The sequence below is a fragment of the Sorex araneus genome, chromosome 7 (assembly GCF_027595985.1).
Source record: "Sorex araneus isolate mSorAra2 chromosome 7, mSorAra2.pri, whole genome shotgun sequence".
Classification (NCBI taxonomy): domain Eukaryota; kingdom Metazoa; phylum Chordata; class Mammalia; order Eulipotyphla; family Soricidae; genus Sorex; species Sorex araneus.
The window spans coordinates 48,256,047-48,328,135 of record NC_073308.1 but is presented as its reverse complement, the minus strand read 5'-3'; the positions used below and the strand labels follow the sequence as shown (position 1 = coordinate 48,328,135).

The 72,089-nt window shown below is 41.7% G+C and overlaps 3 protein-coding genes across 3 annotated transcripts; 1 reads left to right on the top strand and 2 right to left on the bottom strand.

Moving 5' to 3' along the window:
* Positions 1-10,493: 10,493 nt before the first annotated feature.
* Positions 10,494-11,876, top strand: LOC101556523 (tripartite motif-containing protein 60-like). Its single transcript, XM_004606228.2, has one exon. It carries the CDS (start codon positions 10,494-10,496, stop codon positions 11,874-11,876), a length of 1,383 nt encoding a protein of 460 aa, XP_004606285.2.
* Positions 11,877-26,479: 14,603 nt separating this feature from the next.
* LOC101556252 (tripartite motif-containing protein 75-like) lies at positions 26,480-27,847 on the bottom strand. Its single transcript, XM_004606227.2, has one exon. It carries the CDS (start codon positions 27,845-27,847, stop codon positions 26,480-26,482), a length of 1,368 nt encoding a protein of 455 aa, XP_004606284.2.
* A 13,688-nt stretch (positions 27,848-41,535) lies between these two features.
* Positions 41,536-42,969, bottom strand: LOC129406455 (tripartite motif-containing protein 75-like). The gene has a single exon (XM_055144236.1). The coding sequence runs from the start codon at positions 42,967-42,969 to the stop codon at positions 41,536-41,538; it is 1,434 nt and encodes a 477-aa protein (XP_055000211.1).
* Positions 42,970-72,089: the final 29,120 nt, after the last annotated feature.

The window sequence follows — 72,089 nt, the reverse complement described above, 5'->3', positions numbered from 1 at the left end:
ATCTGGTAATAGCTTGGGAAGAACCACACTTATGGTCCCCCATCATCCACCTTCACCACCCCTCAGAGATTGGGACCTATCATCCATAAAAGAGAGAAAACTTAGGTGCATAGTGATTATTCATCCTTTATAAGCACTGTAGCACTGTTGTTCTGCTTTTCATCGATTTGCTCGAGCGGGGACCAGTAACGTCTCCATTTTGAGACTTGTTGTTACTGTTTTTGGCATATTGAAAAGGTGGGACACTTTCAGTAGCTTGCCAGGCTCTCTGAAAGGGACGGGGAATCAAACCCGGGGAATCAAACCCGGTCAGCTGCGTGCAAGGTCAACGCCCTACCCGCTGTGCTATCGCTCCAGCCCTTATTTTGTTTGTTTTTGTTTTATGACCACACCTAGAAGTGTTTAGTTCTACTCTTGCTCTGGAGTTGAACTCCGGAGCAAGTTCCGGGGTCAAACTTAGGTTTCCAGCATGCAAAACACACATTGCTATTTATTGAGGCATCTTCCCTGCTCATATTTTATTTTAATTTTTTGCTTTTTGGGTCACACCCGGCAGTGAACAGGGATTACTCCTGGCTCATGCACTTAGGAATTACTCCTGGTGGTGCTCAGGGGACCATATGGGATGCTGGGAATCGAACCTGGGGCAGCTGCATACAAGGAAAACGCCCTACCTGCTGCGCTATTGCTCTAGCCCCCTCACATTTTCTTTTATGTATTATTCTATTTTATTGAGTTAACCTCCCCGCCCTGAGTGGAGCTCCCATAGTTGAAGAAGATGAGCCCCTCTCCACACTTTCGGATGAGCCTCACACATGAAGGAACTGGCAGAGGATCCCAGGTGTGCGGGACCCGGGGCTGAAATCTCCAAGTTTTCTCAGATCGGGATTGGGCCTCTTCCGCCAGATTCCCCATTTTCCAGTAGTGAGGTGGTCACACCCAGAAACTGCCCCTGGCACCGTATAATCCCGTCAATGACTTTCATCCAGACACTATAAAATCAAGCTCTCAGAAGCGATATCTTATAGCCTAGTTCTCCCCCTCGGAGAGAAGAAGTTTCCTGCCCACATGAGAAAGGCTGGCAAGCTCCCCATGGTGTATTCATGGTGCCAAAACTATGATGGGTCTCATTCCCCTGACCCTGTTAGAGCCTCCAATGTGGCACCGTTGGGAAGGACAAGTAAACGGAGGCTTCTAAAATCTCAGGACTAGGACGAATGGAGATGTTACTAAGACCGCTCAAGAAAATTAATGATCAATGGGATGATGATAATGATGATGATGATGATGATGATGATTTTCTATTTATTTTATTTTAGTTTATTTTGCTTTATGGGTCACACCCAGTGATGCTCAGGGGGTTACTCCTGGCTTTGACTTAGGAATTATTCCTGGTGGTTCTTGGGGGACCATATGAGATGCCAGGGATCAAACCTGGATCACCCACGTGCAAGATTAATACCCTACCCACTGTACTATAGCTCCCGCCTCTGTGTATTATGTATTATTTTAAAGAAAATTGATTTTTTTCCCCATCCTCTTCTCTAGATATTTTCCTCAAATAAGACCTAAGTCTAGTAAGGATATTTGTGTTAAAAGGGTGGTGATAATATAATAAATTCATTAAGATATAGTAGCATTTACTTTTTAAAAAAATTAAGAGCAGGTAATAACAAACAAAACAGTGGTCTTCAAACCAAATGAAGGCTTTGGTATTTCCTTCACATTGGTCAATTGCTCCAATAATAAAGAACATCTATTTTATGTTCAAGCATGTTAATCTATGGTTAGAACATAGTCAGGCATAATTTCAAGGTTGTTTAATTGGAGATTTTTATTATTTAGGGTGGGTCAACTTTTAGACAAAAAAAGAATAAGTTAATCCTGTAAGATTTATAAGGTTATAAAAAATTTCTTTTGCAAAATATGCTACATGTGGCTGTGGACTATCACTGTCACTGTCCTCCCCTTGTTTATCAATTTGCTTAACTGGGCACCAGTAATGTCTCCATTGTGAGACTTGTTGTCACTGTTCTTGCCATATCAAATACGCCATGGGTAGCTTGCCAGGCTCTGCTGTTTGGGTGGGATACTCTTGGTAGTTTGCCGGCTCTCCAAAAGGGATGGAGGAATCGAACCTGGGTTGACTACGTGCAAGGCAAACACCCTACCCACCTTGTTATCTCTCCAGCTCATGGCTGTGGGCTAAACCATCAAAATATAGTATAGGAGAGAACTAAGTATTTACTCATATAAGTAATTAACATGGCTAGTTATTCCTATCCTTTATACTAATAGTTGACAGTAGAGAATAACATTTGCCCAGCAGATGAACTTAGTCTAATAGAGAAATTCTTGCTTTGACCACAGCTTTCTATGCTTATGGGTTCAAAAACAAACAACCACTCTTATCTTATAATTTTATTTTTTAGGGGCTGGAATGATAGAACAGCGTGCCTTGAAAGTTCCCACAGGGTTCAATCCTGGGCATCCCATAGGGTCCCCTGAGTGCTGCCAGGAGTGATAATTTCTGAGTGTAGAGCCAGGAATAAACCCTGAGCATGGCTGGGTATGACCCCAAGAGCAAAAACCAAACAAAAAACCAAATCAAAACAGGGGTGATTACAAAAATACTTAGGATTGGGGGTTTGCCATGCAAACGTCAGATGTGGGTTTGTTCCCCGGCAACCATTTAGTTCCCTGAGCCTGCTAGAAGTGATCTCTGAGTTCAGATCTAGGAATAAGCCCTGATCTCCAGCAGACATGGCCCTCAACACAAAAAATAAATAAACCAAAAAAGAACAATGTGGGGCGACCCAAGTTTGATCCTTGACATCCCATATGGTCCCCTGTATACCGCCAGGAGTAATTCCCATGTGCAGAGCTACACCTGGGCATCGATGGGTGTGGCCTTCCAAACCATAAACATAACAAACAAACAAACAAATACCTATAGGGCAGGGTAGGGTACTCCCTTGTTATAAACTAGACATTGTCGAGAGGTTAAGCTGCTTACTTGCGTGTGAACTAGCCCGACTTATTTTCCCCTACCTTCAATAGGAATGTTCTCGAAGCACAAAGCCAAGAGTAAGTCGTGAAGCAATGTCTCACGTGGTTTCAAACCAAAACAAACATAAAATTATCTCCATGTTAGTAAGAAGTGAAACCAGCTGATTGCTTGAAAAACCCTTCTATTTTGTTTGTGATTTTGGGCCACACCCAGAGGTGTTCAGAGTTGACTCCTGGCTCTGTGCCTAAGGATCACTCCTGGAGGACTGGGTGGGAGGAGGGGGAATACAGTGAGTGTAGGGGATTGAAGCTGGGTCCGCTGTATCCAGGGAAAATGCCCTACCCCTATACTACCTTTCTGGCCCTAAGATCCCCATTTTTAATATGTTCTACTTTAAAGTGTTATTTTTTAAAGTTTCATCCATCTCTTTGCAATTTTCTAAAATTACTATAATCAAAGAATGTGAATAAAGTTTACTGAACAGTGGTTACAATCCATAAATAAGACTCTTAACTTTCTGATTGGAAATGCTAACCGCATACAGAATATCATCAAACCATGTGATCTCCCTCTGGTCTCTGATCTATTGGCTTCCTGACAGTGAGTCCAGATAGAACCATTTTCATCTGAGACTACTAGCCCAGTGCTTCATATAGATCAGGAACTGATAATGAATCTGCTACTTAATAACAGGAGATCCTTATCTTGGCTTAATGAGATCAGGAAGAACCCATGCGCTTCTGATATACACATCTGACAGTTTTCAGTCTGTGTGGATGAACTTACTAGAAGAGTTGTGTAAAATGTATTGGGACTCTCACCAGATCCTTAACCCATTTGTTATTAAACTCTTTTTGATATTGATGTTTTCTATAAATCTTCTAGGAAAACTGGATGACTTTCCATTCCCACTTTGCTTTTCTGAATATCGGTGCAGTGTAATGGCAGGGGGTGGAGGTACGTACCATAGGGTGGATGGATGTCCTTTCTGCGTCAGATCTCTGATGAAGATCAAAAGTTGTGAATAATATTATAGTCCTAAGAGGAAATCTGGAAATCATGAACACTTGAATTGCAAAGAGAGTACAGTGAAATCCATTAAAATAATGAGATACCGTGATCTAAGACCAAACAGGAAGAACCAAATCCTGAGATTTCAGGTACAATAAAATTCACAGAAACACTTTAAAATTTGTATGTCAGGTTAATAATACTTGGAAATATTGGCTCGTTCCTTAGAGACCAGACACACAATTTTACAATTTACAATGGTTACAGTTTGGAGCGATAGCACAGTGGGTAGAGTGTTTGCCTTGCACGTGACTGACCTGGGATTGATTCCTCCTCCCTCTCTGAGAGCCTATCCCGCCTGCACGGCAGAGCCTGGCAAGCTCCCCGTGGCATATTTTATATGTCAAAAACAGTAACAAGAAGTCTCACAATGGAGACTGTCACTGGTGCCTGAGTGAGCAAATTGATGAACAAAGGGAGGATAGTGCTACAATGATTACAAAATATTTACACAAAGTACATAAAGTACCAGACACAATTTTACATTTCTTTTAAGAAATTAAATTTTTCCCTTACATTTTATAAAACTCCGTGTGTGTGTGTTTGTGTATGTGTGTAAGTGTAATCTCAAAAGACCACAATTCTGCTAATATTTGGAAACTATGACATGGAAAGAGGCTTAGAAGAGTTTTCAGCCTCCTTTCATTGTGAGAAGAGTATCCCTGCTGAATGGATTGGGACGGGCAAGATTTGTCTGAATCATTGAGGAAATACATCTGCGTCTGCTACATCTTTCCATCAGGTTGCCTGAGGGCCCCAGGACACTGTGCTGATTCCCCTCCCAAGAATGGAACTCCCTCAGTCATATGACATCACGCCCTGCTCACTGGAGCTAGTGAAACATTCAAGTGGACCACTAAGATCAGGAAACAAAATGAGAAATTGACACATGGAAAAAAATATTTCTCAAGAATCAGTTGTAAGTCTCTTTACATCAAATAGATGAAAAAAAGATTGTGTTGTTTGAGACAAAAACCACAAACCAAAAGTCAATCTGTTACCATAATTATTTTTTTATTATTGCTTTTGTTTTGCTTTGTCTTTATTGATTTGTTTGGTTTTATTTTAATCTTTAGCTAAGATTCTAAGTTTAAGGTGCTATTTTCTTTTTACTGTTTATGATAGGTGTTCTCAGAAAAATGCTATGGCCACAAATACTATAGCTCAATGTAGAGCATAGGATGTTCTAAAAAAAGTTTTAATAATTTTTTTTTAAATAAAGTCAACCTATCAATCTATGCTAAATTTTGATTTAGAAGATGAGGGATATCTTTCTTAGTTTATTTCTTGTTCCTTTTTAATTGAAAGAAATTAGTTCCTAAGATGTGTTATAACTTTTTTGCGGGGGGGGTCACACCCGGCGATGCTCAGGGGTTACTCCTGGCTCTGCACTCAGGAATTACCCCTGGCGGTGCTCAGTGGACCATATGGGATGCTGGGAATTGAACCTAGGTTGGCCTCGTACAAGGCAAACGCCCTACCCGCTGTGCTATCGTTCCAGCCTCAGATGTGTTTTATATTAATAATTCATTTTTATGGATCTTCAAAGTATACACTAGTATTGCAACTCCACCAAGCATCAATACTCCTGCACCCCAGTCCATTCAACCTCTCTCTCCCTTAGTTGTTTCCTCTCCTTTCTATCGTAAATTTTTCATAGGCAATTGTGACATTTGCATTACCATGAGTTCTAAAATGAAAACTTGCTAGTTAGAATAAATTAAAAATAAAAACTGATAAAATGTTGCCTCAACCTAATAGTTGTTATTCTAAACTTCCCTCACATATCAGGATTTTGGCTTGCAAATTATGTTTCTCTCCACCCCTCAGTCCCACCCCACCAATGCTCCCTTAAATGGTGGTAGCTTGAAGCAAGACTCTTGCTTCTTTCCATTTATTTTGGTTGCTAAGTCAGGAAATTCTCCTTTATCTGTGTGGTTAGAAGTTCATGATTCTGACCCCAAGAGACAGTATAGCATTTAGCTGCTAAGACGTAGTTCACTTGTGTTTCATTCCTGGCACAACATACAGTTGGTCCCCTAAGCACCTTTAAGAGTGATCCCTGAGTGGGGCTAGAGCAATAGCACAGCGGGTAGGGCACTTGCCTTGCACGTGGCCGACCCGGGTTTGATTCCCAGCATCCCATATGGTTCCCTGAGTACCGCCAGGAGTGATTCCTGAGTGCAGAGCCAGGAGGATCCCCTGTGCATCGATCCCAGAAAGCAAAAAAAAAAAAAAAAGTGATCCCTGAGTGAAGAGCCAGGAGTAATCTCTGAGCATTTCTTGCGGGGCCTTTCCCCTAATCTTGATTCTTCAGTGAGCTTTTATAGTCTTATTATTTCTATAAAAGCAAGCTCCTGGAAGCACATGGCTGCTTTGAGGCTGCGCGATATCTTATAATCTACTTCTCCCTCTGGGAGAAACTGGCAAGTTACTGAGAGTTTCCTGCCCACATGGGAGAGCCTGGCAAACTCCCCATAGTGTATTCATATGCCAAAACCAGTAACCAGCTGGGTCTCATTCCCCTGACCCTCAAAGAACCTCCAATGCTACATCGTTGGGAAGGACAAGTAGAGAGAAGCTTCTAAAAATCTCAGGGCTAGAATGAGTGGAAACGTTACTGAAACTGCTCGAGAAATTCGATGATCAATGGAATGATGATGATGATGATGATGATGATGATGATGATGATAATTTCTATAAAAAGGCCCTTATCAAAACAATATTAGCTTATTCTCTCTTCATTTTCCACTCATTTTCTCCTTGACTGTCACATAAAAGGCTAGGAGTTTATATCTCTTTTGTGGTTTCTGTGATGACTTGCTGTAGAGGTTTCCAAATGTTCTAGAAGTTTTCAAATGCATCGTGAACTGCGAATGCAAGAATTTCAAAAACACCATTCTTATAGCTATCAAGTTTCTCTGCATACCATTCATGGTCAATGTTGGTATCCTGACATCTGGGGGAGTCCTGAGAGAATTGAGTTTAGTGAAGCCCCTTTGCCAACGGGGCTACACCTTGCAGGCATCAGTCACTATGAAGTACAGAGAGGCTCAATCGAGCTATCTCTTCTTCACTGCATACTTTCTTAAAGTCCATCAACTAATTTTAACTATTTTATATTACATATTGCCTAAAGATTTCAAAAACCAAAATATTTATTTCTTTGTGTTTAACTGCTCTATTTCTCTATTTATATTAAGAATTTACTATGAGCACCCAAAAGAAACCCACCCACACCTTCTTTATTTTTCAGCTAGATCTCCAAGTTAATGAATGGCAAATTCTGTTTGCTACACATAAGTAGGACATAATAGCTTTGCTTCAGGTGTAGTAAGACTCCTCTTCCAATGACAAATAACATTTCCTTTTGAAATTTCATTTCCTTTTGAACCCTCACATCTGCACCATCGACTCCCATGTTTGTACCAACATTTCTCCTGGGCACAATATAAGTAATCACTAAGTGCTTAATTACTAAACTAAATTTGCTACATAATCCAAACTGTCTTATTATTCTATTAGCAGACTATAAGCAAAATGCAGAAATACAACAGTATAAACTGAATCCTGAAGCTGACTTAAAGGAGTAATTGTTCCATGCTGTGTGAGGTTTTAAAATAAATAACTGAAAAAAATGGCATCCCTACATACTCTTCACAAATCACTTTAGTCATCTGACATGGAAGCTCGGAACTGAAACTGTGTTTTAAGGGATGGGGAGATAGTACAGTGGGAAGGGTGCTCATCTTGCATCTATGCTTTGTCCCTGACATTCCATATGATCTCTAAGCCTCAAAGGAGTGATTCCTGAGCACAGTGCCATGAGTAAGCACTGAGCACCGACAGGTATGACTCAAAAACAAAACAAAAATGAAACTGTTCTCAATAATTTCCTAAGAGATTCGGCAGTTAATCTTTATCCCTTTCTCATTCTAGCTAGTACCTCTGAATACACCCTAAGTCTCAGCGAAGTCCTGTCTTTCCTTCTAAGGGGGAGGAGCCAGGATTGCTTGCTGGGTCTCCACCCATCCAGGGTTATTTATATAAACGTCCTGGGTACCTAAGAGACCACGTGAACTGTTGCCTCACTGGTGTAGAGAAGTTTCAAAAACGTTTGTCTCAGAGACCAACTTAGAGAAAACAGAGCTGCCGAGAAATTCCATACCCAGGTAAGCAGGAAATATAAGTGTGGGCCCTAGGGAATCAGGGGCACTTAAGCCCTGTTTTCTTGAGGTTTCTGCTCTGCACGGTTACAAATCTGAACCTCCGAAGGAAATTCAGTCTCTATTTGATTTATGAAATAAATCCACTCCACTAATTATGAATCTCAGTCATTAGAGAAGATTAGTCTTCGTTCACGTAAATTCTTGCTGACTACTGATACTAATTTCCTGCACTTTCCCGGGATAGAAGATTTGGGATGTGAGTGTGGGGGAATTTGTTGTGTGAGGGTATGGGTTGACAGGGGGTACACTAAGTAATATCTACAATCTGACAAAACCTTCAGAGGTGCTGGTCTGAAGCCACATGTGAAAGGTCTCTAGAAATTTCTGTAAGGGGTGTTGTTTATATGTAGGTAGTGGATTCATTAAACATTAAAGCTGTAATCATTCTGTAAACTTTGGGCTGGAAAGCTGTTTGGTGAGGTACTTAACATACTAGGACTGACTGGAGCTATAGCAGAGCCGGTAGGGCGTTTGCCTTGCATGCAGCCAACCCGGGTTTGATTCCTCCGTCCCTCTTGGAGAGCCCAACTAGCTATGGAGAGTATCCTGCCTGCACAGCAGACCCTGGCAAGCTACCCATGGAGTATTCAATATGCCAAAAACAATAACAAGTCTCACAATGGAGACATTACTGGTGCCTGCTGGAGCAAATCAATGAGCAACAGGATGACAGTGATACAGTGATACTTAGCATGCTAAAGGAGACCATTATCACTCTGCTAGGGTATATAAAGCGGATTCTCTGGATAATGAGCTAACTAGCTTTAAAGAAGTTGAAACCCAGCCCTGATTGTTTATTGTCACTCTGTAGCATCAGCTGCTAGAATCCTAACACTTGGTCTTATGCTTGCCTCTGACTGAATTCACCTGATTGGTAGATTCATATTGTGAACTAAGAAATAGGGACTCTTGGAGAGAGAAAGTGTCAGGACAGTTTGGAAGGAAACTGAAAATAAATGGGAAACAAATGAAAATATCAGACTTTCGAATAGAGGAAAAGAGAAAGTCAAGAAAAAGGGAAGAGGAGGGTAGAAGTTGGCATGGCTAGAATTGGAGCAATGGAGCACAACAGTAATGATAATAAGCTTTATTAATTTTATAAAAGAAAATGATAAGCCTGCCAAACAGCATTGTATAGAGTACAATAAACCAGATAAAACCATTTGTAAACATTCCCCTTATCCTGTGTCTTCTCAATATCATGAAGCAATCCAAACCACATGTTAGTTTATGTACAGATGCTGTGCATAGACTAGAGACCTGTATCACATGGGGTAGGGTCTGTTTTAATCCTCAGACCACAATACCATAATGTCATCTTAAATAAGAATATTTTTATTAATGAAGTATTCAGCATTTAATTTATTTGCAATCATCTTGTGTAAGGACAACATGTATTTGCATATGAATATTTATTTATAAATAAATAAGCCTTACTGAAAATTCATATACTGTATATACTTGACCTTGACTCATGTAATGCATGTACATATATTTATATATTAATTTTTGATTTGTGCAATGTGTGCATAATGCATACATATATTAATACATACATATTCAATATTTATATATGAATATACATGTGAATATATATATTATACCCTGATTTTTGAAGAGGACATTGTCCCACACAGATCCTTTATGTGTCTTAATTTAATAATTTATTAAAACTGTGTATGTTTTGTCAAAGAGGAACCATTAACCAAGATGAATTGAATAATGACATGTCAAATTCAGTGTATCGATGATTTTTGGCCCAATCTCCTATAATTGTTGCTTCAAGAGCTAAAGCCAAGGAAGGAGAAACAGATTAGTGGGTTTGAAGCTCGCTGGAAACCTGGAGGAGTTCAGATCTCCTCAAGAGAGTGAGTGCTAGCTAATAAGATAAAAGCTTCTTGGAGCTGGAGTGATAGAACAGCAGGTAGGAGCGATAGCACAGTGGGTAGAGCGTTTGCCTTGCATGCAGTCGACCCAGGTTCAATTCCAAGCATCCTATATGGTCCCCTGAGCACTGCCAGGAGTGATTCCTGAGTGCAGAGTCAGGAGTTACCCCCGAGCATAGCCAGATGTGACCCAAAAAACAAAAACAAAAACAAGATATAAGCTTCTCTAAACTTATACTTGCAGGCGAATCATAATTTTCTAAAGGGCATTTCACCACACAGAGTTCTTCCAGAACAATGGCCTTTGCAGCCTCCTTAACTGAGCTCCAAGAAGAAGCCAGCTGCCCTCTCTGTCTGGATTATCTGAGAGATCCAGTAACCCTTGACTGTGGGCACAACTTCTGTTATTCCTGTATCTACCATCAATGGGAAGATCTCGACGATATCTTCCCCTGTCCTGTCTGCCTCCACCACTGCCCTGACAAAATCTTCTTCAGGAGAAACAACCAATTGTGTAATCTCATTGACATCGTTAAGCAGATTCCCATCAGAAGGACAAAGTGGAAACTTCAGGAAGCAGAATTTCTGTGTGAGACACACAATGAGGTGGCGGACCTGTTCTGTGAGGAGGACCTGGAGTTGTTGTGCCCAAAGTGCAGGGTCTCCTCTGACCACCAGGACCATCTCCTCATCCCCACTGAGGAAGCTCTTCTTAGTCAAAGAAAGAAGCTCAAAAGATGCCTGAGGGTTTTGAAGAAGCGTATTACAGATGCTGAAGCGACTCAACTTACACAACTTTCTAAAGTCTTTGAAGTGCAAGAGAAAATGGAAAATTGGAAGATGGAATTAGAGCCTGAATTTGAAGGCATTACATATTTCTTGAAAAAGGAGCAAGTTTCAATAAATACTACTTTGCTTTTGGAAGAGAAAGATGTGGAGAAAAAACTGAAAAAACACAAACTCCAAATTGCAAATTATATATCCACCCTTAAAAATCTGTTAAGTGAAATAACAAAGACGTTTTTGCAGAAGGACATGGATTTGTTAAGAAGTGTTGGCAATCTTCACGATCAGTATGAAAAGCTGTCAGCTCCGGGAGTCTGTTCACATGAATTCAGGAAAGAGAGTTGCACTCTCCCCCCACATTATTTTGGCCTTCAAAATATGATTAGCAAATTTCAGGTAGATTTGACACTTGATCCTAAAACTGCCCATCCAAGTCTTACTGTCTCAGAAGACAGAAGAAGTGTGATCCAGGGAACACGTCTACCATCGATACTTGATAATCCAGGAAGATATATTGCTTACCCAGCTGTGCTCAGCTGTAAGTCTTTTGATAGTGGTAGGCATTTTTGGCAGGTAGAAATCAGAGGACCAGGTGAATGGGCCATAGGAGTGTGCACTGAATCTGTCTTCAAAGACCATCTGATATTGCCAAACCCTCAGACCAGTTTTTGGTCATTTCAGTACTCTGGGGCGATCTCAAGTATACGAGAACGACAAATTGTGAGTTTGGGTATGTTTCTTGATTATGAATTGGGAGAATATTCAGTCTATGATTTGTCTGATAGAGCATGTATATATAAATACACTTCTGTATTCACAGAAAAACTGACACCATTTTTTGCTATTAGACATTCTTCAAAACGACTTTCCATCAGTTTGCCCACAGAGGAATGAAGTACTACTTACAGGATGATTTTATGTTTGTGTATATTTTCTTCTCCTGATATTGAAAGGAACACAGTTTATAAAGGGCTTGAATCCATATTGAAAGACTGTAGCATGCATTTATTTATTTTTCCCTTGATCTCAGACCTGGTAAGGTTGCTAAGGAAGATCTTTGGAGGGTCCTGAGAGATAGTATAGTGTGGAGGGTGCTTGCCTTCCATGTGACCAATCTGGGTTCAATCCCAGGCACCTCCTACGACCCTCCAAGCCCTCTAAGGAGTGGTCCCTGATCACAGAACAAGAAGTAAGCTCTCAGCACTACCGAATGTGGCCCAAAAGCAGCAACAACAACAAAAAAGTCTCAAAAACCAAGGAAAATCTTCGGAGCAGGTAAAAAGCATACAGCAAACATGTCCCTTGTTGTATTCACCCTCTCCTGACTCCATCCAGTAACCACCATCAATATTTTAGTTACTTTTTTTTGTTCTGCATTATCATTTGGGACTTACTCTGATTTCCTTTTGACTTTTGTTTTCAAACTTTGTTCAATATTAGAGCTGCATTGTATTTTATTGTATTCAATCAACAACATGGATAGAACTAGAAGATATCATGCTGCGTGAAGTCAATCCTGAAAAAAGGGGATAGGTACAGAATGATCTCACTTACATGTGGGACTTAAAGATATTTATCAAGGTAGCAACAAAGGGTCAAAAGCAACAGAATGAGATAAATAACCCACATAATATAGTTGATGCCGAGGGTTGAAAGGGAGGGACATTGGTGTCTCTGGGGGAGGAAGCTGTGTCTGTACACTGGGGATGAATGTGAATTATGTGAAATGGAAATAATCAACAACAGTCTTGTAAATCACAGAACTACATTCAATAAAAATATAATAAAAATTAAAATTTGATCTATGATTAATAAAATTTTTCCTAACCGTACATGTATGCAGCATTGTCACTGCTCATATTTTAAAAAAAATTGTGTTTGTGAGTGACCCTAATTTGCGAGCTGTCTTAGCAGCTGGTAATGTGAGTGTGAATACAGAGATACTGAGGACCACCAGCAAGGTCTTTCTCAGACTTTGGCTGTGAATCCTTACCTGTGTGCCAAGGATGGTTGGAGCTTCAGCTCACTGCTTTGTGCTGCTATTGTCTAAATCCTAGGAACTTATCTTGCTCACAGAGTTCTGTGGATTGACATTTAAAGATAAAAGCATATCTGGCTCTTTCTCTTCTTTCCTTTTTTTTAAGTTGAAAATATATTTATTGAGCCCTTCTATTTGATTAATCACTTTTGAAGATATGTATTATAGTTTAGAAGCAATTTTTTTTTTTTTGCTTTTTGGGTCACACCCAGTGATGCTCAGGGGTTATTCCTGGCTTTGCACTCAGGAATTACTCTTGGCGGTGCTTGGGGGACCATATGGGATGCCGGGGATCGAACCCAGGTCGGCCTCGTGCAAGGCAAACGCCCTACCCGCTGTGCTATCGCTCCGGCCCCTAGAAGCAATTTTTATTCGGTGGCAGGAAGGCATTGTTTGATAACACACCAGTTTTTCCAGAGATAATGTGAAAAAGTTCAACGCCATTTTGATTCTTTCTTTTTTTTCTGTAAATTTTCTTCACATTCATTCTATGTTTTTACTTTTTAAATTTTATTTTTATAAAGCTGTTCACCATAATTTATTCCATTCAATATTCCAACACCAATCCCACCACCATTACACCTTCTTATCACCATAATTTCAATTTTTTTTACCAGTACCCAAACCTGCACCCAAAGCAGGTCCTAAATAACTTATTTTATATTGCTTGTTATGAATAATCTGCTAAAAATGATCCAAAAAATTTGAGGAAAGTGTGTGAAGATTGTTGTATCTCACTCTGGCTGAGCTCTTTCTTAAAGTGACTCTTTCTTGTGTCTCAGTACAGACCTAAGTGTTTTTCTTCAGATAAACTGACTAGATCCTGATATTAACTGTGGTGCTTGTTGTTAATAGACTGCCATTTATAACTTATTGTGTCACTCAACTTGATATTGACTCCTGTTCTGCAAGCTCCATAGAAAATTTTACAGCCATGTAATATGCAGTCTATTGTTAAGACATTTCTATGAAGCAAGGATAATTGCTATATGTAATATACATATTTATGTACATAGTTGAATTACTGATTGATGGCAACACTCCTAAAACAGAAAGTTCATTAGAATCCTGAAAAATATCTTTGTTTCTGCTATTAAGGTTAACTAAGCTTTTTTTTTATTAACAAAGTTAATAAACTTTAAGTTTTTTAATTTAAAAAGAAATTAAACCATTTTTATTGAGATACTGGGGAAATAAAGGGATATCCTGATTATGGATTTAGAGTTTCCGTGTTGGATGATGACAGAGTACTGGAGATCTACTGCACAATATTATCATTACATTTACATTAAAAAGTATATAAAATGGATACTATGGAATATATCCATGGAATTGCGGAAGGATAACATGGCAATATAATGCCATGATTTTTACCACAATGGGAAGAAGATTTAAAACATATTTATAAATTAAAGTGGTTTCTTAATTCTTGGACATATGTTTTCTTACAAAAAATCATATGCAGAATTACATTATCAACCTGAGATTTAATCTTCGTTCCACAGTAATGGAGACTTGTGAGGAGACTGTTGAAGCAATGTTTTTCAATGTTTACTTCTTACCAGGAGATTTTTATGCAAATATATTTATATAAGTCTGATATTAAAATACTTTTCACAAATGTTAAATCTAAATAGCGATCACTGTATAATTGCTATAATACTGAGAACTGTGCACTGTAGCATTGTCATCCCATTGTTCATCGATTTGCTCCAGTAGGCACTAGTAATATCTCTATTGTGAGACTTGCTGTTACTGTTTTTGGCATATTGAATATGCCATGGGTAGCTTGCCAGGCTCTGCCGTGCGGGCGCAATACTCTTGGTAGCTTGCCGGGCTCTCCAAGAAGGATGGAGAAATCGAACCCAGGTCAGCCGTGTGTAAGGCAAACGCCCTACAAGCTGTACTATTGCTCCAGTCCAATACTGAGAGCTAACCCTCATGAAAGCATTCAATATACTGAGGATAGAATCCAAACACACTTTTCCCTCTAGTCTCTGATCTGTCAATTCTCGAATGATGGGGATGCCACAGGGATCTTTCTATCACAGCTACGAATCAGTGATCACATCTAGTGGGCTGATAAAGGGTCTGTTGCACGAATAATTAAATGATGTACCTAGATGGGATTCATCAGATCAGAGACATCTCAGTTAAGAAATTCAAAGTTGAGAACAGGAGGGAGCGCTCAAAGGGCTACTGCGCATGCTCTTATGCAGGAGGCTTGAGTTCAGTATTCACACAGCAGCATAGTCCCCTTCGCACAGCTTGTAGTGATTGTCATATACGATGCAGTGAGCACTGCCCGTGAGCACTTGAAGTACACCCCACCTGCCAAACCCAATAAACAAGCCCTTACAGTTGTTAAACTATTTAGCGTAATCACATACTAGCCCACTGAAAATCAGTGGGAAGAATCTCAGTGGAATAGACAGAGTAAATGTCTTGGGAACGTTTCTGGAAGAGGAACACTCCTAGTGAGGTCTCTCCAGAAATTGGAGACACATTTCTCCTGAATCATGAGACATTTTGGATCAAAGCTCCAGATAACAGAGAGTCACATTATCTCAGATAAATGCAGAGACAAACAGGCAAGAAACAGCCGAAGGGGAGCCAGAGCGAGAGTACAGTGTGTAGGGCGTTTGCCTTGCACCACTGGGTGTGACTCTAAAAACAAACAATAACAACAAAAAACAAGAAACAGACAAGGGGTTGGAAATAAAAGATTTCCTGTATTCTTGTTGCTGGAAGTGTAGGGACCCATTTGATATATCCCATGTCTTCCAGCATAATCCACGTTTAAGGTGAGAACAGACTATTTGAGCCAGTCATCCTTGAGTGCAGGCAGCTGGAGGGTAAGGCATTTGTGAAAATACCTTAGAAATAAATGAGTCAACTCTGGCATTATGTTTCTTCCCTGTAACTAACCTTGTTTTATTTAAGGATCCCATTTTACAATTATTATTATCAATTTATTTTGGTTCTCGGGCCACTCACAGTGATGTCAGGGCTTAATCCTTGCACTGTGTTTATGATTCACTCCTGGCAGTACTTGGGGACCATACAAAGTTCAGGGGATCAAAATTTGGTAGGCTAAGGTCAATGCAAGCACCTTACCCAAGATAATATCGCTGTTGCCCCAAAGATCTAAATAGGGGTATACTGGCGACATTGATGGTGGAGAATATGCACTGGTGGAGGGATGGGTGTTCGATCATTGTATGACTGAAACTCAAACATGAAAGCTCTGTAACTGTATGTCACGGTGATTCAAGGAAAAAGAAAAGGGGGCAACAAACAAAAACTTTTTGCCATGTGGTGTGATTATACTCCAAAGACGTAGTTCCTAGACAGGTTTCCGTTGGGCTGCACCTTTTGAAGATTTAGATTGTTGGGGTCTTAGCAGCTAGCCTGAGACCCTGGCCAAATCCCCTGCCCTTAGAGACAGAAACAGGCTTTCTTCAAATAAGGCCCTAAGGCCCTGTGCCAGCACTCCACCCAGAAAGGCTCCCTGGTCGAGGAGATAGTGGGATGAAACTTGAAAGTTGCCACTTGTCTGAGCTAGCATACCCGGCCTTGAAAGGAGGGGAACATAAGTCATTAGTTAACATCTGTAAAGGGCCCAGAAAAATGTTTACTTCAGAGCTGATAACCAGGTGTCCATAATGCCCACTCCTCCCTAAAATTTCTTCTTTAAATATTGGCGTGTGAGCTTAATAAAAATGAGAGTTGCTTGACCTCCAACTCTCCCCCCTCTGCGTGGTTCTTTCTCGGTGGTGGTGGTAGGGTGGCCGAGGTGCACAGGGGGGCAGGGCAGAGGCTTCTTCCCTTCCCACTCCCTCTCCTATAGGGAGTAAGTCCGGTGGCTGGGGGATCATACTCCTGTTTGCCGGAGTCTAATGGCCAGGACCCTGACATCGATAACAGAAACCCCAAATCAGGGCTATACTAGAATGGAGAAATACCTTCTAGATCCTAAGAAACTCAAAGCTGTGAAGAAGTGATAACCCAGGAATGTAAGTCATAATGGCTTGTGCAATATTTTAACTATCGGCCTCTAGGTTAATCTGGGACTCAAAATCATGAGTGCCCCAGGGGGCCCTGTACACTAATACCAAAGGGGTCATAGTGAAAACCAGAAGTTCATGGTCACAAGTGCCTGAAATCTCCCAAGATTCCCTGCTGAGGTCACAGTTCAGAGTGTGGCTGTCATCCTGAGGGTATGCTTAAGAAGTGCCTGGAACCTCCCTCAGTTAAAGAGTATGCCCCCTTGCGGCTGGATCGATTGCACAGCGGGTGGGGCATTTACGTGGCCAACCTGGATTCAATTCCCAGCATCCCATATGGTCTCCTGAGCACTGCCAGGGTTAATTCCTGAGTGCAGAGCCAGGAGTGATCCCTGTGCATCAAACGGTGTGACCCAAAAAAGAAAAACAAACAAACAAACATAAAGAGTATGCCCTCCAGGACTGAAGTGGGGCAAAACAGGCAATGGGATTCCTCCCACCATCTGGCTCTTTTGGAGGTCTTCTAGAGCTTTCTTACACTACTGTGTTTTTTTTTTAAATGTTTGAAACTTTATTTAAACACTGGGATTTACAATGTTGATCATAATACAGTCATTTCAGGTATTCAATCTTCTAATACCAATCCCACCACCAGTGTAATTTGCCCTCTGCCAATATCCCCAGCTACCCACTCACCCCCACAACCTGCCCCCTTAGCGGGCACCAAATAGTTGACTTTATATCGCATGTTTCAACATATACCCCATAATGGTGTTACTCAAGTAATTGTCTTAGTATTTACTGAGATGTCAGGTGACACTTCTGTATTATGACTTTTGTTCATTGAGCTTAGTGGGCCTCTGGGGAACTTTTCCATTTAATCTGCTGTGCCACTACTGGGCTGTCTGACCCTAGAGTTTGCGCATTTTACTCTAAAGCAGTCAGACCTAGACAGGGAACAACAGTTTCACAAGGCTTAACCCCAGGTTGTTCTGCCTTTTGTTTGGGTTGGGTGGAGCTCATATCAGGAATTTGCCCTCAAGGTGTTTGGTTCTAAAGAGATGAAAGATAGTCGGTACCTGCAAAATCAGAGGTTCCTGAATACCACATACTCTATAGCCTCTTAGGAATAAGATTGTAGGACTGCGTGTTGGTTTTTGGCTCAACCCCCACTTTCCCAGGCTTGATAGAGATCTATTCCTTTCTGTTGATCATATCTCCATCTTTCTGTTTCTCTCCACAAGGTCGTATATTTTAGTCTTTGATTCAGGTTTCCTCCTGGTGCTCCATGATGGAATTTATCTCTTGCGTAGGAAGTCTCAAGATACCTTGTGTTCTATTAGAATGGGTGTTCGACAAAATCTTTTATGTAATCACATTTCTCTGTGATCATAGAAGAATATTGTTGATCACAAGAGATTCTTCCTATTCAGTCATTATGAGGCTACATATATAACCTCATATTTTGGAAGAGCCCCATCCATGTAGAGTTCCTGTGAAAACTCCAGGAGACTTCTGTTTAAAGCTTAAAGTACAGGGACTCTATTAGTACAGTACCTAATGAATGGAAGTTTTGTTTGGAAAATATAAGGGTAAAAACACTGGAGGAAACACCAATAAAGCAAGAAGAATGTCATTGGATCTTCAAAAATAGCCCAGTGTTACTACTGATTTATTTTCCATTTGCAACTCTAGCATATAATTCTAGATTCTGTTTATTGGCAAATTCCAGAAGACAGGAATTTATGTTGCTGAACAAAAAACAGTCCTACCACCCTCTTGAATGGATGGTCCTTACACTAAAAACCTATAGGGAAAAACCTGCATTGAAAGATGTTTTCTGTCCTCAGAAGCTCAGTTGCCTGGTCAAGACACTGGTTATTGCCTCAAAACTCCAGTGGCTTTCAATACCCCTATTGCAAACCACAACACCAAACTGGAGAGAGAGAGAGATCAAAAGGGAGTACCCTGCCACAGAGGCAGGGTGGGGTGGGGGGGAGATAAGATTAGGGGGGGGGATACTGGGTTTATTGGTGATGGAGAAGGGGCACTGGTGGAGGGATGTGTTTGTGAACATTGTATGAGGGAAAAACAAGTTCTAACATGTGTGAATCTGTATCTGTACCCTCATGGTGATTCACTAATTAAAGAATAAAATAAATTAAAAAAATAACAAAAAACTCCAGTGGCCAAATTAGTAAGTGGTAGGGCTGGATGCAGAGCTCAATTCGATGACCTCATGCTTTGCATAGGGGAGACCTGGGTTTGATCCCTAGAATTTCATGGTCCCTTGAGTACTCTTGAAAGTGACCCAGAGTAGATAGCTCGGAATATTCCTGCCACCTTCCCACTGAAATACTACCAGGTGTAGTCCCAAAACCAGAAAGTGAGTTGCTAAATATTTATGAATGGAGGAAAGCTGATGACATAGAAATGAGCACAGAGGATAGAGTGTTGGCCTTGCACATAGCCGGCCCGGGTTCAATTCCTCCGCCCCTCTCAGAGAGCCCGGCAAGCTACTGACAGTATCTTACCCGCATGGCAAAGCCTGGCAAGTTACACATGGCATATTTTATATGCCAAAAACAATAACAAGTCTCACCACGGAGATGTTACTGGTGCCTGCTTGAGCAAATAGCTGAGCAATGGGATGACAGTTATACAAGGATACAGTGACATTTATATATTAAATGATTCTTAAATGAGTACATATATTAAATTAAAAGAATCTTGCACGGCAGAGCCTGGCAAACTCCCCATGGCATATTCTATGTGCCAAAAACAGTAACAACAAGTCTCATAATGGAGACATTACTGGTGCCCAGTCAAGCAAATTGATGAGCATATAATATGTTATATTATATAAATAACATTATATATTAATATATAAATATATACTGTATAATATATAACACATAAAATGTTATATAATAATATTATATCATGCACATATATACATGTACATATATGTACACGTGTGTCTATATATACATGTATATACATATATGAATGGTGAGGCCACCTCATGATGCTCATGGCTAATTTCTGTCTCTATGCTCAGGCATCATACCTGGTGAAGATTGGTGTGCTGAGAATTGAGCATCAGTCAGCTGTATGCAAAGCAAGTTCTTTACCCACTGTATTATTTCTAGAATTTGGAACGAGAAATTTGGTCATTTTTTCCTTTGTTTTTGCTTTATTTTTTATTTTTTTTTGCTTTTTTTGTTTACACCCAGCGATGCTCAGGGGTTACTCCTTGCTTCCTTGCTCTGCACTCAGGAATTATGCCTGGCGGTACTCGAGGGACCATATGGGATGCTGGGAATTGAACCCAGGTCAGCCGTGTGCAAGGTAAATGCCCTATCTGCTGTCCTATTGCTCCAGCCCCTGGTCCTTTTTTTCTTAAATTAATCACTTAACTTTGTTTCTGGCTCACAGTAGATGCACAGTTAATCTTTTCTTATGAATAGGTATTGTGTTATATTCCAGGCTAATTTTTATCATCTGGAGTCTAAAACATTTTCCTTTTTTTCTCTGAACCTCAGCCTGCTTCTCAGTAATTACCCAGTTCCAGGTGGGTATAAGGAGGATTGTACACCAATTTTCAGCCTACTATTTTCTGCCTAAATTATGCACAGGCATTTCTAATGTGACAACTAGTTGGGCTAGAGAGTACACGGGTTTTCTTGTCTTGCACGTGGTTGACCCTTGTTCTGTTCCCAGCACCACTGACTCCTGAGCACTGGTGGTTATAGCCTTAGGAAGACCCCCTAAGTACCACCAAGAACAACCCTTACCTAAAGAGTCGGAGTAGCCCCGAGCACAGCTGGCTCTGACCATCTTCCCTCAAAAAGAAATGCAAATAGGTATGTGTAGTGCAACATTAACTGTATTCACTGTATCACTGTATCACTGTCATCCTGTTGTTCATCCATTTACTCAAATGGGCACCAGTAACGTCTTTATTCATCCCAGCCCTGAGATTTTAGCAATCTCCCCTTACTCTCTTACTCTTACTCGCCTTTCCCATTGATTGGAGGCTTCTTTCAGGGTCAGGAGAATGAGACCTGTTATTGTTACTGTCTTTGGCATATTGAATGCGCCACGGGGAGCTTGCCAGGCTCTGCCATGTGGGCAGGATATTTTTGGTAGCTTGCCGGGCTCTCGGAGAGACATATATATTTATTTCCCTCTATGGTGAGGTCTGGGAATATGTTCACTCCTGTGTGAGGCTTGGCCCAAGCATGTGGAAAGCAGCCTGGAGCATGGCGGCACTTGGGTAGTAGAACTCGGCTCTGGGGACTGGGTCCCTTGGGGCGGGGAGAGCTCTTACCAGCCCCCCTCTGGGGCACCCCGAGTGAAAACAGTCTGGCGCAGAGTCTGGTAGCATGGTTATGGGGGCCTCATTTTATGCTCCCTTCCAGGAGAAGCAGCTGTGAGTTCTCATTAATTGTATTAATAACAAAAAATAAAATTAGTAAAAAATTGAAAAAACTAACAAATGAAATCAGTACTACTCTGAAAATGTCTTAAAGATAAGGGAGCCATATTTGTAAATATGTTAATATTAGGGAAGGATAGTAGAAATATGTACTATACATGAATTTTTGTAAAACAATTATTTTTATATTTTAAAACGTGATGGTTTTAAAATGTACTAGTGATGCTTTGCAGGCAGGAGTCCTGAGTTTGATTCTTAAAGCAACATGTTTCACTCCACTAAGAACTGCTAGGATTGTCCCCCTCCTCCAATATTCTCAAATAAAAATAAAATAGCCAATGCATAGTAAGTAAGCAACAAATTCAAAGGGCATCATAACTGAGCTAACCTGGTGTGGAGGTACTGGATAGCTGAGGTCTGTGGGTCATGGGCGGAGGGAAGTGGACATTGTCATGCGCGTGTGGTGTTGGAACAACATTTGCATGACACTATCATTAACAATATTGTAAGTCATGGTACCTCAATACAATGGGGGAAATATAAAAGAATGTTAATTTGTATTCCTTTATTCTTTCTAGAGATGTCACTTTTAGATCTGCAAAGCAATTATTCCATTGCCAAATGTCCTCCTTAAAAAAATTGGGGACAGTAAAAGAAATGTTATAGGAAATTATAGGCTGTCAGGGCAGTTTGGGAAAACGATAAATTTAATGATAAATCATAATCTTATAAATTATAAACTGCCAGGTAGTTGTGAAAAATACCATTTCCTGATCAGAATATTACAATAATTAATTTGGAAATATTATTTTTGTAATTAAGTTATTTTGTCTTCTGATCGGTAAACATAATTTGTAACATGCAACTCTGCTATAGTTTGATATATAGAAAACTGAATAGTTTATTTCCAAATGTACTTATTGCCCTAGAAAATTCCAAATATCACTGGCTTAGTAAAACCAAGATTCTACAATCTTACAAATAAATTTTATTTATTATTGTTATTATTATTATTATTATTATTATTATTATTGCTTTTTGGGTCACACCTGGCAATGCACAGGGGTTACTCCTGGCTCTGCACTCAGGAATCACCCCTGGCCGTGCTCAGGGGACCATATGGGATGCTGGGAATCGAACCCGGGTGGGCCGCGTGCAAGGCAAACGCCCTACCCGCTGTGCTATCTCTCCAGCCCCAGTTATTATTATTATTATTTTGTCATGATAGATATCAAACCCAGGATCTCATCATGCAAGTCAAGCACTGTAAACTGAGCCATATCACTGGCACTCTATAGTTAAAAAACGTAAAGCAAAAAGCTCAGTATAAATATCAACCAACAAATATTACAGGAAGGGCTTTCCTGTCAAGATAGGACATTTTTGTAACTACCTGAAAAACATGAATAATTTTGCTAAAATAAAATTGAGACTTTTATGTGAGAAATGCAAATAATTACATACAACTTTATTCATTTATTATCATTTTTATAATATATTATTTTATGTATGAGTTCATACCAGAAGTACTCTGTCATTATTCCAGAATCAGTTTTGGTGATTATTTTGTGATGCTTGGGGAAATTACAAGTTGCTAGTAATTGAGCTAGAGTCAATGAGCTAGACGCGATACTCCAGTCAATATCAAGCCCAGTAGTGCAGACCAGCTATCTTAGTGCTCTACCTATCAGTTTGGCAGTTCCAAGGGGTATGTATGTCACTCAGACTCTGTTTAGAGGGTCGTTCCCATGACTGCATCTGGTGGTGCTCTGCATGGAGGATCATGCTGTGCCATGGATCATATTTTACAACCTCAAAACTGTCAGGCATATTTTCCACCCCTTAGAGCCATATGTCCCGCCAAACAAGATTGATTGGTTGATTCAGGTTCGGGACCACACTGTGAGATGCTCAGCAGCTACTCTACACTCACTGTTGAGAGGTCAGTCCTGACAATGCTCAGGGCACCATGTGATGTTGGTTTTCCCAAATGCTAAGCATTCTCTCTAAACCCACAAAGCTATAGCTCTGATCCCAACACACAGTACACATTTGTTTTCTTCATTCAGAATAACTAACTATTCATGAATTAAATGTTCATTCCTTTTACTGCTGATATATATGCATACACACATATACTTTATTGAAACACGGATCATGAACAACTTTATAACTATGTATCTCAAGTGAGAGAAGGAATCCAGATTTCCGACCTCTGTCAACAATCAAGAATCAGGGATGCTGGAAAACAATATGGACGATTCTTAAAAAACTAGAGATTGAGCTCCCATTTGACCCAGCAATACCACTGCTGGGAATATATCCCAGAAAAGCCAAAAAGTATAGTCGAAATGACATCTGCACTTATATGTTCATCGAAGCACTGTTTACAATAGCCAGAATCTGGAAAAAACCCGAGCGCCGTAGAACAGATGACTGGTTGAAGAAACCCTGGTACATCTATACAATGGAATACTATGCAGCCATTAGAAAAAATGAGGTCATGACGTTTGCATATAAGTGGATCAGCATGGAAAGTATCATGCTAAGTGAAATGAGTCAGAAAGAGAGAGACAGACATAGAAAGATTGCACTCATCTGTGGAATATAGAATAATAGACTATAAGACTAACGCCCAAGAACAGTAGAAATAAGTACCAGGAGGTTGTCTCCATGGCTTGGAGGCTGGTCTCTCATTCTGGGCAACTCAGGGAAGGGACCACCAAGTAAAATGTGGTCGGAGGTCATGTGGGGGAAAGGTGATGCGGGCCGAATATAGACTAGAGACTGAACACAATGGCCACTCAACACCTTTATTGCAAACCACAACACCTAATCAGAGAGAGAGAACAAAAGGGAAGACCCAGCCATAGTGGCAGTGTGGGGTGGGGGGAGATGGGACTGGGGAGGGTGGGAGGGATGTTGGGTTTACTGGTGGTGGAGAATGGGCACTGGTGAAGGGATGGGTTCTCGAACTTTGTATGGGGGAAACATGAGCACAAAAATGTATAAATCTGTAACTGTACCCTCACGTTGACTCACTAATTAAAAATAAACTATTAAAATAAATAAATAAATAAATAATTTAAAAAAATAAAAAAAAGAATCAGGGATGCTGTCTCATCTGCCAAGGCATCGAAAATCAGATGGGTGGACACGTAATATGATTTAGAGATGACCCCTGGACTAGAGTTGTTACTGAGTGGATTCCACAGGGCACCAAAAGACCATGTGGCCGCCCACCTACCAGATGGTCAGACTTCTACGTTAAGACCCTGAATGAACAGTTTGAGGCTCTTACTGTTCCTGGAGTGAGCAGATGCCATTGGGCTACACTAGCACACGACAGGGACTAATGGAGACATTACTGGTGCTTGCTCAAGCAAATCGATGAACAACGGGATGACAAGTGATACAAGTGATCTCACAGTGATTCAATTAAAAAAAAAAAGATGACTGTGTTTCAGTCATATAGTCTCCCAACACCAGTCCTTTTACCAGTGTATACCAGATGCTTTTTTTCAGTGTGAACCTGTATTCAGAGATTTTGACTTTGTTTGCATGCAGTTATTCCTGCGTTTTGGTGTTGGGGGAGTGCACATTCTCTGTATGGCACTTAGGGGTCACTCTGGCTGGGGGACTATGTGAGGTCTGGGACTGAAACTGAATCCAAATCATCAATAGCTTTGTAATGGTCTATCTCATAGTTCTTCTTCTTCTTCTTTTTTAACAAAAAGGGAACAAAAGCAGAGAAGAAGAAAGCTATTGACAGCTCAGGCCCATCTCCCCTCCTCCCACCCCTCCCTGTCCCCTGGCCAAAGCAAGGATAAACAGGAGGGGCAGCATCATACAGGCCGGCATGCAAGGAGCAGCAGGGGAGGCAATGGCCAGGCACGGTCAGCTTGTCTGGGGACTTCAGCTCATGGAATGGGAGAAAGCAGGCTGGGGCTTGGCACAGGGGTGGCTGGGAGGGCCTCTGCTCTGAGGATGCCTCCTGCCCTGCTGAGAAATCTGGTGAAGGGTCATCTCAGGAAGCTGGTGGGGGCTGGGCTCAGGCTTCTCACAGGACACGGAGGTCTCCCAAGGCCCTGTCCAGCTGCTGGAGCTGAGGGCTCAGCGGTAGGAAGTGGACATCATTACTATGGTTATAAAATTTTATTATACTCAGATTCTGAAAAGTTTGATTCCTCTCAGGTAAGGTCTATGAGGAGAATGGGAAGGCAGAGTAGGTCTCCACTGATTGAAAATACATGGAAAAAAAAAAAAAAGGAAAGAGAGATATCAAATTGGAATGCCCCACCACAGAGGCGGGGTGGGGTGGGGTGGGGGGGATGGGACTGGGGGAGTGGGAGGGATACTGGGTTCATTGGTGGTGGAGAATGGACACTGGTGGAGGGATGGGCTCTCAAGCATTGCATGAGGGAAAAACAAGCACGAAAATGTGTGCATCTGTAACTGTATGTACCTTCACTGTGACTCACTAATTAAAAAATAAATAAATTAAAAAAAAAGTTGAGTCCATAGATCCAAAAAAAAAAAAAAGAACAAAAATACATGGAAAAAGAGAGCAGCCACCATGCTTAAAGTGCTTATTAGCTGGAGAGGAGATCGTACTACTAACAGTTTGTCAGTTTGTTTGCTGGCAGCTTTTATTCTGTTCCTAAGATCATTCTAATCAGTGTCGGCAGGTTCAGACTCAAGGGAAAAAGAAAAGGGTGAGTGCTAAAGGCTTTCATTATCTCAGACAACAAGGGCCAGAGTGATAGCACAGCAGGTAGGGTGTGTGCCTTGCATGCGGCCAACCTGGGTTCATCCCTGGCATCCCACATGGTCCCCGGAGCACTGCCAGGAGTGATTCCTGAGTGCAGAGCCAGGAGTACCTGTGAGCCATAAAACAAACAAACAAACAAAAAACACTATACACAAAACAAACAGACTTTAAAGCTTTATAGACAGTGTTCCTTCCAGTAGTAGGCAAAAAAAAAATAAATACACAAACACAAATCATCCATTAGCTGATGGTAACCAAACTAATAGAAAAGTGTTTAGAAGAAGCTCTAACAGCAAAATATGGCATTAGTTTTTCTGTGAATATACCGGTGAGTTTATGCAAGTATGATCTTCTACTCAAATTATAAATAGAAATTTCTCCCATCTCATAGTCCAGAAATACACCAATTTGCACACCTCGAACAGCTTGTTTAGTGGCCCTTGTGGATTGTTCAAATGACCAACAGCCATTTTCACGGGTTGGAGACATCAGAGTATTTTTGTGATAGGATTCTTCACATACCCCTAAGGACCACTCACCTCTGCCTTTGACTTCTACCTGCCAAAAATGCCTGCCTCCATCAAAGCCCTCAGAGCCAAGCACAGCTGCATAAGGAGTAAATGTCTGTGAATTGCCAAGGTCTGGTAGACTCGTTCTAAAGATTATGATTTTTTTATTTTTGGAGATAATAAGACTTGGATGGGCAGTTGCAGGATCCAGTGTTAAATCTGCATGGAATGTGCTGATCATTTTTTGTAGACCAAAATAATGTGGAGGGAGAGTGAGACTCTCTTTCTTGAGTTCACGTGAAATGACTGTTGGGGATGGCAGGTCTTCATAATTTCTGTGAATATTTTCTCTTCTTGAGAGTAAATCCAGGTCATCCAGTGAACATAAAACGATAACTTCACTTAAAAGATTTTTAAGTGTGTCCATATGGTTTGAAATGTGACTTTTGTTTTTGGCTAGTTTATTCTCCAGTTCTTTCTCTTCTTGCATCAACCTGACATTGATCTCAGCTTTTTCCTTTCTCAAGAATAATTTAAATTCCTCAAATTCAGGATGTAATTCCATTCTGCAATTTTCCATCTTCCTGCTCTCCTCAATGAATTTTGAAACTTCATTTCTGCAAGCCACTATGTTTTCTTCAATCTGCCTCTTCAGAAGCTCCCTGCAGATTTTGAGCTTCTTTCTTTGATTTTCTGCGGCTCTCTCAATGGAGATCAGGTGGTGATCCTGGTGATCAGAGGAGACTCGGCACTGAGGACACAACAGTTCAGCATCCTCCTCACAGAACTGGTCCAACACCTCGTTGTGCGTCTCACACAGGCGTTCTTCCTGCCGTTTCCTCTCAGTTCTTCTAGGAACCAGTTTAATGATGTCAATGATAAGATGCAATTGGTGATTCCTTCTGAAGTTTCGATCAGGGCAGTGGTGAAGGCAGACTGGGCAGGGGAAGATGTCCTCTAGATCCTCCCAGCGCTGTTGAATGCAGGAGTCACAAAAGTTGTGCCCACAGCCAAGAGTCACCGGGTCTCTCAGGTAATCCTGACAGAGAGGGCAGCTGGCCTCGGCTTGGAGCTCAGTCAGGGAAGCTTCCAAGGCCATTGTTCTCAGAGAAGTATGTTTTTGAGAAGTTTTTCAGAATGTCCTGATTCTCCTTTAACTTGGAACTATGAGAAGAAAATATCTTTTTAGCAAACACTCCCTCAATAACCCTAAACTTTTGATATATTGCAGAAACTCCAACCTCACAAACACGTTTCTGCTTCTTTCCCTTTAGTCCTAAAGAAGATCTATGGAAGATTTGACTCAGATAATCATTGATTTCTGCTTTGGATTGCCTTTACTCAAATTAACTTGGCTAGTTGGTCATCTTTGGCAGAAAGCAGCCAGAACTTCAAAAAATGAAATTGTCTCATTTAGAGAACTAATATGTTGTCTAGGATTTGCTAGATGTTATTAAGTAAAGTTAAGAAAAGGGGAATTTTTATAACTAGCTTGGCAGTGTTTATTAAAATATTTTCTGTTCGATGGGCTTAATTTGTTGTCTACAAATCAAAACTAACCATTACTGGATTTGTTTGAGGGGTGGGGCATTTGACTACACCCAGCTCTACTCAGGGTGTACTCCTGGCAATGTTAAAGGGATTATATGGGGTGCTAGGGACCAAACCTGGGTTGGCTACATGCTAGACAAGTGCCCTACCATCTATACTATCGCTCTGACCCCTAACTATTATTATTAATGTAGGTTTCTGTTCTTCTAGCCAAGTGAAGTTTTATCTCACTATTTCTGTCTTTTTTTTTTCTTACATTACAAATGGGCTGGAGCAACAGCACAGCGGGTGGAGCTTTTGCCTTGCACAGGGGCCAACCTGGGTTTGATTCTTCCGCCCCTCTCGGAGAACCCGGCAAGCTACTGAGAGTATCTCACCCGCACGGCAGAGCCTGGCAAGCTACCCGTGGAGTATTCGATATGCCAAAAACAGTAATAACAAGTCTCATGATGGAGACGTCACTGGTGCCCGCTCGAGCAAATTGATGAGCAATGGGATGACAGTGACAGTGACAGTGACATTACAAATATCTGAGATTTCTGACACTGCAGTTTTCCTTCGCAGATTGCTCCAAACATCCCTAACCTTTTATGTCTCCAAGTTCTTTTCATTCCCTAGTTCTTCTCAGACTTCATGTCAATCTCCACATCAAGAGAAATTCATTTAGATTTCATTTAGATGCCAGGCCATGCCGGAGACCATGGTGTGACCATCAGGGCTAAACCTCCCTTTCACACACCACTTATGGTGTTTTCCCCAGAACCTGATTACACTCACCAATCTCTCAGACTAAAGGTGCTCTCAAAAAGAATTTAAAAAACACTTCTGAGCTGACTCCCAATTCCCCAAGATCTCATGAAAAGTTCCTCCCCCCACCACCATTTCCAATGCCCTTTTGGCTGGGTCCTGACCCCTAAGAGCATTATACTTTTTTCAGGTTCATCTGGCCAGGTTAGCCCCTCATCCCACAGCTGTCTTGAATGAAACTCATCTATATTTCATATATGACTGAGATGACTGATCCTGGAACTAGAATCTTTTGATTAATCTATTTCCCAGGTGATAAGACCAATCTGCTTACCTGGGCAGCTAGCTCTCCATTCCTTCAGGGCTGGTCTCTGAAAGATCTCCTTAAAGTTTGCTGAACCCAAGCTAGTACTAATTTGTGATCTGTTGTGATGGGACATTTATAGACTACTGAGTGGGTGGGGTTATTGCTGTCACACCCAGTAAAGAATGATGGCTCCTCCCCAAAGGACTAGGACTGGACCAATCTGCAGGTAAAAGGAAATACAAAGAGACTATTTAGTAGTGAGGTGAAAGAACTGAGTAGCTGGGGCTGGAGTAATAGCACAGCTGGTAGGGCGTTCCCTTGCATGCTGCCGACCCAGGTTCGATTCCCAGCATCCCATATGGTCCCCTGAGCACCGCAGGGAGTAATTCCTAAGGGCAGGAGCCAGGAGTAATCCCTGTACATTGCCGAGTTGACCCAAAAAGCAAAAAAAAAAAAAAAAAAAAGAAGAATTGAGTATTGAGGAGCTGTGATATGCTAAAATATACGATCTCATTTGAATTTTCTAGTTCTCCCTTCACCCATTCAATGCCACTGCTAAAGTCACCGTCATCCCGTTGCTCATCGATTTGTTCGAGAGGGCACCAGTAACGTCTCTCATTGTGAGACTTATTGTTACTGTCTTTGGCATATCCAATACGCCACGGGTAGCTTGCCAGTCTCTGCGTGTGGGCTAGATACTCTCAGTAGCTTGCCGGGCTCTCCGAGAGGGGCAGAGGAATCAAACACAGGTCGGCTGCGTGAAAGGTGAACACCCTACCACTGTGCTATTGCTCCAGCCCCACTGCTAAAATAGAAAGTAAAATTCTATATTAGACTATGTGAGGGACCCGAGTAGGAATGGCACTTGCTTTACAAACAGCCTAATGATTATGCCAGGAATAATTCCTAACTGTCAAGACAGGACTAATTCCTGAACATCCCCCAAACAAGCAAATAAATAAAAAGGCTATGTGTGACATATTCATTTGTGCAACACTTAAGCATTAACTGGATGCATCACTTTTACCTATATTCACAATCTGAAGTCTCTTGCTGCCTACTGGTCTATAAAATTATTTTTCATCCAACAAATAAACATAACAATTGATTTGCAAGTGACCCCATCTGTTCTACTAAAAACTACTTATTTGCTAGTCTTTACAACCATATGATGAAATGAATGTTTCATTAAGAACAAACAGATTTCCTAAGACTTTTTGAACTATCACCTTCACCATATGCAAGGAATCAATAACACCAATTTTTGAAATAAATCTGAATCCATTCTGTAACAAAGAGTCCTTTGCTCCCTCTTTGCCTATGATAATCACCTTTGTTTTCTTCCTCCTCATGTCTCCCATTTTGGCTACATTATTTCATGGGAAAATGTTCAGATGAGTCCTGACAATCAGTGACCTGGATAGAGAATAAAGGTTTATTTTGTCAATCTCTCTGACAAGCATCACTGTATCACTGTATCACTGTCATCCTGTTGTTCATCAATTTGCTCGAGTGGGCACTAGTAATGTCTTCATTTGTCCCTGTTGCATGCTAGTGTAGCCCAATGGCATCTGTTTGCTCCGGGAACAAAAAGAGCACATTGTTGTTACTGTTTTTGGCATATTAAAAATACTTCATGGGTATCTTGCCAGGCTCTGCCATGTGGGAGAAAAAAAATTTTTTTCCTCCAGGAAAAATTGCACCGCTCTCTTCCGGGAGCTTTGTGTTATAGTCTCTGGATCTTGGCCGTTGATGAGATTACATGGTGTGTGTTGGAGGGTAGGGAGGGAGTTTGTGGGTGTGGCGGCCAAGCTACTGGAAAACTGGGGATCTGGGTGGAGGAGGCCCAGTCTCAATCCAAGCAGGTTTGGAGATCTTTGCCACGGGGTCCGCATACCTGAGTTCCTCTGTCAGTTGCTTCATGGGTGAGGCTCATCTTAGCATGTAGAGAGTAGCCTTGGACATGGCTGTGGCTGGATTCTGGAGGTTTTCAACTGCTAGGGCTCTGCTTGGGGTGGGCAGGGAAACTCAACCCACCCCCTCTGAGGGGGCCCAGTGAAGACAGCCTGGTTCTGGGGCAGGAGATTCTGCCAAGATTCTGCCAATATTTCTGACAAGCATAAAAAATAAAATCAAAGAAAACTTCTTAAGATAGTTTAAGAAACTATGAAAAGTTTCCATTGAGCTCTGAGCTTCAGTATCACATGGCTTTAAGTTGATGTATGAAAGAGTCAAATATCAATTTTAGTCATCTTTTCTAGGTCTCCAACCAGTATGGAGCAACTATAGTAAAATCAATTTTGTTAGGATTCACTTTATCCCTGCTGTGTATTTCTTCTCTTTCACCTATATTAAAGAAAATGTAACTTTTGTTTGGGAAGGGTTTTCCCAACAGTGCTCAGGAGACCAGAGCTCCTATCAGCGATTCTTGGCCCACGGGGCCATTGGTTCAATGCAAGTAGTTGAAGATGTGATGCTGTTCAGGCCCTGTGGTTTCAAGAGTACCTGGGCTACCTCAATGTTTTTGAAACCTGGGTCCCTTCAGTGCTAACACTGGGGACTATCAGTTTATTAGGGATTAAACCAGATTGGGTACGCAAGTTAATCATGCACATTACCACTTTACAATCTCCCGGTTCCCAGATCATGTAACTTTTAAGATGCATATGTTGTACTCAAAAATATGCTAGCACAAAGATGCCTATGCTGAAATCTCAGAAGGAGATGAGAGACATTTTATTTAAAACTGGAAGGAAGGAGAAAGAGTCTTGCTATATAGTAGAAGCAACACACCTTTTGTGTGGAAAGCATAAATCTTAAGTCATGAACTTTGACACTTTTCTAAGTTTTCTAGTCAAAGTATTGTTCATTACTTATATAAGTATAGCTTATATAATAAGTAATTATATAGGTATAGCTTATGTTTCTTTCTTGTTTATAATAATTTGAGTTAAAGAATAATTGATTAGTAAAGCAAAAATGAGCCATAATTTATGATCTGTGAGATCTGCAACCTGTGAAAATTACAAAAAATGCAAAATTTTGGAGATTTATGCTCAGTAAATGTGCATTGGCATGACCCGATTGTAGGTGTACAATTTTTACTGGTGATGAAATCACCATGGTCCATCCACTCTCACTGCCTGGGATCACTTCCCTATGCCTAGAGACTGTGACTTCTCAGCATTATCTGTATGTTGAAAAGTTGATGGAGTGTGTTATTAGCTCCTCCTTAAACCTGATTTTTCTACTCCTCATAGTCATTGAAGGGAAACTATATCTGAGTGTCTGTATGAATTTCTAATCAAATCATATCTCAACATCATCCTTGGGCTTTGCCTTATCATCTTAGTCATCTATGGAGCTCTTGGTACTTATCCATACAAGCTGTTCTCAATTTAGCATTTCTTTTCTTTAACTCAAATGACAATAGTTCTTCAGTGTTTTTTTCTAATGAGTCATGACCAAATTTGAATGGTAATGCTTTATAATTCTTGCATTTAAAGTAAGTTTATTTTTTTAAACTGAGTAGAGTTATGGTCTATGTAAGGGAATTTTAAAAAAAGCTGCTTCAATATTGAGTCAAACTTTTAAACAATTTCCTTATCTTAAACTTAGTTATATTTGGATGACTTTAATGATTAGTACAAATTAAACATGATGAATGTTCATTTCACTTATATATAATTGAATTGAAAAATGGAGTAGGGGGTTGGAAGGAGAGTTCAATGGGCTTAGTATATACTTTGCCTGTTGGATGTCTCTGGTACGGCATGGCTCTGAGCACCCTGGGGAGTGTAACTCCTGACCATCGAGCTGGGAATAGCCCTGAAGCACTGCCAAGTGTGCCTCCCTACCAAACACACACTCTTCCAAAATAATTAAACAATCAAAAATAAATATTTTGGTAAGTTTTGGTAAAAAACACAAAATCAATGAAAACAAACCCCTGAATTTGGACTACAAAGCTGTGGATGAAGGAAAAAGATCATAGCGAGGGTGTTGGTCAATGGTCTGTACCGGGGGGAATACTGGAACTTTGGTGGTGGTTCTAGTGGGGCAAGGAAACTTTTTTTTTTTTGAGGTAAGATATTTTGACAAATGAATTTATTGGAACTCCCAAAAGGTATTCAGGTTTACATTTACTTTTTTTAATCAACCAAGTTAGTCTGTCAGTTCTGGGGTCTTCTAGGGTTCTATGTGACAATACTCAGGGTCCAGATAGTGCTGATGCTAAGCACATACCCTAACCACTGTTCTGTTTTCAAACCCCCCAGTAACAAAATTTGTGAGGCATGACATTATACTCTTAAAACCATCCATTCCCAAAGTAGAGAGAGAATAAAAGGGAATGTGCCTGCCACACAGGCGGCAGGAGATTGGGGGGGTGTGGCGGGAGGAATACTGGGAACGTTGTTGGTGGAAAATGGGCACTGGTGGAGGGATAAGTACTCGATCATTGTATGACTGAAACATAATCACTAAAGTATGTAAATCTGTAACTGGATCTCATGGTGATTCATTAAAATTTTTTTTTTTAAATCACCCATTCCCATAAACTAATGTAGGCTCAATTAAAAAAAATCAAATAATGAAAAATATCAAGGATTCATCTCATTCTCTATGCCAAAATTTTAGCATAATTTCATAGTTTTCAAGTAAATTTGGTGAGGGGAGTTGGTTTGGGGCTAGTCTACATTTAGTTCTTGGATTACCATGCAGGACAAGAACTGATAACTGAGCTTCTGTGTGCAATGCATGTTCCCTAGTTTCGTTTTGTGTGTGTGTGTGTGTGTGTGTGTGTGTGTGTGAGATTTCCTTGAGCCCTACACTTTTATTAAAAATAAGCATAACAAAATTATTTGTTAAAATAATATATTAGTGATATTATGAAGTATTTCAAATTGCAATTAGGTCATCTATATCTCAGAATACTAACTGATGGGCCCAGGAGATAAGTTTAGGGTTGAGTATGTACCTACACTGACCAGGCGTGAGCCCTGAGCACAGGCAGGAGTGAACAAGACAAGAGAACCTATAATAAACACCAAAAGGAAAAGATCATCTTAAATTAGACCCTTAACTAAATTAACAATAAAATAATAATCATTGTAACATTCATTTATTTATTTTTCCCTCAGGTTAAAAATTTACACTTAATATATATGAAAAAATCAAATATGGTAGTTAAATGTAGAGTAAGAAATAAGAAACAAACATGTTCACTTCCTGGTGTTGCCTGGATATCTCAGTGGGCCATCTGAGTGCTCCTTGTCCAGCTGCAGTGACCTTGTGTGTGATGACACATGACTGTGGAATCCCATTCCTGGGTGGGTGACGGAGCAAAGTCCTGCTGACCCTTGTTGACTCTACGTGAAGATGCACCAGGTGTTGGACTGAGAGATAACTCAATAAACTGAGAGCTGCTGTTTTGTGGAGGAGGCTTGGGTACCATATGGTCTCCAGAGCTCTGCCAAAGGAGATGTTAACAAGGACACCTAGGTACATTGGTGATGTTAAGGAAGGATAGAGCTAGATATCCAAACCACAGAGTCAACAACACTGAAAATGCAAGACCCAAACTTTAACGACCAAATTTTAAAGGTGCCTGTTAAGATGCTGGGCTGAGGGCGGGTGAGTCAGAGAGGGAATCTGGGAACACTGGTGCAAAGAAGTGGACACGGGAAGTGGGACTGGAGATAGAACATTGTATGTCAAAAACCCACCTATGAATAATTTTGTAGTTTATGGTTATTTAATATATAAAATTTTGGAGAAAATAAAATAATGGAGTTAGGAGTAGCTCCAGAGCCCAGGTGAGCATGGCCCCCCAGAACAAAACCACAGCCTCTCCCCAACCATGCAGGTTTTACCTCTACCTTATTGTATAGGTCTGGAAATCTATCTGAATTTTTTATTGCACTCATTTGTGGGATATTAAAAATATATAGTATGAGACTAATATCCAAGGACAGAAGAAACAAGGGCCAAGAGGACTGTTCCAAGGTTGGAAGCTTGCCACAAGCTGTGGGGGTGGGGGAGGGCTGGGGGGCACGCTAGGGGGGATGGGCAATTTGGGATAGAGAAGTGACCACTATTACAAATAATAGTTGAAAATGATCCACTCTGGGCAAGAACTGAGTGCTGAAAGGATGTGAAGGGATGTACATGATTACCTCTCAGTACCTATATTGCAAACCATAATGCTTAAAAGAGAAGAGAGGGAGAGAAAGAAAAAAATTGCCTGCCATAGAGGCCGACTGGGCAGTTTGGTGGTGGGAGGGAAATGTACACTGGTGAAGGCACATGTGTTAGAACATTGTATGACTGCAATCCAAATCATGAACAACTTTGTAACTGTATCTTATGGTGATTCAATTAAAAAAAATGGATTAGGTTTCAGTCATACAATCTTCCAACACCAGTCCCTTCACCAGTGTACCCTAGATGCTATTTTTAGTTTGAACGTGTTTTCAGAGAATTTGACTTTGCTTTCACTCAGTTATTCTCGAATTTTGGTGTTGGGGGTGCACATTCTGTAGTGTGGGGTTTAGGGGTTGTTCTGGTTTGGGGACTACATGATGTCTGGGATTGAAACTGGTTCAGACATGCAAGGTAAACACCTTTGCTTCTGTTCTACCTTTGGTTTCATTTTGGAGAATATTCTTGAATAATATTCCTAAAAATCTCTATTCAAAAGAAAGCAGTTCCTTCTTTTTTCAATGAAAATTCTCATTTGAAGTAGATTATAATTATCCCAATTAATTTCCCATTTTCTCCCTTCATCGTCAGCACCAGGTGACTTTGATTTTCCTCCTAGGACCATCGGCAGCTCTGCCAATGTGTGCTCCGCACAGCTCCTCACAGAATAGATCTGGAAGGTGATGGTGCTTCTCACAGTAGGTCTCTCTTGTCATTCCTCCCCGGTTAGCTGCTTAACCATGTCAGGGATGTGAGACAATTGGGTGTTCCTTTTGAAATACCTGTCAGGAAAGTGGGGGAACAAGGCAAAGAGCAAGGCAGAGAATCCTGTAGGCTTTCCCAGTGCTGTAGAGAAAGGAGTTATAGAAGTGCCCATTGTCGAGGGTCACCTAATCTTTCAAGTCCTCCAGGCAGACGGGACAGTGGGCCTCTGCTTCTCAAACAGAGAAGTTGCGAAGGCCATTGCTGTGGGAAATGTTTGTTTGGGAATAAGTGTTTCAGAAAGTCTCAGTTCTTCATCTACTTTTAATGTGAGAAGCATGAACTGCATCAAGACACTTTCCCGAGGAGACTTGAATGCTCCCTGAGTCCCAATAAGCTCCGACTCTACAAACTTTTGCTGCTCCCTTCCCTTTGGATATGGGGTAATGTGTGATTCATAATTTCCTTGACTTGCTGTTAACTACAAAACCACCAGACCTGTGATTTCAGGGATGCCTTAGTTTTCCTTGCTGTAAACAGCCTCAATGTAGTCACAACTGTAACTTCCTCCTTATCCTATTTTGTCATTGATGTAGTTAATGCCATATTGTTAACTCCAGTGACTGTGCTGGTGTCTCATTCTAGATAAGAAGTCACATGTCTCAGATGCTCTACGTAAGTGCTCTTGGAATTCCTGCTCTCCAGCGGATACCTTCAGGTGCTGCCTTGGCAGGTCCTCAGCCCAGCCAGCTCGTGTAGATAAAGACCTCCTTGTTTGACTGCCAAATCTCTGTTTTAAGGTTCTTGATTAAGTGAACTCTCATTATAAAAACAGAAACATCCATGCTCAGGGTTTATTCTTGACTCTGTGCTCAGTGATTACTTCTGAAAGTTCTTTCTGGGCCAGTGACAGGGATTGAACCAGAGTGTACTGTATACAAGACCAGTACCTTTATCGTGTTGTACTGTTGGTCCCTACTCTTTTTATACCACAAAACTAAAATTCTATGTCAACTAAACATTAGTTCTTTTATCGCTTTTTTTCTATAGTAACAAGACTTTATACTTTTTGCTTTTGTAATTACTTGATTAACTTCTATGTTACCTGAGTAGAATAATGAAATATATGGGGTGTTTTTTGGGCTATCAGGAGTATTCATCTGAAACAGTGATAGGACTCCTTCCTTTTTTCCTTTCTTTGTATGGTTCTAGATGTTGAACCTAACAGATAGATACAAGGCATGCGCTGTGCCTCTGAGTCACAGTCTTGGGCAGGGATTTCCTTGTTCATAAAAGCCGGATAACATTTGGGCCAGAGTGATAACACAGCCTGCACACAACCAGTGCTATTCTGATTCCCAATATCCCATAATATCTCCAGAGCACCACCAGGAGTAATTCCTGTATGCAAAGCCAGGAGTAACGCCTGAGTACTGCCAGGTTTGGCCTCAAAACAAACAAAGAATCTGGAAATTATTCGATTAAAGGTATATTCACTTCTTTACTTCTTTATTCATTTCTTTATGCATCCATTTGTTTGAATGCATTTGTGCATTCATTGATTTGTAGATATTACATTGTTAGATTTTTCTACAGAAAACAAAACAAAAAATTTAAATAGAATGGAAAACACAAGAGATGCAATTTGGGCCTGAATATCTGATCTTAAAAATGATTCTGAACATAGTTGTGAGAATAATATTTACGATTAAAGAAGATAATAAGAAATTGAAGACATTCAGTGTTCCAAGACACAGAGAACAATAGTGATATGAATAAAATATGTATTAAACATTAATTTCTGAATGTGAGATACTGGGACATGTCATAAGTGTTTTATTCATGTTCTAGCTCACCCATCTCTAGTTGTTTTTCCTAAAAATACACTTCTCTCTTTCTTTCCTGTAAAAGCCCCATCTCATGACGATGCAGACAAGATTGCAGAGAGATCTGAGTCTGCTCTCCTCCACTCTGTCTATATAGCCCTTACTCCACTTGTCAAGGTACCTTGATTGTCTGGTGCTGGCCCTTCATGGTTATAAAATTGCCTACTCTCTCTTACCTGAAACATTTTACATAGTTATGAAAGAGGAAAATGGTATTATGGGAAAAAGGCAAATGCTTACAAAACTTACTTGTTAATTTTATGCAATAGTACAATGAAGTTAATTTGATAATAGTAGAATTAAGAAACACTTAATATTTATATCTATATAATTCCTCCAAACATGAATAGAATAAGTATCTATTATTTCATTATTCCACGAACTTCCTCGGTATTTTTGTTGCTGTTGTTGTAGGTTTGTGCCACATCTGGCAGTGCTCAGGGATTTCCTCTGGTACTGCACTCAGAAATTACTCCAGGGAGGACTCTGGGGACCATATGGGGTGCAGGAGATTCAACCTGAGTCAGCTGTGTGCAAGGCAATCACCTTAGACTCTGTACTATCACTCTGGCCACAAAACAAACAAACAAACAAAAAAAACCCTTCATTATAATTAAAACAAATTAAAGTGATTTTTTTTTTTTAGGAAGAAGGGGCGATAGCACAGCGGGTAGGGCGTTTGCCTTGCATGCAGCCGACCTGGGTTCAATTCCTTTGTCCCTCTCGGAGAGCCCAGCAAGCTACCAGGAATATCCCACCCACCTGGCACAGCCTGGCAAGCTACCCGTGACAAATTTCATATGACAAAAACAGTAACAATAAGTCACACAATGGAGACATTACTGGTGCCCGCTCGAGCAAATCGATGAACAATGGGAGGACAGACAGACAGACAGTGCTAAGGAAGGGGAGTGTGGAGGGGAAGTATAGCTGATAGGGCAATTGCCTTGCACGCCGCCAACCTTGGTTCAGTCCTGGGCAATGTGATCCCTGAGCCGACCAGCAGTGAGCCCTGAGCTCAGCTAGCAAAAAAGAGAAATTAAATGAGAACATTTTTAATGTGTTCAAGTCAAGTTAGGTTTCCTAAATTTTGTATTCCCTTCCGGGTCAGCCCCCCTTCCTCCAACACTGTGAAATTCTGAAAAAACTCACCCCTTCTCATTAAAAAAACAAAATAAAATGTTGTTACGTTCATGGAAAATTGAATAATCTTCTCCGTATTATCTATGAATTAAAGGATGAAAATAAAGTAAACCCAAAATGTATACATTAAAAATATTACTGCAAAATGTATAAAGAGGGATAAAATCCTGGAAAATTAAGATTTTTGTTAACAAATGGGTGCGGTTGTTCCTACTTGAATGAGAGCCCACATCCCCAGACTCCTTCTAGAAAGACTAGATGACAGGTAAACATGGGGCCCTTGGCCAAGACGTTTTCTTTCTTCTTTTTTAAGAAATTTGCCATTTGCACACACAGCACAAACAAGGGAGGGCAGTGGGCAACCCGGGAAAACAAGATGAAAAAAAAAAAAAAACCCTCCCCCACCAAAACCTGAAACACTTGGAGGGTGACCCAGCTACCTTCGGACTGTGTGGGTGGCTGGAGGCAGTGGGAAGGGACTGGATTAGTAGAGGGGAGCACTGAGAGGAGGAGGAGGAGGAGGGGTCAGTCCCCAGGAGCTAAAACCCTGAGCATCGCCCTTAAAAAAAAAAAAAACACTGGCGACCCCTTCATGGCCCACGTGGCCTGATCACCACCAGGCCAGTGTCTCCCCTTTATAGTGAGCCAAAGAGCCACACCAGTCGCCGCTGCTGGTGCTGCCGCCCAGAGACAGACAAGACCTTTTCTCTCGGGAAAGAAGTTGCCCGGTCACTGTGAGGGCGGGATACCCGAAAGACCACACAAGACAATGAGCTTTGTAGTATAAAGTTTTATTCGGCACAAATCAAGAAAGCTGAGAAAGCTGACCGGTCAGGGCCGTCCCCTCTAGTAGGAGAGCAACCCCCTTCTTTGTTCTCTCACCTTTTTAATTCCTGATTGCTGCAAGTTGCCCAATTCTTGGCAGTCTAGCTAACTTCCTGATGACCTTTGACTTGACTGGCCGCCGCCACCTGGTTTGCTTTGGGCAAGTGCTGTGTCAAATTCTCGTTGGTTTGTTATCATCTGAAGGGTTCAGTCTCATCTCTCTCAGACTGACTCGCCACAGGTTTCTGCATCCTGCCGTGCCTCTGGGTTTCCAGCTAACTCTGCAGTCCTGAGATATGCCTCAAGGCCTCATTCATGGCTGTACATACAAATTTTACACTAAGCAACTTTGGGTGGTGCAGAATAGCTGCCTCTTCAAAATGATGATGCTTATGCTATGCTGAATAATACCTATTTTCTCTCAGGTAGTAGTGGAAAGGGCCCCACGGTCATCAGCCCTGAAGATATCCAGAAACAGGAGAGCAGGAACTCTTCAATTTGCAAAGAGCTCTCTGAGATATTTGGAGATGCAGAAAAGATATTTGGTGATCTTAGAAGGACATTTCATTGACATGGGTTCAGCTGAGTCATTTCTCATCGAAGAAGACTCCATTCTGTTAGTTATTGAAATAGCTTGACATCACTTAATGATGTCACTTAACAAAAAGAATATATGCTCTTGTTTCTTGTTGCTGAGAATATTCTGAAATTAGGAGAACCACATATGGTTTCCTAGAAACTCCCAGGAATGACCACCTGAGGCCCACTAAGTAAAGCCAAGAGAAAGAGAGAGAGAGAGAGAGAGAGAGAGAGAGAGAGACAGAGACAGAGACAGAGAGAAAGAGAGAGAGAAGCAAAATGATTATTGCATTAATAAAATAAAATTGGATTTAAAATACTAAAACAGTTCATAAGTTATAATCCAATCAGACATAAAAATTGGATATGGTTTCACTCAGATATACTTCTTTCCTTCTCCTGCGAATGTCTGCAACAGCATAGTTAGATGTTTTATTTGCATTATTTCTAATATTTCCCAAATGTTCTATTAAAGGATATGTAATTTCTACTTAAAGAACATTCTTTAAATTTTCAACTTAAGGAATATTCAAATATTCTTCCATAAGATTTTTGATAATAAATAAAATAATAAAAGAACTCTAAATTGAAATAAAGCGTTAAAGTGAAAAATTCCCACCTTATAGATAATGTTATAGGTGAACTTTTTATAGTTTTCTTAAACAGTCTGTTGTAGTGAAATATGAAACATACAATTCATTAAAATTTCACTTTATTAAAAGCAAATTAAAAGACCAAATTGATTCATTACTACACTAATTGTGAGAAGGGAACAGTTTTGCCCCATCTTCTTCAAATGTGAACATTAACTTAACCAGTTCCACCATCTACAACATCTTACCAAAATTAAGCCAGGGTAGTGTCACCGTCCTCAGCCCTCCCCGCGCCCACGGAGAGAGGGGCGCAGTCGGGCCCCACGCGGAAGTACGGCTTGAGCTCCTGAGCAAAGTGCTCGGTGAACGAGTGCAGGTGAGCCCTGTCGGCGGCGTTGTAGAAGGAAAGCTGGCCCAGCTCCCAGTCCAGGTACACGCCCAGGGCCGCGGGCGGGTCCCTGAGGGTCAGAGGCACGACCCCCGCGCCCACGGCCAGGTAGTCGCCGTCCTGCCGCTGCAGCGTCCAGCATCTCTTGGGGGCCGGCTGCGCCCGCGGGGCCTGGGCCGAAGGGGCGACGGTGCACACGCCCACGGCCCACTCGGGCTTGGCGCCCACCTGCACCTCCCAGTAGTGGCGGCCAGAGGCGAAGGCCTCGCGGCCCAGCACCACCAGCTCCGTGGCATCTGCCCAGGGCCCGGGGTTCCCAGCGGGGTTGGGACTTTTCCTCACCCAGGTCACAGACTTTTTATCTTTAGACACGCGCAGGCTGGGGTGGGCCGTGCGGGGGTCCAGGCTGACGCGCTCTCGGAATCTCTGCATGACGCTGCTGAGCGCCGAGCACAGCGGAGGGAGGCTGTAGGCCGCCGGGCGGAAGCGCAGGGGCTGCACGGCCGGGGGCTCCAGGCTCTCCCAGCGCTGCTGCAGGCCCCTCACGCCCCTCAGTACCAGCTCCTCAGACATCACGGCCCTCTCGGACACCTCCCGGAGGAGGCCTTCCAGCGTTGAGATGTGGTCCGAGTAGGCCGCCACGTTGTCCCTGAGCTGCTGCTGCAGGCGTTTGTCTTCTTCTTTCAGCCTGCAGAACGCGTCCTCATACTCACACTCCACAAACTGCATGAGTTGCTCAAATTCTGAGATTAACTGACTCCTCTGCCTGTGCATCTCCTCTCTCAGCCGCAGGTGGTTTCTGTCTTGGGTAACTGCAAGCTTCTGCACCTCTGCCAACTGCTTCTTCAGCGGCTTTATGTACCCACTGAGCCTCTGTCTGAGATGAGCTGCTGCCTCGGCCACGGGCCTGACGTGGTGGCCCTGGTGGGCAGGGCCCTGGGCGCACAGGGGACACAGCAGCTCCCGGTCATCCTCACAGAAGAGGCTCAGCTCCTGCTTGTGCTCCTCACACCTGCGCTTCTTTCCCCGCGCGGTCTTGCTGCTCCTGGAGCTGTGGAGGAGCCGGGCCAGGTCCACCAGCCTTCCCAGCTGGGCGTTGGCCCTGACGCACATCTCCTGGCAGGGGTGCCGGCAGACGGGACAAAGGAATCTGTTCTGCAGGTCCTTCAATGACATGTGGATGCAGGAGTCGCAGAAGTTGTGTCCACAGTCGATGGTGACGGGGTCATTGAGGTAGTCCAGGCAGACGGGACAGATGAGCTCTGCCTGCATTTTGGCCAGGGCTGCAGATGCCTCCATTCTTAGATGTGGGATGGGTATACTTGGCGGAACTTTCTCTGAAATTGGAGCTCTCTGGGCTCTTTCCTGTTGGAAATTAGTCACACACTCAGACCCCAGTCTTAGATTGAGTGTATCCAAGTATGGGTGGGTTTCTGCTCACCAAGAGGAACCGTTCACAGATGGATGGAGATGTGAAGAGAAGCCAACCTTAGCCACCTTGTCGCTGAGAAATCTGTGAGGTCTGCAAATGGCAGAAATCTGTCAGGCGAGTAAAGTACTTTTCTGAGCGACTCTGAGAAGCTGCTCCTGCATCTCCCAGTGGGCCTGCCCATGCCAATATCAATACTAAGGTCATTCTTCCCTGCTGTCGAACAATCTCCCCACAGGAAAGTCAGCACTGAGGGGTCTCAGGTGATAGGATGCAAATACTCTACTTCAGTAACCTGCTTTCTGTAGGTTCTCAGAATTAAGACAGGATTTAGTTGAGAGCAAACAGATAACAGATAATCGAGGATTTTTCTTTGTTTTCATTTGGGGGCTCACCTGAAAATGCTCAGGAATTACTTCTGGAGGCTCTTGACCCCATACTGAAAGCCACCGATAGAACGAGGGTCAACTGCATGCAAGATAAGTGCCCTATGCTGTACTCACTCCATTGCCGCTCCTCACTTGGGTCCAGATATCAGATCATCAGACCCCGTTTTCATACTACAGGACCTGAGGAATTCATGGAAGTTATGCTTCACCCCACCCCCCATAACTGCAAATTCCCTGATTGGTCACTACTCACCCTTTGATGGTCCTTTTCTGGCAGTGTCTTTAGTGAGTTGCCTCTCAAGGCCACAGAGACCAGCTTGGAACTGTGTGCTCTTGGCAGTAACCATTGCCTTATATACAGCTCAGAAGGCGGGGCTTTGAGACCCACCCTGGAAACATGGACAGGGAGGGAGCCTGAGTGTTGGTCAGATTTTCAGTGATTGGATTGTCAGAGGTGACAGTACTTTCCTGACTAAATTGAGTAGGGTGTGTTGGGGAATGGTGTTAATTTGCATCATCTAGTTTTATCCTCAAATCCTCCTCCTGATCCTTAACTTCAAGCTTCTCAAAAAAAGAAAATTGAAAGGTTGACCTGAAAGTTCACTCTGGCCAGGGAAGTGAAATTTTCTCCTTGGATTTTGCAGTTCTGCAACAAGGAAAATTGTTTCATCTTCTAACATGTAAATTTTTTTTCCAAATTTGGAGACTAATTCATATACTCTAAAAAACAAAACAAAACAAAAAAAACCCACTGGAGTTGGAATAATACAACAGGTAGGGGTTTGCCTTTATGTGATCCTGGCATCCCACAGGCTCCCCCAAACACCATCAGGAGTAATTCCTGAGTCCAGAGCCAGGAGTAATCCCGGGTGTGACCCCAAACAGAAATTGCCTGTAGCACTGTCATCCCATGTTCACTGATTTGCTCAAGCGGGCACCAGTAACGTGTCCATTGTGAGACTTGCTGTTACTGTTTTTGGCATATTGAATATGCCACGGGTAGCTTGCCAGGCTCTGCCGTGTAGGCAGGAAACTCTTGGTAGCTTGCTGGGCTCTCTGAGAGGGGTGGAGGAATCGAACCCAGGTTGGCTGCATGCAAGGCAAACGCCCTACCCATTGTGCTATTGCTCCATCCCCAAAACAGAACCTCCAAACAAGCTCTCAAGGTCCAAGCAGAAAGATAAATAAACAAATAACCCAACCAAACAAAAGAAAAAAACAAACAAACAAAAAATAAAAAAAAAACTGATGAGTTTTGATGGCTCTGTGATGAGGCTACCATTTTATTTTTAAACCTAACTTTTTTCTTTTAAGAATATGCAGTTCTTCCTGGAGCTTCATGGCACTACTTTTTCTCTAAAATTAAACATTTCTACCTGGGGGACCAGGAGATAGTACTAGGATTAAAAAGCTTATCTTGGATCCCACTTCTGCAGTTTGAATACCCAGCTGTATTTTATGGCCCTTCATGTGCCAGGAGACATTCCTGAGTACAGAGCCAGAAATAAGCTTCTGAGAACTGCAGGGTGAGAACAAACACCCTTTTTTCCCACCAATTATTTGCTGTTTGGTAACCAAGTGTGTACACAGTCAACATTGGTCAGTCTTCACAGTTCTGTAATGGAACCACCATTTATATATTCCGTGCTAAAATTCTTGAATTCATCTTTGGAATGAAATTTGAATTCTCATTCCAAAACTGCAAACTACAATTAGCCTATCCAAGAGCAAATACTGGTTGACATACTATCAAATTATGTCCTTATTTTTCTACACCTCTTTCCTTGCTTTCCTTGCTCTGTTCTTCCTCCTCAGACTGCTTTTAATGCTATATAGATCAATGCTCCAATAGCTTAATCAGTTATTGTACATCAGTTGGAAGAGTATAAAGCCTGTTCCAGTGTTTCTGGAAAAGAATTGGAGTTATTTTCTAATTCCACTGCCATAAAGAAACAATACAGGCAGAATGAAAAGCCACCAAATAATATTAACTTCCAGACTTATTACAATATTACTTTAAATGGTTTCACTGGAGCCGTAAGCTTCAGTGTCAGATACCTTTGAGTTGAAGTGTAAAAACAAGCAAAATATATCAGTAATTCCAATCACCTATTTTTGGAGATTCAACCAACATTGGCAGTTTTCTTTCTCTGATTTTATTAGGCCACACACAGTTCCTTGTTTGGGTAACTCTCCACTAGGACCAGGTGGTACTCAGAATTGATCCTAGACCTCAGGCATAAAAAGAACGCATTCAATCCCTTGAACTATCTTTGACCTGCAACAATTGCCTCTTTAAATAAATTTCATCACAATTCTTTATTTTATCCTGTGTATTTCTGTATTCTGGGTGTTTTCCTTTCATGCGACCGACCTATGTTCGATTCCTCTGCCCCTCTCGGAGAGCCCAGCAAGCTACAGAGAGTATGGAGCCTGCACGGCAGAGCCTGGCAAGCTACCCATGTGTATTGGATATGCCAAAAACAGTAATAATAAGTCAATAAGTCTCTCAATGAGAGACATTACTGGTGCCCGCTCGAACAAATAAATGAGCAACAGGATGACAGTGACAGATTTCTGTATTCTACTTATACTCATCTCATATGCAGAGAGTCTCTTGCCCGCACGCCTGGCTGTCTTCCCAGGGCGCCCTTGGAGGGGATGGGCTCCAGCTTCCCTCCCCGCCTCGAGCAGAGCTCCCAGCAGCCCGAAGACCACTGGAACCTAACCACAGCCATGCTCGAGGCCCCTCTCCACACGTTGGGACAGGCCTCATGCATGAAGGTACCGGCAGAGGAACCCTGGTGTGTGTAAGCCCATCAACAGCCAACATCCAGAGACTTAAAAGCAAGCTCCCAGAAGCGGCCATGCAATATCTTATAACCTACTTCTACCTCTGGGAGAAACTGGCAAGCTTCTGAGAGTTTCCTGACCACATGGGACAGCCTTGCAAGCTTCCCATGATGTATTCATATGCTAAAGCTAGTAACAAGCTGGATCTCATTCCACTGACCCTGAAAGAGCCTACAATGCAGCAACGTTAGGAAGGCCGAATGGAGAGAGCTTCTAAAATCTCAGGGATAGGATGAATGAAGATGTTACTGAGCCCGCTTGAGAAATAGACGAACAACGGGATTTTGTGATTGTGATTGTGATCGTGACTTATACTCATCATGGGATTAACTAGCCCATTTGGCAGCTTTCAATACATGTAATAAATTAAAAATTGTCAAACTTATGTACTGTCTTCAGTCTGAAATCTGAAGATTAAAGGTACTTATGTGGTGACATGAAGAAGATGTGGAATACTATTTGATGCTGAAGAAATGGACATTTCAGCTGTAAAATGGCATAAGTAATAGCCAAACAGTGTTAAAGCTTGTTTGGAAAGCAGAACACTGAGAAATTTCAATATTTAACTGTGATTTTCAAGTAAATTATACAAGGTAAAATGTGTGTGGTTCTTTTTCCTAATAGGAAAATGTGAAAAGAAAAAGAGAAATTGAAGAAGCAGTTAGGAAGAAGAACCAAAAGAAAATGGAGGAGGAAGAGGGGAGGAGGAAAGAAAGAACCAGTGTTCATTAGTTACTATAGCTTCACTATATCCAACTTTTAAAAGTTACCCAAATTAAAGGACAGAAGAATTGTACAACAGGTAAGGTGTGTATCTTGCATATGGCCAATCCAGTTCAATCTCCAGCATTGCATATAGTCTGCTGATAACTTTAGGAGTAAGCCCTGAGCATCACTGGACATGGCCTCAAAGTCAAAAGTTAAAGTTAATTAAAATATAATTCCAAATAAAAGATTCCACTCCTTGGAGGTATGCACTGGAGAGACAAGAACACTGGTTTTAGCTGCACATGTCTAATTATTCCTAAAATTATCACATGGTACCATCTTGTATCTGTGGAGTCATGTGTTTGATTCCCAATCCCACCCAAAAAAAAATTAAAATTAAACAATCAGGGACACTGATTAAACAAATTGTTGACTTGAACAGAACAAATTCTATTACGTTTTGAAATCTGGGATTAAATCTCTGAATTAGAGAATGTGCTCTTTAGATCCATATTGCTGATCTTAAACAATCACTCACAGCAAATATACAATTACCTGAAGATTGAACTAGTAGAGAATCTGTGTTACTTAACTAAAAATGTAGTGAACTTTGTATTTCTTGAATGATATAAAGGAAAGTTATATCTCTATTTGTATGTGTAACTCAGGTCTAAAAAAACTTCACCCCCCAAAAAAAAAAAATAAAATAAATAATAAAAAAAAAAAAAAAAAAAAAAAAAACTTCACCCTAGCTCCTGGCCTTAGCTATGTCATGCTGGTTATTTCCAGAACATCTGTCTGCATCTCCACAAATTCTTTCCCAGTTGAGAAGTTGTTTTTTTTTAAAGCTCAGTGTGCTGTATATTATCCATAGGGATTTGTTTGTTTAATGATTTGTCAGTATTTTATGGTGATAATCCTTTACAATTCTCCCAGATGAAGAATATTTTAAGACTTACTTTACTTAGACAAAATGTCTCATATGTGAGAGACGTGCTGAAGAAATGCTAAGTAAATGAGGCAAAGTTCTCATCAGTTTCTTTTCTTTTCTTCTTTTTCGGTCACACTCAGTGATGCTCAGGGGTTACTCTTGGCTCTGCACTCAGGAGTTACTTCTGATGCTGCTCTGCTGCTCTTGGACCATATGGGACACCGGGGATCGAACCCTGGTTGGCTATGTGTGAGGCAAAGACCCTACCCAATAGTACGTGTTTCTTTATTAAACTCTAAGTTATAATTAACATTCATGATTCATGTCAATTCCATTAATACCCAACTGGATTAAAGAATCGTGGTAACATACTCTTTCTTCTTCTTCTTCTTCTTTTTTTTTAATTGAATCACCATGTGGAAAGTTACAAAACTTTCAGACTTAAGTCTCAGTTACACAATGCTTGAACACCCATTCCTTCACCAGTGCACATATTCCACCACCAAGAACCACAGTAAACCTCCCCGACGTCCCCCAACCCCCCTCCTGTGTAGCTGACAAATTTCACTTTACTTTCTTTTTATTTTGATTACATACAAACAAAAAACTCCCTATTATTGTTTGGAGTTTCCCCCCACCCCAAAATCGGACCTGCTGGAAAGGAAGCATTTGATAATTTGTTTTCCATTGCTGAGAATGAAGAGATATGAGGTCCTGTGGCCACAATAGCGGCCTCGAGGTTTTAGATTTCTGTACTTTAGTATTTTAATGTCTCCCTTGAACACATTTCTTGCTTGCTTGTCTCTATGTTTCTCTGCTTGTTTGTCTCCAAGTCTGTGTTCTCTCTTGAGCATTATTCCTTTCCTTCCATCCCTACTTACAACATCTCTCAAAGTAAGTTTTATTTAACATAAATTACCTTGCTTAACCGTATCAATTCCTCCTGAAATTCTTTTCTGTAAGGGAAGGACACAGATACAGAAAGAAAGAATCCAAAGAAAAGAGAATTAAGGGGCTGGAATGATAGTACAGTGGGTAGGGTATTTGCCTTGTGGTTGACCGGGTTGAACTCGGCTGACCTGGATTTGATTCCCAACATCCCATGTGGTCCCCTGAGCATCTCTAGGAATAATTCCTGAGTGCAGAGCCAGGAGTAATCACTGTGTATCGCCGGGTGTGACCCAAAAAGAAAAAAAAAGAAAAAAAAAGAAAAGAAAGAAAAGAAAAATAGAATCAAAAGAATTATATAATAGTAGGTTTCATCTTCTTAAACCTCAATTTTACATATATTCTATTCTTTTCAACCCCCTGGAGCTAAGTAGAGGTGTGTGGAGGTTTTCTCTTTTTACCACAGATGCATGAAAGTCTCTTTGTCTTCACCTCAAAACATTGTTGTTCTCCTTTCAATCACTGTGACCTGTTCTCTTCTGAGCACACTTGAGTTCTGCTAGGCTCTGCATTTTTCAGGTTGCAGTCTGGGGAAAAGAGAGGTACAGATCAGCAAAAGAAAATGTCATTCCAGAATCTGCAGTTTGATACCCTGTTGAAAGGTTTTCCATAGAGAAGATAAATACAGAGGGTACCATAAGAGGAGCACTGACTCAGTGTTTTACAAGGCAATTTTTGAAAATGTTCTATAAGCTGCTTTGTCTTTTGAATAGTGGTAACTTGATGCCAAGGGACAGTTGCATGGATATATTTAAGACCTTCTCTCCACAATAAAATCCATATTAAAATTTCCCCAAACAACTCTAGTGACAACTCTAGTTATTTTAGGCATCTATAGAGCTTGAAATCAACTCCTAAAGAAACCATAACAAACAATACAGTTAGGGTAGTTGAAAATATTCAGAATGCCCCTTATCTCGTTCTAAAGGATAAGAGCACTGGAAACCTTTATAATACCATGCATTTGCAGTCACATCAAACGTGTGCCTGGAGGGATCAGACCCTGAGGGATTTCACTGATCACTCAGGTGCTCTCCTGCCTGTAAACTACTTTCTCACAAATGTGCTTTCTCTTCCCTTTTCTGTACAAATATCTTCTTGGGTGCCTGAGAGTTAGCGCAGAGGGCTAAATGTATGCTTTGCATGCCAGAGGTCTAGTTTTGATGCCTGGTACTCCATGTTCCTCAAAACACTGTTGGGGAGTTGGAGCAATAGTAGAGCGGGTGGGGCTTGTGCCTTGCACCTGGCCCAAACCGGTTTGATCCCCAGCATGCCATATGGTCCCCCAAGCACTGCAGGATTAATCCCTTCTATACCCATTTTGGTGAGAGTTTTCATCATAAATGGGTGCTGGATCTTGTCAAATGCTTTCTCTGCATCTATTGATATGATCATATGGTTCTTATCTTTTCTTTTGTTGATATGATGATGGATTATGTTGATTGATTTCCGGATGTTAAACCATCCTTGCATCCCCAGGATGAATCCCACTTGGTCGTGGTGTATGATCTTTTTGATGAGTTGTTGAATTCTGTTTGCTAATATTTTGTTGAGAATATTTGCATCCGTGTTCATCAGGGATATTTGCCTGTAGTTTTCTTTTTTTGTGGTGTCTTTGTTTGCTTTTGGTATTAGGGAGATATGAGCCTCATAAACTGTTTCTTCAATTTCTTGGAAAAACTTGAGAAGAACTGGTAATAGGTTCTCTTTATATGTTTGGAAGAATTTGCTAGTGAATCCATCTGGACCCGGGCTTTTGTTTTGGGGAAGAATTTTGATTACCGTTTCAATTTCGTTGATATTAATAGGATTGTTCAGGTATTCCAGGTCTTCTTGATTCAGCCTTGGGAGATTATAAGAATCCAGAAATTTATCCATTTCTTCTAGGTTCTCTTGTTTGGTAGCATACAGATTTTCAAAGTAGTCTCTGATGATCTTTTGAATTTCTTCAGGTTCTGTTGTAATATCCCCCTTTTCATTTCTGATTTGGTTTATAAGGTTTCTCTCTCTCTTTCTTCGTGAGTTTTGCTAGTGGTTTATCCATCTTATTTATTTTCTCGAAGAACCAGCTCTTGGTTTTACTGATCTTTCGGATTGTCTTATGGGTTTCCATGTCGTTGATTTCTGCTCTAAGTTTTATTATCTCTTTCCTTCTGCCTGGTTTGGGCTCCTTAAAAAGCTCTTTGAACACTTCTTGCAAAACTGGCTTCAAGGCTATGAATTTCCTTAGCTCATGTCTGTCTTGAAGCTCTATGTATAGTTCCTTCAAATCTGCATGATAAAGTATTCGTGGTGAGGTGTTAATTTCATTACTCATTATTTAATTCATTACTGAATATGGCTTGTACGATATTCATCTGTATTCTTCCGGCTCATAAAGTTGCATTCGATAGATCTCATTTTATGAGCTTTCCTTTGTATATAAGTTCCTTTTTGATCTTACTACATTCAATAGTCTGTTTCTATTTTTGGATTTTGTTATTTTAAGTGTAAGTATTTTGCAGTTTTCCTAACTGAGTATTTTCACTGGGACCCCTTGTGCCTCTTGGATCTCAGAGCCTATAATTCTCAACACGGGGAAGCTCTTATCAATGATTGTTTAAGTACTGTTTCTTCAACACATTTACCTTCCAGCTCTTTAGGGACTTTGGTGATTCTTATATGGTCCCTCTTGAACTCATCCCATAGTCATCAGGTTTGCTGTTCATTTATTTCGGGCTATTTTGTACTTTCTTCTGTTTCCTAGTGATTTCTTCTTTCTCATCTTGGAGCTCCTTAATATTTTGCTCAGCATCTGTTATTCTGCCATTCAAAGCTTTTATTGACTTTGTTGTATCACCCACCATGTTCTTTATTTCTCTAATTTCTGTCTGTAGTGTTTTTTTCATTTCAGCTCTCATACTTTCTTGTGCTTTGCTGACTACCTATGCTATTGTTTCATTGAACTCATTGAATATCTTTATCATAGTGTCAGTAAAGACACTCAGGATTTACTGGTGCTATTTATGTCTTTGGTTTTCTCTCATTGAGCTTGGTGGGCTTTTCCAAGTCTCCACATTGGTATTCTAGTATTCCTGTTGTGCTGGGGGTGAGTCTTGGAGTTACTCCCTAACCCAACCCCTACCAGAACATACGGGGGATTAAGCTATATATTGCTCTCTGTCTCTCCTCCTGCCTTCACAGGAAGTGTATGACAGGAAGAGTTATCTATGAACAGCATGCAGTTTGTTGATTAGATCTGTGTTTCAGGCTCTTAATATAACACAGATTGATTGTAGGGGCTCTGGTACCCACCTGGCAGGGAGGGGCTCTGCCTCCCATTCTGGAATAGGCCCAGTGATGTCAGTCAGAGACAAACTTGCCTGAGATGGTGGAGCAGCAAGAAGAAGGTCTCATTAGGCATTTAAAAACTATTTAATTTTTAATTTTTATTTTAACACCATGGTTTACACAGTTGTGCAGAATACAGTTGTTTCGGACATTAACTATTTCAGCACCAATCCCACCGCTAGTGTGACCATCCCTCCACCATTGGCCCCAGTTTACCATTTACCACCTCAAACCCCAGCCTGCACTCTAGCTAGCTAAGCACAAAATAATTTATTTTTATATTGCTTGTTCCAAAAATTGGTAAGTGGAGTTATCAAAAAATAGTGCAGCAAAAGAAAATTCATGAAAATAGTTATATCTCACAATGAACTATAGATACTGAGAAAAAGTCAGTATCTAAGGATGTGCTGAGCTGTTTGGAGTTAGTTAAATGTTTTCCATTATGGTTTTTGGTTATTGAGCTTCACTGGCATCTCTGCTACTTTCCCATAGGGTTCACTGTGCTCCTACTGGACTGTCAGAAGCTCCAGAAGCTCCAAGATCTGGGTACCTGGGTTTTTCATCGGTTGAATGTCTCTTCAGAGTTTAGTTGTGAAGAATTGAAATTGGGCCATTCTTATGGCAGCAGCTCTGGGGGATGGATGTGACTTCCCAGGCTTTGGCAAGGTGGGGACTTGGCCCGCCTCCCTTCCAAGGGCACTCCAGAGTTTTCAGCTGGAAAACCAGTATACCTGTGAGTTCTGTGGGGTCTTACATCTCTTCTGTGATTAGTTATAAAACTGTGGAGCAGGGACTGGAGCAGTAGCAGAGCGGGTAGGGTGTTTGTCTTGCATGTGGCCAACTCAGGTTCAATTCCCAGCATCCCATATGGTCCCCTGAGCACCAGCAGGAGTGATTCCTGAGTGCAGAGCCAGGACTAACTCCCCTGTGGATCGCTAGGTGTGACCCAAAAAGCAAAAAAAGAAAACCAAAACAACAACAACAACAAACTGTGCACTCCAACCAAAAATAAATTATTTTCTGCACAGTTGTTAGGAAAGATGTGGTCAGAAAATTTGCTTATAAGTGGATGAACGTGGAGACTATCATCCAAAGTGAAATGAGTCAGAAAGAGAGGAGCAGATATAGAGTTACTGCACTCATTTGTGGAATATAAAATAACAAAATATTAGACTAACACCCAATGATAATAGAGACAAGGGCCAGGAAAATTGTTTCACAGTTGGGAGCCTGCCTATGAGCTGAGGAAGAAGGCAACTGAGATAGAGAAGGGACCACTAAGTCAATGATGATTGGAGGGATTGTTTGGGATGGGAGGTGTGTGCTGAAAGTAGATAAAGGACCAAACATGATGGCTTCTCCGTCTCTGTATTGCAAACCATAATGCCCCAAAGTAGAGAGAGAGTAAGAAGGAAATTGTCTGCCATAGAAACAGGGGGATAGGTGGGATGGAGGGGAGGGATACTGGGGACAGTGGTGGTGGAAAATGTACGCTGGTAGAGCATTGTATGACTGAGACGCAAACATGAAAGCTTTGTAGCTGTATCTCACAGTAATTCAATAAAAATAAATAAATAAATAAAACTGGTGGGGCAGTGTTTGGCCACTCTGTTGGAATAATAAATAAATAAATAAATAATTTCTGTAAGATAGCACACTTGATTCCTACCCAATAAGCACAGGTACATGCTATATCTGGGAGTACACGGGGTGGGGTGACACGCAAAGAATCTGGCAGTGCTCAGGGCTTACTCCTGGTTCTGCGCTCAACAATCGCTTCCAGCAGGGCTCAGGAGAGCATATGGGATGTAGTGGATCAAATCCGGGTCTGGTGCACACAAGGCAAGCACCCTGCCACTCTCCAGTCCTTAAAGTATTTTGCTTTCTTCATGACACACTTATACATTTTCTTTAGAAGTATACTCATAAAGAAGCATTTGCTATTTTTATTTATTTATTTATTTATCTATCTAGCTATTTATTTATTTATTGCTTTGGGGATCACACCTGGTGATGCACAGGGGTTACTCCTGGCTTTGCACTCAGGAATTACTCCTGGCGGTGCTCAGGGAACCATATGGGATGCCGGGCTCAAACACGGGTCGGTCGCATGCAAGGCAAATGTCCTACCTGCTGTACTATCACTCCTGCCCCCTATTTGCTAGTTTAAAAAAATATTTTACTTATTATAATGTAGGAAGTTATAAGAGTGTTAAAATAAATGGCATTGATATACAAACTTACTGACCCCAATCCCTCCAACTGCTGGACATGGAGCTGGGCAGGAGCGACTCCATCATGCCTGGTCTCTGCTTCACATTTTGTTTTCCTTAAAACTTTTTGTTTCTCTTAAAACTCCACTTTTTCCCCATGGCCATCTGCAAAAGAAGGACAACTGGACTGAAAACTCAGCGTTGGCAGTTTCATAACCGCTATTCACTGTCTATAGAAGCCACCCAGACACAAGCAGGGTGGGTCGCTGTCAGAATGTTCTGAAAACATGTTTAGATCACCTATCTGTAACTGCTTGTTTGTACGATTTGAATGCATGTTTTATTCTGAATCATGAAACTTGCATTTTCACTTATGTTTTTGTTAAAATTCATAAGTGCAGGAGATGATGTGAGCACTGACTATAAAATTTGCAGCTTTTCCCTTGTTCGGGGTCTTGCTTGGGCCTGCGTGCCTAGAAGCTTGACCCCAGCTGGCTAGTTTAACAAACTCTGCTTGTGTATCTCATTTCTGGCTGAACTCTTTGTGCGGGTTCGGAGAGGAGTAAATCATCGGCGCTGGACCCTAACACAACAGACTCCTGACCCACCAGCACTGCCTGCTCTCAGCTGACCTGCTGTTCTTCCCCCCCCCCACCACCTCTATCTGGAAGTTGATTTTGCATTTCAATGTGGAGGGTTTGTTCAGTACTGTCTATGTTCTTACTTTGGTTCTCTATATTCCACAGATAAATGATATTATCTTTCTTTCAGGAAAAAGAATCACTGTCACTATCACTATCATCCTGCTGCTCATCCATTTGCTCGAGCGGGCACCAGGAACATCTCCATTGTGAGACTTGTTGTTACTGTTTTTGGCATATCAAATGTGTGACGGGGAGCTTTCCAGGTTCTGCTGTTTGGGTGAGATGCTCTTGGTAACTTGCCGGGTTCTCGGAAAGGGGACGGAGCAATCGAACCTGGGTCGGCCGCATGCAAGGCAAATGCCCTACCACTGTGCTATTGCTCCAGCCCAGGAAAAAGAATATTCTTGAGTTTTTGTTTGTTAAGTGAGGCCCCAAAGCAGGGTCCTCAGTCGCCATGACGAGCTGCAGCTAACATGAAGTCTCAACTATGCCTCTGTTTCTGTTTCCCCAAAGCAGGACTTGCAGTTTCTGGTAAACTCCCAATGGAGTAATTCACCTAGATAAGAAACTGGGCAGTTGGACCTGGCCAGTCATGAGGGGTCACCGTACCCTTCTTGTAAAGAACCCCAAACCGTTATTGGTACCTGCTATCTAATTGCTGACCACTGTTGTAATAGGGCAATGCTAAAAATAGACTAGTCTATAAACCGCTTCTTAACTGAACCCTATATAAACTGCTTGTGATTTGGAGTTGGGGTCCTTTTGTCAAGACTCCACTGTGTTGGATGAGACTTGGACCCTAGCTCGAGCTAGCGCTGGCTCGGGCTAGTAATAAAGTTCCTTTACTTTTGCATTATCATGTGTAGAACTGGGTCTCTCCGCAATTGGGGATTTGAGACTTGGGCACAACAGTTTGTATTGTCATTGCATCCACTTTAGGGGCAGAGAGATAGTACAGAGTGTAGGTCACTTGCCTTCAGTCCCCAGCATCCTATCTCGTCCCCCAAGCACTGCCAGTATTCATTCCTGAGTGCACAGTTAACTCTGAGCACTGCTGGGTGTGGCCCAAAAACAACAAACAAAATGATTAGATCACTTTATTATTATTTTTTTTCCTTTTGGGTTACACCCAGCTACGCACAGGGGTTACTCCTAGCTCATGCACTCAGGAATTACTCCTGGCGGTGCTCAGGGGACCATATGGGATGCTCGGAATCAAACCCGGGTCAGCCACTTGCAAGGCAAGCACCCTGCCTGCTTTGCTATCGCTCCTGCCCTGATTAGACCACTTTAGTCTGGAGATGTAGCCTGCTTTGCATGTGTGAGGACCTGGAATCAATGTTCAGCACCCCAAACAAGAAGAGTGATCCTAATAAAAATATTAATGAAAAGACTATGTTTGTGTTATAAGGGAAAGAATATATAGTGTTTACACACACACACACACACATTTTTTTTTGAGCCAGCCCTGGTAGTGCTCAGTTTTACTTCTAGCTCTGTGTTCAGGCATCACTCCTGGTAGTTCTGGGGGACCATATGGGGTACTGGGAGTTGAAGGCAAGTGCCCTACCTTCTGTACTATCCCTCTAGCCCCTAAAATGGACTCAGTAACAAAACAAAGAAACAAAATCCCACATCAACCACATGGAGGCAAGCATCTTGCCTGCTGTATTATCTCTCTGGATCCAATAAATAATTTCTAACTGTGCTAAAGAGGCTGGAGTGATAGCACAGCAGGTAAGGCATTTGCCTTGCATGTGGTTGACCCGGGTTTGATTCCTCTGCCCCTCTCGGAGAGCCTAGCAAGCTACCAAGAGTATCCCGCCCGGACAGCAGAGCCTGGCAAGCTACCGGTGGCGTATTCGATATGCCAAAAACAGTAACAAGTCTCACAACGAAGACGTTACTGGTACCTGCTCGAGCAAATTAATGCACCAAAAACAGTAACAACAAATCTCACAATGGAGAGATTACTGGTGTCTGCTCAAGCAAAATCGATGAACAACTAACAGTAGACTTTTTTACAAAATTGAAAGTATCTGAATCAGGTCAAAATCTTACTCCTATCATTATGAGGTCATTGGTCTGATCACCAGGGCTGCCCATATGACAAGTACAGACCTGGCAGCTCTCTGGACATTAACAAGGATATGACTGAGACACAGACGGATGTGTAGGAGCAAAGTGACTGGGACCTCTGGTAGTGCTCAGTTTTACTTCTAGCTCTGTGTTTTGGGAAGCTCCCAAAAGAGGTCCCAGGAGGGTCAGGATGATAATTTTCTGTGAGCACACGTCTTGCACTCCAGTGGCCCCCAGAGAGCACGTCAACCAGAATATGCAGAATGTGTAGGAACACAGTGAAGGGAATGTGACACCCAGTGAGCACATGTCCAAGCACTACAGCTAAAAATGTGCAGCCCCTGTCACACACAACCAAGTGTTTGAGCACCATCACCAATGGTGTGTATGTGACCAACAGATACCACAGCATAAATGATGATGAGAAGTAAAGAGAATAAAGGAACATCTAAATCAATAATCCTTCAGAATATCATTTCTAGGTAAAAGAATTGTGACTTCCTCTTCTGTGTGTCCGTGTTTAGGTATTATAAAACTATTTCTATGGCATTTATGAAGCAACAGTATTCATATTAGTACAGAATCTTCTGAGATAAGCATTTGAAAAATGTTCAGATTTCATCTGTGCTTTTTATTGTTTGGGGGACCACACCCAGCAGTGTTCAGGGCTTACTACTGGCACTGTACTGAGGGGACATTGCCTGTCACTGTGCTCAGCAGGATATAGGAGATGCCAGGATGTGAATCAGGATCATGGCTGCCGTCACATGCTAGGCAAGCACCTTAACCTTTGTACTATCTCTACAACCCTCCATTTAATTTTACGTGACACCCATAGACTCATCCCAGGTGGATGCAAATACATAAAAATTTGCCTACTTCGGTAGTCCACATGTGAGATGCCCATGTACCTCCATCTTCTTCCAATCTTAACCTTACCAGCTCATTCCTTTACTCCTCCACCCCACACACTTTACCACTCACATAAGAGCTTAATCATTGGACTACTGCAATATGGAGGCAGAAAGAACCAGTGTTCAAAACAAGACATCTGAAATTCTAAGGAAAGGAGACAAGTAGCCATGAAGGATGGTTGAGGAGAAATAGTATAAGTTTTCTGTTCCAACAGGTAGTTGGGGGAAAATCCTATACACCAGAGTGGGGTATTGTGTGCCATCTGCTGGAAAATTGTTGAACAATCCAAAGAACATAAAACAGTAAAAATTCACCTAGACGGAAAATGAGGCTGGTTCACTGAGTCCTAGGGTATGGCCTGCTATGGCACATTAAGGTCACGAGCTGTGCTGTTTCTACTCTGAGGCTATCCTGGAAGTGGTATGTGACATACAGCCTGTGTCCTTCCAAAGCAAAGGACAAGTGCTCTCCTACAATTTCCACCGAACCCTCTTTTAAAATGTATTTGTTTCTTTTTATCTTTATGAGTTATCATAGTTTACAAAAGCAATAGTGTTATTCTGTAGTTTCAGAGCTATTAAAGCACCTTCTGTTCAGTTAACACATGGGATTAGGGGCTAGAGAGATGGTACAGTGGGTTAGGAGTGTGCCTGGCACAAGGCCAACCCAAGTTTGATCCCCAGTAAACTCTATGTTTCCCTGAGTCCACCCAGAATTGATCTCTGAGCGCAGAGCGAGGAGTAAGCTCCGAGCACCACCAGCTCTGCTCAAATGAAAAACAAAACAAAACCGAAAATAAACAACAGCAGCAACAACAAAACATGGTCTTAGAAATTTCCCCACAGCAGCAGCATTGATATTTCTTGGGGGGAAAGGGGGCAGTGTCACCTTTAACAAAATTCCAACTGACGTTATGTATTTCTGGTGAAAATAGAGGGCTTTGCGGAGATCCAGTGACATTTATTTCTGGGAGATCACTCCACATGCTTTGGCTTTCTTATTTTCAATTTAAATCTTTCACCAAATGCTTGACACCATTAGCACTCTGTTCTCTACTCAAATACCTTATGGGCTCTTCCCAAGAACTAGTCAAAGTATTGTCTCTCATCAATTAAAGTACGGGGAGACTGAAAGGCGAGTTACGTAGGATCACCAAGAAGGAACCTCACTTCCTATCTTGCTATAGCACTCTTTCCTTTCAAAATAATTTCTGGTCTCTGGTTCTGTACCCTTCTAGAGTATAGTCCCAGCTGGAGTCATAGTTCAGAGGGTAGTGTCTTTGCTTTGCACTTGGCGGATGAAGTTTGACCCCTTGGCATCTCATGCAGTCCCCTGAGCACTGCCAGCACTAATTCTTGAGTGCAGAGCCAGGAGTAATCCCTGAGCATCACGGGGTGTGATCCAAAAAAGCCAAAAAATATGTAGTCTCAGAAATATTGTGATAAGAGGAAAACTAAGTATATACTTTTACACTGTATCATCATTGTATCATTGTATCGTCCTGTTGCTCATGGATTTGCTTGAGCAGGCACCAGTAACGTCCCTATTGTGGGACTTGTTATTGTTTTTAGTATATTGAATACAGTAATTATCAAGCAGGAAGATTAGAAACATTCCAGAGCCACAGAAACTGAGCTGGAACTTCAGCATGATCTCAGCTATATTAAATGGCTCTAAAAATAAAAGCAAAAGTTAATTTCTCTGAACCTCAGTTTTTTCCTATGACAAATGAAAAATGAGACTAACAGTTCTGTGATGAGGTTAATGAATGAAGTAATATTTTATCCAAGTAACAGGCATAACATAGTTACCCTGCAAGTAGTATTAGCATAACGTCAACGTCCCATAAGAAACTGGAAATAAGGAGAGAAAGAGAGAGGGAATGTAAACATCTCAGGTCGAGATGAGGCTGAATCACTAAGGTTGAGAGATGTGCCCGCATCCCTTTACACGGTAGGGCTTTTCCCCAAATGCTCCACCCAGGACTTTGTTACCAGGATGTGGCCAACATCATTATTTTCCTTCTGAAACTCCAAGTGTTCTCCATTTGGCAGTAGATCTCTACACTGATTCCGTACTCAGTGTCCCAGTGGGCAGGTCGTAGCGAGTCTCTGGACACGTGCTGCTCTCTCGCCTGACACAAGAGATTCATTGCCATCTTGCTCTTCCCCAATGGCAGGCCCAGAGACAACCATCTCCCAATGACACCAGGGATCCTTTGAGCTGATAAAGAATGTTTTGAAAATCAGTATCTGTGGCTAGAGATAGCTCAAAGGGCTGGAGCACAAGCACAGCAGATGTCAGGTGTCTAGGTTTGATATCTGACACTGCTTGGACCAGGGAGGACTGCCCTGGAGTGACCTCCAAGCACAGTGCTCAGAATAGCTTAGGAGCACTTTAAAGTCTGGCCTTCCCCTCAAAAAATCAAGCTTTAGGGCTGGAGTGATAGCACAGTGGGTGGGGCATTTGCCTTGCACACGGTTGATCCAGGTTCAATTCCCAGCATCCCATATAGTTCCCTGAGCATCGCCAGGAGTAATTCCTGAGTGCAGATCCAGGAGTAACCCCTGAGCATCGCTGATGTGACCCAAAAAGAAAAAAAAATAATCAAATTTTGAGCCAGGGATGTCGGTTAGTAGTAGTGAACTTGCTTGTGTGAGTCTCTGGGTTTGATCCCCTAACCTAAAGCAAGCAAACAAACAAAAAATCAAGCTATGAGAGGATAAATACATTTTAACATTTGATGGAGTAGTAAATTTGTGGTGTAATATGTTAAAAATGGAAATAACTGAGATTTACCTTATTTATTTATTTGTTTGGTGGGGGAGGATGCACACATGACAGAATTCAGGATTATTGGGGAGATCACATGGGTCTCAGAGAGGTCAGTGGATGACATCATCCGTCTTGGATCAAACAAAAGACACCTTATGCCAGCACCATTTGTTGAAGAGGCTTTCCTTGCTCCACTTCACATTTCTTGCCCCCTTATCAAAGACTAGATGATCATATATTTGGGGTTTTGCGTAGGGATATTCCACTGTGTTCCATTGGTGTGCGGCTCTGCCTTTTGTTCCAGTACCATATTGTTTTAATTGTTACCGCTTTGTAATAAAGTTTAAGGTTGGGGAGGGTGATGCTTCCCATCATCTTTTTCCCAAGAATTGTTTTAGCTATCCGTGGGCATTTGTTGTTCCATATGAATTCCAGGATTGCTTGATCCATTTCTTTGAAGAATGACCTTGACCTGACACCATGCACAAAAATCAGATCAAAATGGATTAAAGACCTCAACATCAGACCACAATCCATAAGGTACATCAAAGATAAGGTCGACAAAACCCTCCACGATATTGAAGATAAAGGTATCTTCAAAGATGACACGGAACTAAGCAATTAAGTAGAAACAGAGAAAAACAAATGGGACTATATTAAACTAAGAAGCTTCTGCACTGCAAAAGACACAGTGACCAGAATACAAAGGCAACCTACAGAATGGGAAAGGATATTCACCCAATACCCATCCGATAAAGGATTGATATCAAGTGTATATAAAGCACTGGTTGAACTCTACAAGAAGAAAGCATCCAACCCCATCAGAAAATAGTCTGAAGAAATGAACAGAAACTTTTCCAAGGAAGAGACACGAATGGCTAAAAGATGCATGAAAAAAATGCTCTGCATCACTAATCATCAGAGAGATGCAGATCAAAACAACCATGAGATACCACCTCACATCACAGAGAATGGCACATATCCAAAAGAACAAAAGCAACCGCTGTTAGAGAGGACGTGGGGAGAAAGGGACCCTTCTATACTGCTGGTGGGAATGCCGACTGGTCCAGCCCCTTTGGAAAACAATATGGACGCTTCTCAAAAAATTAGAAATTGAGCTTGCATTTGATCCAGCAATACCACTTCTGGGAATATATCCTGGAGAAACAAAAAAGTATAGTCAAAATGACATCTGCACTTATATGTTCATTGAGGCACTGTTTACAATAGCCAGAATCTGGAAAAAACCCGAGTGCCTGAGAACAGATGACTGGTTAAAGAAACTTTGGTACATCTACACAATGGAATATTACGCAGCTGTTAGAAAAGATGAAGTCATGAATTTTGCATACAAGTGGATCAACATGAAAAGTATCATGCTAAGTGAAATGAGCCAGAAAGAGAGGGACAGACATAGAAAGATTGCACTCATCTGTGGAATATAAAATAACAGAGTAGGAGACTGATACCCAAGAATAGTAGTATAGTAGTATAGAATACCAGGAGGTTGGCTCCATAGCTTGGAAGCTGGCCTCACATGCTGGGGAAAAGGCATCTCAGATACAGAAGGGAACACCAAGTAAAATGTGATTGGAGATCCCGGGCGGGAAGGGAGATGCGTGCTGAAAGTGGACTAGAGACTGAACATGATGGCCACTCAATACCCCTATTGCAAACCACAACACCCAAAAGGAGAGAGAGAACAAATTGGAATGCCCTGCCACAGAGGCAGGGTGGGGTGGGGGGATGGGATTGGGGGGTGGGAGGGATATTGGGTTCATTGGTGGTGGAGAATGGACACCGGTGAAGGGATGGGCTCTCGAACATTTTATGAGTGAAACACAAGCACAAAAATGTGTGAATCTGTAATTATACTCTCATGGTGACTCACTAATTAAAAAATAAATAAATTAAATTAAAAAACAAATAAAACAAAAAACAAAAGACACCTTCTTCCTTCCTTCCTTCCTTCCTTCCTTCCTTCCTTCCTTCCTTCCTTCCTTCCTTCCTTCCTTCCTCTTTCTTTCTCTCTCTCTTTCTCTCTTTTTCTTTCTTTCTTTCTCTCTTTCTTTCTTTCTTTCTTTCTTTCTTTCTTTCTTTCTTTCTTTCTTTCTTTCTTTCTTTCTTTCTTTCTTTCTTTCTTTCTTTCTTCTCTCTCTCTTCTTTTTTTCCTTTATTCTTTCCTTCCTTCTTTCTCTTTCTTTCTTTCTCTCTCTGTTTCTCTCTGTGTGTCTTTATTTATTTCTTTGTCACACCTGGCAATGATCAGGGGTTACTCCTGGATCTTTACTCAGGAATTACTCCTGGAGGTACACAGGGGTCCATATGGGATGCTAGGCATTGAACCTGGGTCGGCCTCATGCAAAGTTAACTCCCTACCCACTGTACTATCGCTCCAGCCCCCAAAGGCACTTTCTTATTCATAGCACAGCAAGAAGCAAAAACTTAATTTTGACTTATGTCCCTCACGTCCAACTCCCGCCCCATCATGTCCTGGAGGTGTGGGGTGTGGCTATTATGAATCTTCCTCAGTAACCCTCAAATTCAGGCTATCACAACCTCTGTGCTGAACTTTGTGAGCTTCCCCACCCTCTGCCCATATGGTGAGATGTTTATTATACTATACAACAAGCACGCCTTGCTCTGCTCTAGAGAATGAGTCCTCCTGAACTTTCTAAATAGCTTGATGAACAAAAGGTAAGAGGCAGAATATGCCACAATCAGTGCCAGACTGGCATGTGGATAGTTCTGAGTTGAAAGCAACTGAACTCTGAGAATACCCACTCAATAAACTTAGTTTTATCACCACATTAAGTGTCTATGAGAATTTAGAAGAAGATGAGGTCCAGAAAGAAAGCTATTCCCATAGAAGTTGATTTATTTTGATAAGAGCCTCTCTACCAGTGAAAATCTTTTTTCTTAATAGGACTTTAGGCCTCGTCAAATTTTCTGGGTAACAACTTCTGGTTTTGTGTACAGGAGCCACTCTTGGAAAGCCCAGAAGACCACATGCATTGTCAGGATTGAATCAGAGTCTGCTGCATGCAAGGCAAATATACTGTTAGTATCTCACCAGCTACCTCTATATGGTGTAAAGTTACAAATGTACATCATACCAGAGTTCCAGTCCAAAGCAGGATGCAATTAAAATATTAGATACAATGTATATATGACAATGACATGGTCTCTTGAGCACTGTCTGGAGCGATTGTTCAGTACCACTGTATCACTGTCATCCCGTTGATCTCCAGTTTCTCGAGTGGGCACCAATAATGTCTCAATTTGTCCTAGCCCTGAGATTTTAGCAGCCTCTTTATTTGTTCTTCCCAGAGGTGCTGCATTGGAGGCTCTTTCAGGGTAAGGGGAATGAGACCCATCATTGTTACTGTATTTGGCATATCAAATATGCCACGAGAGTTTGGCAGGCTCTGCCGTGCAGGCAGGATTCTCTTGGTACCTTGCCAGGTTCTCTGAGAGGGAGAACTAGGCTATAATTCATAGCTTTGCGCTTCCAGGAGCGTTGTTTTATAGTCTCTGGATCTTGGCCGTTGATGGGATTACACGCCTGCAGGGGGCAGTTTTTGGATGTGACTGTCAAGTTACTGGAAAATGGGAGGTCTGGGGCCCAGTCCCTAACCAAGCAGGCTTGGAGATCTCAGCCCCAGTCCTGCACACCTGGGTTCCTCTGCCAGTTCCTTCATGTATGAGGCTTGTCTGAACGTGTGGAGAGGGGTCTTGAGCATGGCTGTGGCTGGGTTCCAGAGGTCTTCGGCTGCTGGGGCTCTGCTTGGGGCAGGGAGGGAAACTCAACATGCCCGGCTCTGAGTGGCCCTGGTGAAGACAGCCAGGCATGGGGGCAAGAGACTCTTCAGCAGCAAGATATGATAATATAACCAGAACAAAACTGGACAATACTTCTGTAGCCATAGAAAATTTGAATGATAGATGGAGGAAGTTAATCCTGCCAAGCTGCAATTCCTGATTTGTTATATCAAGAACACACCTAAATACATTGTTACACTGACAATAACTCAAAATAGAAAAATTACCAAGCAAAACTTTGCTTAGACTTATTGAAAATGCTTTGTGTCTGTTTATTTTTTTAGAATCATGTCTACATAATATCTTCAAAATGTCACAATTATTTATTTATTAGTGAAGTAATATAGTTTTTATTGAACAAAATTTACTTAGGAAGATGTGAGGGGAGAGATAGAAGAGAAACGTAGATTCAAGAGAGAACATGGGAATCTCCAGAATGAAAGGATTGCAAACAAAGAGACATAGATAAGCAAACAAGATGTGCTTCATGGACAACACAGACTTGACAGAGCAAAAGCTTGTGAAGGTAAGAGACACAGGGACTAGTGAGTGAGATACTTGTTTAGAAAGAACACGGTCCTCAGAGAGGAAGCCACAATTAAAAAATATTTAAATTATGTTTTCTTGTGTGTGTGTGTTTGTGTGTGTGGTGCTAGTGATGTCTTTTTCCTTTTTATTTTTTGAAGTTCATTTCTATTTATTTTTATTTTTTTAATTGAATCACTGTGAGATACAGTTACAAAGTTTTCATGTTTGAGTTTTAGTCATACAATGATTGAACACCCATCCCTCCACCAGTGCACATTTTCCAGCACCAATGTTCCCAGTATCCCTCCCCCCCCCATCTCACCCCTTCCCTGCCCCGGTGGCAGACAAATTGCCTCTTACTCTCTCTCTCTACTTTGGGGCATTACAGTTTGCAATACAGATACTGAGAGGCCATCATGTTTGGCCCTATGTCTACATTCAGCACAACCTCTTATCCCGAGCGATCCCTCCAACCATCAGACTTACTGGTCCTTTCTCTATACCAGATGTCCTCTCCCCCAGCTCCTGAGGCAGGCTTCCAAACCATGGATGGTGCTAGTTGAACCAGCACCTCACACATGCAAGGTAAATGCTCTCTCTGAGCTGCATCCCTGATCCAAGACAACAGTATTGGGCTGTATTGCCTCATGTTAGGTCAGGCTCTTAAAAATGTTTATCAAGCGAGAAAGAGGTTCAGGTGAGCTTTCCACGTGCCTCACTGAGGTAAGAGTGTTCCTGTCAGGATCAGTAGGACCCCGCTGTGCTCTGTGATCTCAGTGACTAAGCAGGACACACCTGGTACTTCTGTAAAGAGCATGTGGGTCAGCATGGCACTGTCCACCACCTACCCTAAGGAAGGGTTTCCCTCAGTGAGGGGACATCTCACACAGGGACCCTGCAATCAGAAGGAGCGGTCGGATGTTACACTGACAATTCAACAACAGCTAGAAAGCACACACACGACCTCTCATTTTCTCTAAAATTGTTAAATTGTTTGCAAGTCCACCCACCCCCATCTTAAACCTACTGGGTTCAAAAGAATACTTGATGATACTTGAAGGAAAAGATCCCAAAAGTAAAAACAAAACCACAGAGATTTTATTTTTAGTATTTAAAAATTCTTAAGAAAATTACTGATATTTAAAGTATTTCATAATTGAGATTCTGTAGTTTACTGTTAGTAATGTTTTCTCATGCATGTAATTTCAACACCATGCTCATCACCAGAGTATCTCTCTTTCTCCCAAGGAACCCAACACCCTTCCCGCCCACCTCTCCTCACCCCTACCTGACACTCAATTGTCTAAACAGTTCTCTCCCATTAAGCTTTTTTGTTTATTTGTTTCTTTGTCATGCCTGACAGTGATCTGGGCTTCCCTGCTTGGCACTCAGGATCACTCCTGGTGGGGACAAGGGCACCATTAGGTCCAGGTCTGCAATGCAAACTCCCTACCTGCTGTGCTATCACATTGAGTCCCCAGTGCTCTATTTTTAAAAAATTAATTAATTAATTTTTATTTTATTTTTACAAAGTTCTTCCCAATAATTTATTACATTTAATATTTCAACACCAATCCCATCATCATTACAGCTTCCCACCACCATTATTTCAAACTTTCCCACCACCACCCAAGTCTGCCCTAAAGGCAGATCAGAAATAATTTATTTTGTATGGCCTGTTATGAATAATCCACTAAAAATGATCCAAGAAAGTTTACTTAAAGGAAAGTTGACAATGTTGTATCTCACTCTGGAGTCTTTAATACTTTGTATAAGACAGCGATAGCACAGCGGGTAGGGCATTTGCCTTGCACTCGGTCGACCCGGGTTTGATTCCTCCATCCCTCTTGGAGAGCACGGCAAGCTACTGAGAGTATCCCGCCCACACGGCAGAGCCTGGCAAGCTACCGGTGGCGTATTCGATATGCCAAAAACAGTAACAACAAGTCTCACAACGAAGACATTACTGGTGCCTGCTCGAGCAAATTAATGAACAATGGGATGACAGTGATAAGACATTACTAACATGTTGTTATCAATGTTCTAATTTTAAAAATGATTTTTCCCCACAATATGTCAATATTTATTCTTTCTAATCATAAATGGGAAGTCATAATAGTTGACTTAATTTCTTCTATATTGTATTCTAATATATTTTGTCTAATCTTTGCAATTAAAAATTAATTTATAAAGCTGAAGAATGCAATGATACTAAGACTTTGGAACAGTGAAGGAGATGTCCATTTCATAGTGTGTTTTCATATTTTCTTTCCTTCTATTTTTTTTCCTGTGCTTTAGTTTTGTTTACAGATTGCATATGTCCTAGGGGTCAAATTCACACCCCTTCAAGGTATTGATCACAATCACTAGACAAGTCCCATGGCCCCTACCTTGCCCTTCTGCCCACAGTGTAATTTGATGCCCCTCCCTCCTCAGCTTTATAATCGGAGCCCAGGGCTTCTCTTGTTTGTATTTTCACTTTGTTTTTACTTTTGGACATCACCCACCCAGCATTGCTTGGGATATTCCCATTTTGGTTCCCAAATTGCTACCTACATGTGTACCTGTGGAGGGGACACTGTGTGGGTGTAGAATGTGATCCAGCCTTTGACCCATCTCACCGCCCCCTCCATGGCCTGTTTGCCATTATTTCTGTCTCTTCCTCTGTTACTACCGTTTTTAGGGTGGGAGTGGAGCCTCCCTAGTGGGATGCAGGGACGGGAAGAATCATTTCAATCCCAGTGATTCTTAGTTGACCTGCAGTTTAATGTGAAGAATGTGAAGGTCTGAGGATGCAGTTCAGGCCCTGCAGTACCCAATTACCCATGCCACCTAGCATGGTCAGGAGTCGCCAGACCACATCCAGTGACTCTCAGAGGACCACACACTGACCAGGACCCATTTGGCCACAAGCAAGGAAGGTACCTTAATCCCTGGACTATCTCTTTGGCTTTAGCACAGTTTGTTCTGGCGTCACACCAGTCTTCGCTCTGTGCTCAGGGATCATTCCCGGAGGACTTGGGGCACCAACTGTGCTGCCAGGAATTGAATCCTGGTCTGCTGAATGCAAGGGACAGAACCCCACCAGCTGTGCTGTCGTGCTGGCTCTTAAGGGACAATTTTTAAGATCATTCTTCACAGCTGAACTTTACATTGATCTTGGGACTAGCATTGAAACTATCACATTATAACTTGCTTAGCATAGATATTAATAAAAAAATCTTTGTCTCAGTATTATAGTAGCCATTCCCGCTCATGGAATATAACTTTTGTCAGTAAAATGGGATTTTTAAGAGTCTTTCATTGATACAAATAGAAAACATTATATTGTGAAAGTTTGGTGATTCTTGTTTTTTGTTTTTCTTTTTGGGTCACACCTGGCGAAGCACAGGGATTACTCCTGGATCTTGTGCTCAGGAATTACTCCTGGCGGTGCTCGGGGGACCATATGGGATGCTGGGAATCAAACCTGGGTCGGCCGCATGCAAGGCAAACGCCCTACCCGCTGTTATTGCTCCAGCCCCAAGTTTGGTGATTTTTGAGCAAAGAATTATTATAAGTAACTGTTGCCACACTGTTCTTAAAGTAAAGAAGATCTTACTTGGCAGAGGTTTGTATGGGTGAGAGCTCAGGGGTACCTGAGTGACTGGGGTGAAAGGATGAAGTTCCAGGTCAGCAGAGGTAGGGGGTTGTGATTTGGCCAGAAAACTCACACAGACATATGGAGACATGGTTTCTCTTTGCATTATTAACCAATTTGTTTCTTTACTTTCAGAATTAAAGATAAGCAGCTTGTAGGAAACAAAACACACCAAAAATAATTTCCTGGAAAATATCTGTCAAATGCTAAGCTTAAAATTTCATCTACATATTCAGCTATGTACATAAAAATCAAGCACCCCTATGTCTTTTCCACTATAAAATGACACTTTCCTTTCTTCTACCTTTAAATAACATTTTTTTAATCTGTGTCTGACCCCTCTCAATAACACCTTTAATGTCTAAGTTTGTATGAATATTTCTCTCCACTACAATATATTCTATCAGGCTAAACTTACATGTTAAATAATCTCAGATAGGTGGTGTTTTTTTCTTTATCTGCAACATAGGCTAAAATGCAGAACAATACAGCAGAGATAAAATAGATATTGATGGGATGGGGTTGACTTTAGGAGAGAACACCAGGACTGGACCTAGTACATCTCTCAGGTCACATGAAGGGTTCAAGCAGCATCTCATCCCCGGGCCCTTGCACTGAACCTCCAGCAAGGTTGGCTAAGAATTGCCAGTGGGGTTCACATATGGCATGGGCACCACTTGTGGGGTCCTTCTGCCACACACACATACACACACACCTGCCAACAAAGAAAAAGAGGACTAGAGAGATAGTACAGTGGATAAAGCTCTTGCCTTGCAGCAGCCAAGCCAGGTTTTATTACGTCATCTCACATGGTTCCTTGAGCACTTGCAGGAGTAATTCTTGAGTGCAGAGCCAAGAGTAATCCCCTCAGCATTCCTGGGTGTGCCCCCCCAAAAAACAACCAAAGGGGAGAAAAAGAGAGAGAAGAAAAAAGAAGTTTCACATTGTAATAGGTAACTTGATAAACTATTTTTGTGGACATCTTTTTGTGGTTTTTGTGTTTTGGATCACACCTAGAACTGTTCAGGGATCTCTCTTGGTGGTGCTCAGGGTACCGTATGTGGTGCTGAGGATGGAAATCTTTTTTTTTAATTTTTAAAATTTTATTGAATCACCGTGAGATAGTTACAAGCTTTCATGTTTGGGTTACAATCTCACAATGATCAAACACCCATCCCTCCACCAGTGCACATTCCCCACCACCAATATCACGGGTATACCCCCCCTTTCCCGCCCTCTCCCTGCCTCTATGGCAGACAATATTCCCCATACTCTCTCTCTCTACTTTTGGGCATTATAGCTTGCAACACAAACACTGAGAGGTCATCATGTTTGGTCCATTAACTACCATCCCAACTGGTTCCTCTAGCCATCATTTTCTTAGTGATCCCTTCTCTATTCCATCTGCCTTCTCCCCTCCGTTCATGAAGCAGTCTTCCAGCTATGGGGCAGTCCCCCTGGCCCTTGTATCTTCGGTCCTTGGGTGTCAGCCACATGTGATGCTACCCTACACTCCACAAATGAGTGCAGTCCTTGTATGTTTGTCCCTCTCTTTCTGACTCATTTCACTTAGCATGATACTCTCCATGTTTATCCAAATTACATGACTTCATCTCTCCTAACAGCTGCATAGTATTCCATTGTGTAGATGTACCAAAGTTTCTTTAACCAGTCATCTGTTTTAGGGAACGTGGGTCATTTCCATATTTTGGCTATTGTGAACAGTGCTGCAATAAATATATAGGTACAGATATCATTTCTACTGTGCTCTTTTGCATCCTCAGGATATATTCCCAGAAGTGGTATTGTGGGGTCAGATGGAAGCTCAATTTCTAGTTTTTGAAGGATGATCCATATTGTTTTCCAGAAAGGCTGTACCAGTCGGCATTCCCACCAACAGTGAAGAAGCATCCCTTTTTCCCCACATCCATGCCAGCACTGGTGCTTTTGTTCTTTAGAATGTGTGCCAGTCTCTGTGGTGTGAGATGACATCTTATTGCTTCTTTGATTTGCATCTCCCTGATCACTAGTGATGTGGAGCATTTTTTCATGTGCCTTTGGGCCATTTGTATTTCTTTTTTGAGGAAACTTCTGTCCATTTCTTCTCCCCAGTTTTTGATGGGGTTGGAGGTTTTTTCCTTATACAATTCTACAAGTACCTTGTATGTCCTGCATATTAATCAGATGGGTATTGGGTAAATATTCTTTCCCATTGTGTGGGCTCTTTCTGTACTTTGGTCACTGTTTCTTTTGAAGTGCAGAAGCTTCTTAGTTTGATGTAGTTCCATTTGTTTATGTTTGCTTCCACTTGCATGGTCAGTGCTGTTTCATTCTTAAAGATGCTTTTAGCTTCAATGTCATGGAGAGTTCTGTCTACATTTTCTTCTATGTACCTTATAGATTCATATCTGATATTGAAGTCTTTAATCCACTTTGATCTGAGTTTTGTGCCTGGCATTAGGCAAAGGTCAGAGTTCATTTTTTTGCAGGTAGCTATCCAGTTTTCCCAGCACCACTTGTTGAAGAGGCTTTCCTTGTTCCACTTTGCATTTCTTGCTCCTTTGTCAAAGATTAAGTGGCCTTATATTTGAGGATCTGTGACAGGATATTCAACTCTGTTCCAGTGGTCTGCAGGTCTGTTTTTGAGGATGGAAATCTTGCCGTCCGTGTGAAACTCAAGTGCCCGACCCATGGTACCATAGTTCCAACCCTTCACAAATGGACATCTTAGACTCTGTTTATCAACTTAATGTCATCTAATACAGAAGCTTACAACTCAGTAGAAACTAATTTTTGTATTTCAGGGGCATAATGCTTTGCATTGTGCAGCGTGTGTTGATTTGGAAATATGCTTTGCATGCACCTACCCAGGTTTGATCCTTGGCATCACATAGCCTTCAAAACAATGGAGAATGTAGATAACCTGGGGGTTCCCCTACCCTTGGATCCCTAGCACTGCCAGATGTGGTCCTAGAGGTTCCTCAGTGTGACCACATTGGCTGTGGTGATCCCCAGCATTGTGACCTCTGTATCCCCCTGAGCACTGCTTGGGAGGACCCCTTGCAAATCATGAGAAAGAAAAGACATTTAGCAATTTTATGCCTATTAATTAATTCTTTTTTTTTAAATTTTTTGGGTCACACTCGGTGATACTCAGGGATTATTCCTGGTTCTGCATTAAGGAGTTAATTACTGCTGGTATTGCTCATGGGACC

What these genes read in the sequence shown, in the direction of transcription:
- LOC129406455 (XM_055144236.1), bottom strand. Translation starts at nt 42,969, where the DNA reads ATGGAGGCATCTGCAGCCCTGGCCAAAATGCAGGCAGAGCTCATCTGT.
- LOC101556523 (XM_004606228.2), top strand. Translation starts at nt 10,494, where the DNA reads ATGGCCTTTGCAGCCTCCTTAACTGAGCTCCAAGAAGAAGCCAGCTGC.
- LOC101556252 (XM_004606227.2), bottom strand. Translation starts at nt 27,847, where the DNA reads ATGGCCTTGGAAGCTTCCCTGACTGAGCTCCAAGCCGAGGCCAGCTGC.